General features: G+C 46.2%; 1 protein-coding gene across 1 annotated transcript; it reads right to left on the bottom strand.

Annotated features, from left to right (window-relative positions):
* Positions 1-45,295: 45,295 nt before the first annotated feature.
* On the bottom strand, positions 45,296-55,172 carry LOC142312782 (uncharacterized). The gene is made up of 8 exons (XM_075351771.1): positions 55,145-55,172; positions 46,377-46,483; positions 46,232-46,309; positions 46,074-46,151; positions 45,761-45,974; positions 45,524-45,680; positions 45,352-45,394; positions 45,296-45,310 (listed from the first exon to the last, which is right to left on the bottom strand). Exons 1-8 carry the CDS (start codon positions 55,170-55,172, stop codon positions 45,296-45,298), a joined length of 720 nt encoding a protein of 239 aa, XP_075207886.1.
* Between the last annotated feature and the right edge of the window lie 16,917 nt (positions 55,173-72,089).

Raw genomic sequence — 72,089 nt, 5'->3', positions numbered from 1 at the left:
TAAAGGCCGCTTTACACGCAGCGATTTATCGTGCGATTGCATATGCGATCGCACCCGCCCCCGTCGTTTGTGCATCACGGGCAATTTGTTGCCCATGTCGCACAAAGTCGTTTACCCCTGTCACACGTACTTACCTCCCGAACAACCTCGCTGTGGGTGGCGAACATCCTCTTCCTGAAGGGGGAGGGACGTTCGGCGTCACAGCGACGTCACACAGTGACTGCCCAACAGAAGCGGAGAGGCGGAGATGAGCGGGACTTAACATCCCGCCCACTTCCTTCCTTCCTCATTGCCGGCGAGACGCAGGTAAGCTGCAGTTCATCATTCCCGGGGTGTCACACGTAGCGATGTGTGCTACCTTGGGAACGATGAACAACCGGCGCACAGAAGGACGATCGATTTTTTGAAAATGAGCGACGTGTCAATGAGCAACGATAAGGTGAGTATTTTTGCTCGTTCACAAACAATGTCAAACGATGCCGGATGTGTGTCACTAACGACGTGACCCCGACGACATATTGTTTGATATATCGTAGCGTGTAACGGGCCCTTAAGATTTCTGCATAAATCCCCTTGCCAGATTCTCTTTGATGTGCTCAGACATGGCTTGGGTCCCTGCCTGGGACAGTGGATAAATACAGCCTCGATGAGGAGTTGAACCAGGGAAAGTAGGTCTATAGGACAATTATATGGCCTGTGTGGAGATAGCATCCCTGCTTCCCTCTTCCCTCTTATGGAAGATGTCCACATAAGATAAATGAGTAGGTGGCAAACCAAGAAGGTTAGATGGAGTCGTCGGTGGTCAAACAGGATGAATAGGACAAGACATTTTGCGTGACAGGACTGACCCCAACAAAGCAGTTTTCCAGACCTCCAGTCCAAGACGGCCTTGTGCACTCGGAACCATGGCAGACCCAGGAGTAAAGAATGGGACAGGCCTGGTAGCACATAGAAGGCAATCTTCTTCGAATGCAACATCCAAACCCGAAGTTCCTCCAGCTCCATAACAAATTGGACGGCTTCAGACATGGCTCTCCCATCAATGAACAATACCATTAAGGGACTTTGAACACTTGAATGGAAATCTGAAACTGGTCCACTATGGCCTGTTACATGACGTTCCCTGCGAAACCAGAATCAAAACAGGCCAACTCGGTGAACCGGATGTTGCCACAGGAAACTGACACTGACAATCAGAAGTGAAGAGGAGTTGCTTTCACCCAGGGTACTCTCTCCAACAGACCCTAGGCTTGGGAGTTTCCCGGCTTCTTGGGACAGGTGGGAATTAGATGTTCAGGACTACCACAGTAGAAGAACTTTCCTTGGGTTCATGGGTGGTACAACAGGACAGATTTTACTGACTGGACTGCTGGAACTGGCTGCACAGTTGTCACTGGTAGAATGACAGGTGCTGACTGCTTGGCATCAGAACAGGCAGGTCGGCAGGTATTGGCAGTACAGCAGGTACTGACAGAAACAGGAACACCGGACTGGTAGTGGATACTGGAAAACAGATTAGCGCACACAGGACGAGCAAAGGTTTTTGGGGACCTGACAACTAGCAACATACAGTGGCTAAATGGACGTGTAGCTAAGGTACCTCTCAATAAGGGTGTTCTGTCCCCACTTAAAGGTGATTAAAGGTGCGTAGTTGTGGGATGGCGTGAGAATCTTACCTTCGTTTTCCAATAGATGAGGCAGACAGAACCTTAGCGCATCAGTGTTGATAGATGAACGTTACGTGCACACGCTGAGATGAACAATTGTGGTTTATTTCTCCATAAAACATGCACAGTTACAGAGAACCGAGTTCTTGGTGTTCTAGTGATGTTGTTTCTGATGCCACTAAGGTCAGAAGACTTTGCTTCTAGCAGCTCAAATAAGGGGTGTGATTCTCATGATCTATTGGAAAACGAAGGTAAGATTCTCACGCCATCCCACAACAACGCACCTTCAGTCACCTTTAAGTGGGGACAGAACAGTCAGAAGACTGCTTAACAGCTGAATACCCCGGCTACAGATCCCTAAGAACCCTGTAACTTCCCTTGTAATCTGCCTAGCAACAAGCCTTGTGCACTAGACTGCCTGCAACAGTGCATGCCTGGACAAGCATAAGGGGAAGCTCTCCCATCTGCCACATCCTGTATCACCTCTGCTTGCATTGTAAAGGGACAGTTTATGCACCTGCTGTTTCCCTCTTGCCATATCCCTTCTATAGACTTGCAGTATATTATACCTCATTACTGCACATTGCTGGACTGAGAACCCCAAGTTTTGCTAAAGACAACTTGGGAATTTCATCAGGGAGTCCTTGCGGAGCTGCACGACGATTTTCGGACCCCCTATTCAAAAGTCAAGTTTCTTAAAGAGACAGTGCACCTTAAATCAAAATGGCCGAAAAAGACCTTGGACAGTTCCCCACTGCTGAAACAGAGCAAATACAATCTGATACTGTCCATTATGAAGCCCAGGAGGCAGATCCCGCGATTCTAGAAGACCGAGTTGTCCGACCGAAGTGCTCTTCCAAACCCACGATAAAGGCCACTGAAAACTATCACACTATGAAAGATGAGCTATGTGAACACCTGGAAGAACAGTTGGAACGAGTCACCTATTACATGTCAAGACTTGAATCCTCATCAGGCGATGCCGCATGCTTACAAGCTGCTATGGAACGGCTGAACACAGCTCATGAAAGATACAAGAGACTGTCAACAAGGTACATTACCTTTCTAAAAGACTCTAAAATTGATGAAGCTCTTTCAGACCTGAGCAAGGCAGAAGAGGTGGACAAGGAAAGAGATGCCAAGGTGCAAGATGCCATAGACAAGGCTGAACACCGTATCTCTCACCAGCAAGAAACTAGATCATACCGATCAACCTCATCTAGACGTTCCTCTCGGTCATCTGGGTCATCATCCTCAAGAAGCTCAGCCCTGAGTGACAGGATACTAGAGGCCCGCATAAGAGCAGAAGAATCCAAAGTGAGACGTTCCTTCACAGAAAGAGAAGTAGAGGAAGAAGCCAAAAGGGCAGAAGCAGAAGCCAAAAGGGCAGAAGCAGAAGCCAAAAGGACAGAAGCAGAACCCCTTGCAGAAGCCAAAAGGGCAGAAGCAGAAGCCCTTGCAAAGGCAGAAGCTGCTAAAGCAGAAACCAAAAGGGCAGAAGCAGAAGCCCTTGCAAAAGCAGAAGCCGCTAAAGCAGAAGCCAAAAGGGCAGAAGCGGAAGCTCGGATAAAGATTCTTCGGTCACAGATGGAAGAGAAAGTTGCGCTAGCTAAAGTGAGACTACTTGAGCAAGAATTGATCCAAGGTCCTGATCCAGCTCACTCGCCACCACTGGAAACAGACAATCCAGTTGATCACACAAGAGACTATGTACTGAATCAGTTACCTGTAGCAACCCCGGTTTGCAGTACCGTCCAAGCCGACAACACCGAAACCTCCAACTTACCTCTACCAGTGCCAGTACAACCTAAAGCACCCGAGCAAATTAATAACAGTCACCAAGAGGTGCCCTCTCAAACACAGTCACCACGGCAAGATGGCAACCAAGTGCTTCCTGACCCACTTCCACAGCTCAAGCAGCTGTCATCAGAATCTACAGAGGCTAAATCACAGCTCAACCCTGCAGCAACGTCATTCTACCCGGGAACATCTCATCCATTCACGCCAGGCAGCCCATACGCCCCAGGGGCATCACGAGTTATCGTGGCAACCAGTGGTGAGAAATCAGATATGTCTGAGTTTGCCAGGTTCATGCTGAGCAGAGAGATAATCAACACTAGTCTCATGAAATTTGATGATCGTGCAGAGAGCTACAGGGCCTGGAAAGCAACTTTCAAGGCAGCCATCGCAAATCTCAGCTTAACTGCAGAACAGGAGCTCGACCTCATGATCAAGTGGTTGGGCCCAGGCTCTACAAACCGTATCAAGAGCCTAAGAACCGTCTATATGGGACAAACAGAAGCAGGTCTCGCTGCTGCATGGCAAAGACTGGAACGCACCTTTGGCAGCGCAGATGCAATAGAGAAAGCCCTATTAAAGAGACTGCAGGACATCCCAAAGATCAACCTTAAAGAAGTCCACAAGCTTCAAGATCTAAGTGATCTGCTCATGAAACTGGAGCTCGCCAAAAGAGATTCTCGTCTGTCTGGGCTGTGCTACCTGGATACAGCCCATGGAGTGAATCCAATCATGGTGAAGCTGCCATATGGTCTTCAGGAGGGATGGGCAACGTCAGTCTCAAGGTACAAAAGAGTGCAAGACGTCACCTTTTCTCCATTTATTCACTTCTGAAGGTTCATCGACGAGCAGGCCCAGATGAGAAACGACCCCAGCCTCGACTTCCTAGAGTTCAACACATCGGCAGCTGCAACAACATCATCAGCAAGGTATGAAGGTGCCATACACAAACGCAGAGACATTAAGAACACTGTGAGTGTTAGGAAGACTGAACTACCATCACCTGCAGCATCCACAGGTACACCATCTCAGCACGAGATAAGTCTTTCAATCAAGAATGTCCCATCCATAAAAAACCACACTCACTGAACAAGTGCAGAGGGTTTAGATCCAAAACCCTACAGGAGTGCAAGAAAGTCCTCACAGGGCTTGGGATCTGTTTCAAATGCTGCGCATCACTTGAGCACATGGCTAAGGACTGTAAATCCATCATCAAGTGCGAGGAGTGTCATAGCGAAAAACACGTTTCAGCCATACACCCAACCCAGCTAGCTAGAGACACACCGGCTGCAGTCACCACCACTCCCACTCCAAGTCATGGCAGAGAGTCCAAAAACTGACACCACCACAGCAGTCTCCTGCTCATGCTCAGAGGTATGTGGAGAGGGCCAAATGGAGAAATGTTGTGCCCGAATATGCCTCATCAAGGTTTATCCCGAGGGACATCCAGAAAAGGCAATGAAGGTGTATGCCATCATAGACGACCAAAGCAACCAGTCCCTGGCAGGAACCAAATTCTTTGAAGCCTTCGGAATTAATGAACCATCAGAACCCTACACCTGGAACACCTGCTCGGGTCGCATAGAGACTAGTAGCAGAAGAGCCCAGGGATTCATTGCTTCTCCTATCAATGGGAAGACTGAAATACCTCTACCAACGCTCGTTGAATGTGACCAAATACCCAGCCACAGGAATGAAATTCCTACCCCAGAAGCTGCGTTTCATCAACCACACCTGAGACACCTCGCTAGTGTTATCCCACCTTTGGACAAGAACGCAGAGATTCTACTCCTACTCGGCAGGGACAATCTAAGGGTACACAAGGTGCAACAACAGTATAATGGGCCTGACTATGCACCATACGCACAGAGACTGGACTTGGGGTGGGTAGTCATAGGAAATGTGTGCATTGATCGATCAGAAATTGATTCCTTCAAGACTTACGTGCATGGAGATGGACGCACAACCTGCCTAAAGCCATGTCCTCATCACTAGGGAGTGAAAGAGAAGTCTCCAGACACAATATAGCTACCTCACATCACTTCTTTGCATATCGACAACTTGGGAAGATCGGTCTTTCTCACAACCAATGACGACGATAAAGTAGCCTTGTCAGTAGAGGACAGAGAATTCATCGAAATAATGGACTGAGTTTTCTAAAGACAAAACCAACCACTGGGTCTCTCCATTACCCTTCCGATCTACCAGAGTAAGACTCCCAAACAACTGTGATCAAGCTCAGACCAGATTTAACTCTCTTCAGCGTTCTGTGAACAGCAAACTTGAAATGAGAGAACATATTGTTGCCTTTATGGACAAAATATTCCGCAACAACCACGCAGAATCTGCTCCATCCTTGAAGAAGAACGAAGAGTGCTGGTATCTGCCTTCATTCAGTGTATACCACCCACAGAAACTGAATCAAATCAGGGTTGTCTTCGACTCCAGAGCCAAACATGAAGGCGTATCCCTTAAAGATGTTCTCCTCACAGGTCCCAACTTAACAAACAACTTGGTAGGAGTATTGCTGAGGTTCAGAAAAGAGCTTGTCGCCATCACTGCCAATATTGAACAGATGTTCCACTGTTTCCTAGTCAGAGAGGACCACCGGAACTTCCTCAGATTTCTGTGGTACAAGGACAATGACACCAATAAAGAGATGGGGAAATATCGTATGAGGGTCCATGTATTTGGAAAAATCCTTTCACCCGCAGTTGCAACCTGTGGCCTCCGGAGAACCGCATTAGAGGGAGAGTCTGAATATGGAACAGACGCCAGAGACTTTGTTGAGAAAGACTTTTATGTAGATGATGGGCTCAAATCACTACCCACCGAGGAAGCAGCCATTGCTTTGCTCAAAAGGACCCAAGGCATGCTGTCCCAGGCAAAACTCAGGTTACACAAAATTGCTTCAAACAGCCTGACCGTAATGAGAGCCTTTGAGTCGGGTGATCACGCGCCTGGGTTCAAGGATATTGACTTGGGGCTAGATAGTCCACCGTGCAGAGGAGCCTGGGTATCAGATGGGATCTTGCAGCTGACTCCTTCGGATTTCAAGTAAGTTGCTCAGACAAGCCATTCACAAAACGTGGTGTCTTTTCTATAGTGAACAGCTTATTCGACTCGCTGGGATTTGTGGCGCCTATCACTATACAAGGCAAATCCCTGCTGAGACAATTCTCTGAAACTGTCAAGGACTGGGATACCCCACTCCCTTCCAACAAACAGCAAAAATGGGAAGCTTGGAAACAGTCGTTGTGGGGGTTGAACAACATTTACATCCCAAGATGTTATATCAAAATCTCACTCACCTCTAGCATAAAGAAGGAACTCCACATCTTCTCAGATGCCTCCACAGAAGCCATAGCAGCAGTTGCATACCTGAAAGTGACAGACCCCAACGGACAAAACTACGTTGGATTTGTATTGGCAAGGCGAAGCTAGCCCCAAAGCCCGACCATACTATTCCTATTACCCAAAAAACTGACAATGTGGTAATGCCGAGCGGAGAGTTCACCCACGCGAACACTTATCAAAAACACTGGAAACAGGTTCAATACTTGGCTGACTACTTCTGGAACTGATGGAGGAAGGAATACCTCACCATTCTTCAAGGAAGAAAGAAGTGGTGACATTCCAAGCCGAACCTCAAAGAAGAAGACCTAGTCCTCATGAAAGACCAGACCACAGAAAGAACTGACTGGCCTTTGGGACTGATTACTAGGATACTGCCTAGCCAGGACGGTAATGTTCGGAAGGTGGAGCTAAAGGTCATCAGGAAAGGTGAGATGAAGACCTTTACAAGGCCGATCCACGAACTTGTTCTGCTGTTGTCCATAGAGAACGTCCCTACCGGATGAACGCTACCGGACCTGAACTTTGAGCCATCCTTCTTGTTTTGGACTCAATTGAGTTTGTTTTGCATTTAACGTGCCTTGTCTTTCAGGTTATTTTATGGACTCAAAAGTGAAATCCCCAAAGTGAATTTCAGACGGGGAGTGGGCTGTTCCTACTTGTTTTATTTAAAACTGTTATTTAATGTTTTTCATGCTTGTCTTCTGCTGCCATCCACTGGTCAGACCTTTCGGCTTCTCTGTTTCTTTTCGTCCTGCCCATGGGAGTGTCTGCTGCTTCTCTTACATCGCATCCTGGCATCCTGTTCAGTTCACAGCCAGAGATCATGAGAATCACACCCCTTATTTGAGCTGCTAGAAGCAAAGTCTTCTGATCTTAGTGGCATCAGAAACAACATCACTAGAACACCAAGAACTCGGTTCTCTGTAACTGTGCATGTGCAAGGTCTGACCAGTAGATGGCAGCAGAGACAAGCATGAAAAACATTGAATAACAGTTTTAAATAAAACAAGTAGGAACAGCACAAAGGGAGAGTGCCATAAGAACCTAGTGTCCTCCATCCATTGGCTTGGAACACTCACAGAGTGTGTTCATTGCACCTTTAAGAGGTAGGGATTGGAGCAGAAGCCACTGAGCGGTTGGAACAGTGAGTGTGTCGGCATCCTTGCCAGGTGGAGTGCAGGAACACCGGCAGCACTACAGCTTCTCTCTAGTGCATTAAGAATGAACAAAAAAACATGGAATTGTAATTTAAATGCAGCAGGACAACTGCAGCTTGTACTAACAGTGTGAGTGTTCAGCAGCAATAGGAACGCTGTCAATCAATCTAAACATGTGGAGACTCAGCAGGGAGGAGTGACACTGAGGAGCTGTCATTCAGGGTTGGGTATATGCTCCAAAAAAGAATAGTTTCTAAGTCTCATCATATATCTATGTATTAAAGAATTCAGTATATTTTGTAAAATCTGGTGACTTATCTGCTTTATAATATATCTCCTACTTGAGGGTTTTATTGATAGTTGTAACATTTGGACACTTGCTGTTGCACAGAAGAAAACTTGGTGATCTAATTTGATTTTTGCGTTCTGTTTGTCAAAAAAGCATGCAGAACGCAACAAAAATGCAGTGCAAGCACATTTTGATTGCGTTTTGGCACACCTCATTGATTTCAATGGGTGGAAGATGCAACCAAAATGAACAAACGAAGTGACATGCTGCTTTTTTAAACACATCGATGTTGTTAAATATTTGGCATCCAAAACGCTGCGTTTAAAAAAGCAACGTGCACATGGAATTTGCCGACTTCTCATAGACTTTGCTGGGGAAGTAGAACGCATGCATTTACGCTGCTGTTTTAAACGCTGTGTAAACGCGGGAAAAAATGCAACATGTGCACATAGCCTTAATCAGCTGCTTGGTGACAGCCCTGGGGGCATGATGCATGAAAGTGAAAATGCACACACCACGGGCAGCAGCCACGGGCTTCTCCAGCTCATGGGCCCTGTAGCAGTGGTGTGGTCTGCCTTTATTGACGGTACGCCACTGTGTATGTTGACTTGGCATCTTTTTTTTAAGGTGGATTCTGCCTGATACCAAAATTTGAAGAGCGCTAAATTAAAAGCCAAGAAGAATGAATATATGTACTTCAATGTAAAAACAACTTATATATATATTCAGTCTTTTGATTTTCTATTAAGAACTTTGGGATTCCAAAGCTGTGTTCAGTTAAAAGAAGTAATCTGACCATTCTTCAGTCGACTTTTGTTTTAAGGCCGCTCTTTATTAGTTAATACATGGCCACAAAAACCGTTAAAGAGGATGTAAAAAAAGACACTTCAGGAAAGACAATGTTGGCGTTTTCCTGAAGCTTCTTTTAGTTGATAGAAATTAAAGGGTTATTCCCTATTATTTTGTTTTGTAAAAAGCATAGTATTGTTTAATTCATTTTATTTTTCTGTATCTCCTTATACACTCACATTTTGGCCTTGAGAAACTTAATTGATGTTGCCAGCTCTCACCCCTCCTCCTGCCTCATCTTCTGTTAGGCTGAGCGCTTGCCCTGAGCTACCTCGGAGACCTTTAGAGCATCCACAGGTCTCTTTGGCAACCGAGAGCTTAACGACTCCCTAGCTTTTTCTTGCTCTAATTCAGATGGAGTATTCTAGCCCCCGCCCTCCTATTTCATCTCTGTCGTTCATTACCCAGATACATAATGATTGCATTTTTACATGCATGGTGCTCCACGAAAATTGCCATACATGTAAGGCCTCATTTGGTCATTATTTTTTTTTTCTTGTATGGAAAAAAACTGGAACAATATTCATCAGCATGCTGGATCAGATCATCATCAGTGTTTGGTCAGTATGTCAGTTTTTACTATCAGTATGGCATCCATTTTTCTTATATTAAAAATAAAACAAATCATAGCTTCCACTAACCAATAAGCAGTAAAAAACAAATAGCACATACAGTATATCATAAAAGTGAGTACACTTAATAACTCACCATACAGCCATTAATGTCTAAACTGCTGGCAACAAGAGTACATCCTAAGTGAAATTGACGTAAATTGTGTCCAAAGTGTCAATATGTTGTGTGGCCACCATTATTTTCAAGCACAACCTTAACTTTCTTGAGCATGGAGTTCACTAGAGCTTCACAGGAGCCACTAGATCCTGTTCCATCTTCTGTGATAACATAACAGTGCTGGTGAATGTTAGAGACCTCGCACTGCTCCACCTTCTGTTTGAGGATGCCCCACAGATGCTCAATAGGGTTTAGGTCTGGAGACTTGCTTTGCCAGTTGTCAGGGCCGGGAGTACTGGTGGGCCCAGGAGGTGGATCCACTGGACCTTGCACCCCACCGGAGGGCAGGGCACACGTCAGCCGGAGCACTGACGTGGCAGGGACAAGTATAAGCAGGTCACCAGAGTCACAGAGTTCTTTATGACAATAATGTAAACAGGCACAGGTACCAGAGTGCAAGGACAAGAAGTCAGTAGGACACGATACCAGGGGACCTGAGCACCTAGCTCATAAGACTAGCTACAAGACACGTTGATCAGGCCCCGCCCACATGGAAAGGCAAGTCTTATATACCCAGCACAGCCTCATGTCATTTCCTGCTGCAGGTGTGCTGGGCCTATAAGACCAGGAGAGTGGGCGCGGCCTGGTCCTATACAGAACCATGTGGCTAAGACTCAGAGTCAGACTCATAAGACCAGGAGCAGGACACAGGAGAGCACGAGCGGGAGCGGCAGCCATGACTGGTGAACACATGGACTGGATCAGTGGGTAAGGAGCGGTGCTGGGACACGGGGAGCGTGACAGTACCCCCCCCTCTATGCCCCCCCCTCCGTGCACAGAACCCCAGGGGCACCCCGGATCGAGTCACCGGACCAGGATCCAACACAAAGGCGGGGAAGGACCGCTGATCCCGTACCGCCTTCCCGGCCGCACGACGCCTAGCCGATCTACCAGCAGTGGCAATGGGGGCAACGGGAAGCGGGGGGAGACAGTCATAAGCAGGAATGGAGTCCTGGACTACCGGATCGGGCGCCTCGGACCGGATACAGGACAATGTCTCTTCCTCGGTAGACGGTGGCATCACAGTCTCAGTTGTCAGGGACGGTGGAACGTCGCTGGAGTGCGTCACCTCCTCTGGTTCCGGTGGCACCACAGGTACAAGTGACAGGAGTTGTGGTACGGCACTGGACTGCGTCGTCACCTCTTCCTCTTCCTGCGGCATAACAGGTTCAGGTGACAGGGGCCGAGGAACGGGCTGTAGGCAGTGGTCATGACACAAGGGCCCCCAGCGAGTAATAGCGCCAGAGCGCCAACTAATGGCAGGGTCATGGAGTTGAAGCCAGGGCAGACCCAGCAGGAGCTCAGGAGCCATTCTTGGAATGACATAGAAGGCAATGGTCTCAGTATGCAAAGTGCCAACCTGGAGTCTCACGGGTTCAGTGGTATACCGGACAGGTTCGTATAGTGGTTTACTGTTACGAGGGGGACCCGGGGAAGCGTGCCAAGATGGGAAATGGACTGCTTCCGCCGGTCAAGGTCCACTGTGCGGTGTAAGGGACCACCGCTATGGTGGGTGAAGAGTGAGCGGGTTGCTGCTAGCGATCGTCTGGAATGTCACAGACGATCTATGTACACCGATCTGCCCTAACCCGTGAGGGTTGTATGGCACAGATCTCACGGCTCGGTGTACCTGTTGCACGGGGAAGCACAGAGGTGCCCACGCACGTGTGCCAGTGGAAGTCACGAGAATATGGCACGAGGGTAGCACAGAGGTGCCCACGCACGTGTGCTTTCAATAACCAGGTGAGTCCAAAGGAGACTTGAGGAGCTCACCTGGGACAGGAACACGGCCTGTTGACGGGGGTACTGCCGGAGCAGCAAGGCAGGAACACGGCCTGCAAACGAGGTACTGCCGGAGCAGCAAGGGCCAAGCCCACAAGAGACAGTAATGCCTGAGCAGTGGCGTGGCAGCACGCTGCCAGACATCCAAACATAGAAGGACGGTCACGCGCCGCCATGATGGCAGGGGGAGCTTTTAAGGAGGTGCAGCTCCACCCGAGGGCGGGCGCGAGGCGGAGATGACGGACTTGACCCAATCAGGGTCCACGACATCCCAGCCTGGCCAGTCAGGATTCACCACGTCACCAGCCTTGTCATCAAGCTCCTAGCGCAGCTCAGCCAGCTCTGATGTTTGTGCTCCAGCGGGATCCATGGCCTGATCAATCTGTCAGGGCCGGGAGTACTGGTGGGCCCAGGAGGTGGATCCACTGGACCTTGCACCCCACCGGAGGGCAGGGCACACGGCAGCCGGAGCACTGATGTGGCAGGGACAAGTATAAGCAGGTCACCAGAGTCACAGAGTTCTTTAGGACAATAATGTAAACAGGCACAGGTACCAGAGTGCAAGGACAAGAAGTCAGTAGGACACGGTACCAGGGGACCTGAGCACCTAGCTCATAAGACTAGCTACAAGACACATTGATCAGGCCCCGCCCACATGGAAAGGCAAGTCTTATATACCCAGCACAGCCTCATGTCATTTCCTGCTGCAGGTGTGCTGGGCCTATAAGACCAGGAGAGTGGGCGCGGCCTGGTCCTATACAGAACCATGTGGCTAAGACTCAGAGTCAGACTCATAAGACCAGGAGCAGGACACAGGAGAGCACGAGCGGGAGCGGCAGCCATGACTGGTGAACATATGGACTGGATCAGTGGGTAAGGAGCGGTGCTGGGACACGGGGAGCGTGACACCAGTTCAGAATATTTCTTACCTAAGTTTCTTTAGCAAGGCAGAGGTCATCTTGGAGGTGTGTTTGGGGTCATTATCATGTTGGCAGCCGGCAGCATTCATGTAGCCCTAAACCATGACACCCCTACCACCATGCTTGACTATAAGCAAGACACACTTGTCTTTGCACTACTCACCTTTTTGCCGTCACACATGTGTGACGCCCTGGCAAAACCAGGTAGTCACAGATAGGCCCCAGCATAACACCATCCCTCGCTTAGGTGACACACAGCCGACCTGAAACCCAAGTCACCCCCCCTTAGGGAAAGATAGACACACCAGTGGGTGGGACCAGGCGATTGGGACACGCCCACTTAGGGGTCTAGACAGCCCGGGGCGGGAAAACAAAGAGAGAAGTTCTGTAGTTCAAGTTGAGAAGAGTGGAGCTGGGGCTAGGTGTAGTCCCAGCAGGAGGAGAAGTTCAAGTTGAACGGTGCCAGGGTTGGAGCCCTGGTGCCTTTGACTAGGTGGCAGACGGTGGTCCCCGTCAGAAGTAGATGGGAAGACGGCTCGGCAGATCCAAGATGGACCGGGACAGGGTTGTAGCCCGCCGGTACCGACACGGAGAACTGACCCGGAAACCGTAACACAGAGGGGGTACTCAGACCCTGAAGCCAGGACGGAAACCAGCGGCCTAGCTAATTAACCGATTGAGGACAGGATTATAGGTCCTGTCCCACCCAAAGTCCCTAAGAGAAGACAACAGCCCACCAATAAGGATAGGAGGCCACCGCCAGGGCCCATAGATCCCACGGGCCAGCGTCTGCGGGCACGGCTCCTTAGGCCGCATCCAGCCGGGAGCGGACTCCTGAGTTCTAGACCAGCCAGTCCACCATACACAAAACAAGTGCAGAGGAAAAGGACAGTGACCACCAGCCCGAGTGGGGGACCTGAATGCAACCGGCCGTGGCGGCCAGCCACCAGTACCTTGGTTTACCAAAAGACTCGTTTGATTCATTTGCTGTGAGTAACCAAACATCCCCCTGCATGTCCGGGCGCACTGGCCCTCGCCATCGTTACACCCTCCACAAAGACACTGGGCCCCAGGGCAACCATCCCTAGCCACGGAGGGGTTAACATCCAGCTACCATTACATCTCCCCCGGGTGCCACATAACAGCAGCGGTGGTGTCCAACCTCAACACACACCGTGGGTGGCGTCACAAACTTAATATGGCCTAGCCCGTACATCTACATCCCCCCCTTTTATTCGGCGTGTCCGCGAAACCCCCGGGTCCGGAGACCCTCGAGCCACCTCCCGGAAGGTCCGGACCCGAGCAGCGGCGGCTGCTGGCACGGGGGCGGCACACATGCTTGACACCATCTGAACCAAATAAGTTTATCTTGGTCTCATCAAACTATAGGACATAGTTGCAGTAATCTATGTCCTTAGTCTGCTTGTCTTCAGTTAATTGTTTGCGGGCTTCCTTGTGCATCATCTTTAGAAGAGGTTTTCTTCTGGGACAACAGCCGTGCAGACCAAATTGAGGAAGGGTACTGTAGGGTCATCAAACTGTGATTGTGGAGGGTAGAGTGGGGAAATCCACTGTGTGGGTATCATACTATGTTTAGAACATCATATTTTATGGGGACCATAAAGGATGTACAGTGACAAGCAAAAGGGTAACTATCAATGTTTTGAACTTTTGAGTTTCAGGCTCCATATTTCACCATCCACTATAGTTTTGAACATGACACTGCCTTCATTTTATAGATAATCATATTGGCTATCTCATACATAAATCTGACTTCCAACTATTTAGCACATATTAATTAGTTACGCACATTCTTGTCATATCACTGCATTGTTACAGTTTTGCTACTTAAAATCTACATTTAAATTTGTATTATTTTGTTAGCATTTTGTAAATCTATCTTTGGCTTTCAGCACTGTCTGAATCCTTCTGGGCCTTCTCTTGATCAGAATAGAGCAAGTGACCCACAGAGTAGGCGTCAGATGTTGCAAAGGGGCCAGCTGGGATATGTAATTCCACTTGCAGCAGATGGTACTGTAATGATAGCTGAAGTGGGTCACTGGACCCATAATCACTTCCCTCGTGTCCACAATAATTGTCAATAGCGGGAGGTGGCACTTACGGAGATGGTATAGGACCCACCCGGGGGCGCTCCTATGGAGATGGTGCCTGGATGCAGGAGCACCCATGATGTTAGTGCGCTTACAGTGCCTTGTGAAAGTATTTGGACCCCTTGAATTTTTCAACCTTTTCCCACATATCAGGCTGCAAACATAAAGATACAAAATTTACATTTTATGGTGAAGAATCAACAACAAGTGGGACACAATTGTGAAGTTGAACGAAATATATTGCTTATTTTGAACTTTTATAAAAAATAATAAACTGAAAATTGGGGCGTGCAATATTATTCGGCCCGTTTAAGTTAATACTTTGTAGCGTCGCCTTTTGCTGTGATTACAGCTACAAGTTGCTTGGGGTATGTCTCTATCAGTTTTGCACATCGAGAGACTTAAGGCCCCGTCACACTAAGCAACATCGCTAGCAACATCGCTGCTAACGAACAACTTTTGTGACGTTGCTAGCGATGTTGCTGTGTGTGACATCCAGCAACAACCTGGCCCCTGCTGTGAGGTCGTTGGTTGTTGCTGAATGTCCTGGGCCATTTTTTAGTTGTTGCTGTCCCGCTGTGAAGCGCAGATCGCTGTGTGTGACAGCGAGACAGCAACAACTAATGTGCAGGCAGCAGGAGCCGGCTTCTGCGGAGGCTGGTAACCAATGTAAACATCGGGTAACCAAGAAGCCCTGTCCTTGGTTACCCGATATTTACCTTTGTTACCAGCCTCCGCCGCTCTCACTGTCAGTGCCGGCTCCTGCTCTGTGCACATGTAGCTGCAGCACACATCAGGTAATTAACCCGATGTGTGCTGTAACTAGGAGAGCAAGGAGCCAGCGCTAAGCATTGTGCGCTGCTCCCTGCTCTGTGCACATTTAGCTGCAGCACACATCGGGTTAATTAACCCGATGTGTGCTGTAACTAGGAGACTGGGGGCTGGTCACTGGCTGCTGGTGAGCTCACCAGCAACTCGTGTAGCCACGCTCCAGCGATCCCTGCCAGGTCAGGTTGCTGGTGGGATCGCTGGAGCGTCGCAGTGTGACATCTCACCAGCAACCTCCTAGCAACTTACCAGCGATCCCTATCGTTGTTGGGATCGCTGGTAAGTTGCTTAATGTGACTGGACCTTTAAATTCTTGCCCATTCTTCCTTTTCAAATAGCTGGAGCTGAGTGAGGTTGGATGGAGAGCGTTTGTGAACAGCAGTTTTCAGCTCTTTCCTCAGATTCTCGATTGGATTCAGGTCTGGACTTTGACTTGGCCATTCTAACACCTGGATACGTTTATTTGTGAACCATTCCATTGTAGATTTTGCTTTATGTTTGGGATTATTGTCTTGTTGGAAGACAAATCTCTGTCCCAGTCTCAGGTCTTTTGCAGACTCCAACAGGTTTTCTTCAAGAATGGTCCTGTATTTGGCTCTATCCATCTTCCCATCAATTTTAACCATCTTCCCTGTCCATGCTGTAGAAAAGCAGGCCCAAAGCATGTTGATGCCACCACCATGTTTGACAGTGGGGATGGTGTGTTCAGGGTAAGGAGCTGTGTTTCTTTTACGCCAAACATATCGTTTGGCATTGTGCCCAAATAGTTCGATTCTGGTTTCATCTGACCAGAGCACCTTCTTCCACATGTTTGGTGTGTCTCCGGGGTGGCTTGTGGCAAACTTTAAATGACACTTTTTATGTATATCTTTGAGAAATGGCTTTCTTCTTGACACTTTTCCATAAAAGCTAGATTTGTGCAGTGTATGACTGATTGTTGTCCCATGGACAGACTCTCCCACCTCAGCTGTAGATATCTTCAGTTCATCCACATGGGCCTCTTGGCTGCATCTCTGATCAGTCTTCTCCTTGTTTGACATGACATTTTTGAGGGATGGCCAGGTCTTGGTAGATTTGCAGTGGTATGATACTCCTTCCATTTCAATATGATCACTTGCACAGTGCTTGTTGGGATGTTTAAAGTTTTGGAAATCTTTTTGTAGCCAAATCTAAACTTCTCCACAACAGTATGACGGACCTGCCTGTTGTGTTTCTTGGTCTTCATGATGCTCTCTGCTTTAGGCCTAAAACACACATCCGTGAAAACCATGTCCGTGTAAAACGGGCCATTTTTCGGGTCCGTTTTCCGTTTTTTAGGTCCGTTTTTATGGTATGTGTGGCCTGCGTATGTATCCCGTATGCTAGCCGAATGTGCGTGTGAAATGTCCGTGTGTGCTTGTGAAACTTAACTGACATGTGTTTGTGTTGTCCGTGTGGAATATCCGTGTGTGATGCAAAATGTCGTTTACTACATGTCGGCAGACAGCAGACAGAGTAGCGGGATGAGAATGAACTCGGGTGAACTTCACCCGACTTCATTGTCATGCCGCGGCTCTGTCTGTGCCGTGTACTGATTAGCGGTCACCTGTGAAGGATTCACCGGTGACCGCTAATCCCCCGAGTGACTGAAGTGTCCCCCCCCTCTCTCATACTTACCAATCACCGGCGCTGCACAGCGTTCACACTGCTCCGGCGGCTTTTTCTAATTTGAAAAAGCCGGCCGCTCATTAAACAATCTCGTATTCCCTGCTTTCCCCGCCCACCGGCGCCTATGATTGGTTGCAGTGAGACACGCCCCCACGCTGAGTGACAGGTGTCTCACTGCACCCAATCACAGCAGCCGGTGGGCGTGTCACTATGGAGTATAGAAATAAAGAAATAATTAAAAAAAAAACCGCGTGCGGTTCCCCCCAAATTTAATACCAGCCAGATAAAGCCATACGGCTGAAGGCTGGTATTCTCAGGATGGGGAGCTCCACGTTATGGGGAGCCCCCCAGCCTAACAATATCAGTCAGCAGCCGCCCAGAATGGCCGCATACATTATATGCGACTGTTCTGGGACAGTACCCGGCTCTTCCCGATTTGCCCTGGTGCGTTGGCAAATCGGGGTAATAAGGAGTTATTGGCAGCCCATAGCTACCAATAAGTCCTAGATTAATCATGTCAGGCGTCTGTGAGATACCTTCCATGATTAATCTGTAAATTACAGTTAAAAAACACACACCCCCGAAAAATCCTTTATTCGAAATAAAAAACACTAACAAAGTCCCTCATCACCAATTTATTAACCCCGACAAAGCCCTCCATGTCCGGCGTAATCCACGGACCTCCAGCGTCGCATCCAGCTCTGCTACATGCAGGTGACAGGAGCTGCAGCAGACACCGCCGCTCCTGTCACCTCCACGCAGCTAATGAAGGCAAAAGCGCGATCAGCTGCTGTCACTGAGGTTACCTGGATCCAGCGGTGGATGCAGCGGTGGCCGCGGGTAACCTCAGTGACAGCTCAGCTGATCGCGCGTGTCTATACTGTGCAGTAAAATAAATAAATACCGACCGACTGACGGACTGAGGGAGAGAACGAAAGAGAAAAAGAAAAAAGACCGACATCACATGAAAAAAGCACAAAACGTACAGGGAACAAACAGAGATGCGTCCGTGTCACTCGGACGTGCGCACAAACCCATTGACTTTCATTGGGTCCGTGCTGCGTGTTGCGTGCTGAAAACGGACATGCTTCCGTGCAAAACGGAGACACAAACGTAGCACGCACACGGACCCACGGACCTTAATGAAAAACGCACATGTGTCCTCAAACATTAAATAACATTGGTGCACGTTTGGCCGTGTCTCCGGTATATACGGAAACGGACCAAACACGCACGTGTTTCACGGATGTGTGTTTCAGGCCTTAAACAGAACACTGAGCAAGTGCATTTATACGGAGACTTGATTACACACAGATGGATTTTATTTATCATTATCAGTCATTTAGGACAATCATTCAGAGATCCTCAATGAACTTCTGGAGTGAGTTTGTTGCACTGAAAGTAAAGGGGATGAATAATATTGCACGCCTCAATTTTCAGTTTATTAGTTCTTACAAAAGTTTAAAATAAGCAATAAATTTCATTCAACTTCACAATTGTGTCCCACTTGTTGTTGATTCTTCACCATAATATTTTAATTTTTTATCTTTATGTTTGAAGCCTGAAAGGTGGGAAAAGGTTGAAAGATTCAAGGGGGCCAAATAGTTTCGCAAGGCACTGTACAAGCAGTCAGACACACGGCTGAACTTATAAGCATAACATTTTACTGAAGTTAATAATAGCATACAGTCTGTCTCTTAAAGGTAAAGTGGTGGCAGTTCACTGTATAGGAAACACTTAGTATTTTGGTATAAAAGAATGTGTCTGCAACAAGCAAGTTTGGACCTCTCAGGGTGCATGTAGTACAGTGCTCCTCACTTGCTGTTGGAGGTAATATTCTGCCTAGTCCAGTTAATAGAGGAGGAAGAAAAACGCGACCACAACGCCTGATAGTGCAAGAGTGATATCTTTATTAAAGCCAGGGGAGGTGAATGGCGGCACAATTACAAGTGAAACTGCAGGTGACAGGAAGTCCAAGGTAAAAAATATAGTAAAAGACCGTGCACATATCTTATACAGATACCATCATGTGAGTAATGGAATGGTTCAAATTGTCAACCAGGAAGGAGTAAGATAAAACACATGCCAAAGCGATGTAATAACCGGACCAGAGTATATTGCATATAGCAATTAGACACCCACAATGGATGTGAAGTAAAGAGCATAAGCTTACTTCACATGGTATTGCTCCCCACAGGGGGAGCAGGCCCCGGGAGGGATGATGAGGAGAGTAGTGATGGCGATGGCCTCTGGCGCCGAGGTGTGGGGTCGGCGCCGCCGGTAATAAGAGTCTGAGTCAGATGCTGCGATTCCAGGTGTCTTTACTCACTCTTTGTGTTGCTTGCCCGGGTAGTACTGGTCACTCACTGTGATGTGCTCCGTCGAACCCAGATTCCTTCAGAGGTCAATCCGGTGTGGTGCTCGGTGGGCCATTCCACCTAGCACCCTGTGTGTTGGATCTACGTGGCTTAAAGCTATTTGGGGACCCTGGTTCGTCTCAAATGCTACTCTTGTCCCTATTTGCAGGTGCCGCGGCTTCAGAATGGGTCTGGTTCTGTCCAAGGCTCTGGATCCTATCTGGTACTGTGCTTTCGGGCTCTTTGTGGTCAGGGAAGTGTGACACCTCCCCGTCTCGGCAGATTCTGGAAAACCAACTTGAAGTGTGATCTCCCCTTGGGTCTTGCACCCTGTATGGTGCCGGTTCTGATGGAGCGTTTAAGCTCACACCTCGGCAACCGCAAGAACAATTCCTGTGTCCCACCGGAGCACCGGTAAGACATGTCCGCTCCTTTCCTCTCCTGCTGGAGAACTCTCTCACTGTTGTGTTGACTCCTGACTCCTCATACTGGCCGCCCCTTCCCCGGGTCTCTGTCACTAGTGGGTGGTGCCCCCATGTTTGGAGGCTACCTTGAGACTCTACCCTAGCCTGGTCCACATTGGGGAGGGCAACCAGGTTGTGTTTTTGAGTGTGTAGGTGGTGAAACCGATACCGACCTCATCCAGATCCGGGTTAAGCACTACACCTTAAATCAGGTGCAATGCTCTGTGGCTATTGAAGCCTCAGGGGCGCCACAGTTCCCTATTTCAGGGGGTAGAAGTTTGGTGGATTTTCCTGAGGAAGAAGAGGGGATATCTCTTTGAAACGCGTAGAAAAAAAACATCACCATTGCTTTTATTATTTGGAGTGATTCTTTATACAGCAGTGCAGAGTATACCACAATTATCCTGGTTTTTGTAGGGGGTAGAACAGACAGAGTTTGTGGCATGGAAGTCACGCTACACTGGTTCTGACAGGATGCACATAGAAAACTAGTGTGCAGGATATTATGTTTTCAGCCTTATCTCTCCTGGCTATAGGAAGCTTCACTCCTTTGTGGACGCGATTATATAAAGAAAAATGATGTCCCCTCAGCATGGACTGGGATAGAGATTATGGGAGCTTCCTCCCTCTCTCCTGACTAGCCTTGTTTGTTCCAGTTTACTGGATCTGTCAGCACTGAGGTGGGAGGCTCCTCCCAGATGTTTCCATGGCAGCTTGTTGTGAGGCGAATGAACACCTAACTTTCAGACGCATACATTGACCAGTAGATGGCAGCAAATTACATTTAATAATCAGTGTAAGCACATTATAACACAATGAATTACATACATTGCTCCCATTAGCATTCAAATCCTAATCACACCTCACACCACACCCTGTCAGGCACACCAGTGGGTGGTCTAGCTGGAAAAGAGCCACCAGCCTAGGGGTCAGGCAGACTGGTGGGAGGGACATAGTCAGTCGAGCAGTAGCCCTAAAGAGTGAGGAGCTGGGGGAGTTGTAGCTCCCTGGGAGACTTTGGTTAGGTCACAGACGGTGGTGTGGGACCGGAGGAGTCGGCGACCCGGTCACAGGGTATTGGAAAAGGGTTCACAGAAAAAGGACGCTTTACACGCTACAATTTATCTGATGATCGCATGTGCGACGTGACACGCCCAGATCGTATTTACGATTTGCTGGTATCGCTTATTGGTTGTTTATTTGCTGTAGCACGTAACGATCTCAAAATCGACGCATCTGCGATCAACGATATATTGTTGGACTCAGGCGATCGTTTGAATATTGTTCGATGTTGGCAGGGTGTCAAACGGAGCAATATGTCGGCTGCTTCCCCAAAACGAACAATTTTTTAAAAATGTGTCAACGATCCACGATTTTCATCCTATTTGCGATCGTTCTGAGTTGCTCTTAGGTGTCACGCGCAACGACGTCGCAAACGATGTCAGATGTGTTTCACGGAATCCGTGACCCCAACAACATATCTCTAGATAAATTGTAGCGTGTAACGGGCCCTTTAGTTTTGGAGAACGATCGGCATCGGGAAAGTCCAGTAACCGGACTGGTACCGAGCACGGCAGGGTACAGGACCCTAGATCAGCGAGTAGCTTTAGGCAACCTGTTAATTCACCTGTGGAGGATAGTCTCTTTATGAACTTTCAGCAAGAGCTCAGAGATTGAAGGCAGCAACACAATGAGGGGGATAGAGCTTTCCAGCTTATGCGGCCTACAGAAATCCCAAGTGTCAGCTATCAAGAGCACAGCTCCCCTATTTAAATATAGGGAGCGGGACCCTGACAGCTTCAGGCCAAGGGGTCACTCAGAAACATCTTGATATAGAAAAATGAATGTGTTCAGCTCACCCCTCTTCACTCTAGGATCCACCACCGATGCACGGAATGCCCTGGCACGGGCGGAAAGACACAGTCATGGAGAGAAAAATATCCAGCATCGGAAGACGGAGAGGTTAGGATAAAACTGGGAATTTTATTAAATCCATTAAAAGCAGGATGCAACACGCAAAGGGAGCATGGGGACACACAGTGAAACACAAGACATCCTACGCGTTTCAATCTTTTTAATTGTTTTAATCATGGATTGTTTGGTATCTCCAGAATGAAATATTTAAAACATGTGCAAAAAAGGGGCGTCATAGGTGCTAATTAAGAACAAACATTCACAAGATGTGCACTCGTTTAAAATTATGGGGAGAAAAAAACAATGAAATCACAATGTGATGTAAAGACAGAGATATCAAAAAATAAATAAACACAAACTAATGAAAAAGATGCATGAAAGATGGAATAAGAATGAATGTATGTATATCCTAAAATAAAAACATTATATCCATGCATATGGAATATAAGGAAGCAAAATGAAATTTGTTGTGCATATGTATATGTACATACACATACTTATGCATACGCTTATGCAAGTATATACACACACATGCATACATGCAGGATTGTAAAGAAAGCAGGGAACTTATTAGAGGATGGGTAAGTACCCCCTGATAAACATTGGAGTTGAAAAAGAAGCCCTGTTTTTATATCAGTATCAAGTGCCCTGCTGATTTATTGTTTCAATGAAAGCTGCCACGATTATATGTAAAATGTTTTCACTTTTACTGAGCCGCAGATGCGGCCCGTCGGGGCCGGGCATTCAATCACATCGCAGGAGAAGCTGCAGCGTGATTTATATGCGGCCACGACGAGAGCCGCAGCAGCGGCAGTGTATATCAGCACCAAAGCAACTTGTAGTAAACTTGTTATTAAAAAGTTGAAAAAGTGTGGCATATTATTGGAAAACAAGTTAGTTATAATATACATTAATGTAAAGGCATCAATGTGAATGATAGAAAAAGAAAAAGAAGAGTTTCTTCGTCAGGTGTGTAAAAAATGTATCTATCAAAGTGTTTTTACTTTTGCTGAGCCGTAGATGCGGCTCGCCGGGGCCGGACACCAAAACACGCCGCAGCAGGGGCTGCAGCGTGATTCATATGCGGCCACGACGAGAACCGCAGCAGCGGCACAGTGCATACCAGCACCATCAAAACATGTAATGAACTCAGAAACATCTATCTACATGTGCATGGAGGCAGGCTCCAGTCCACCAGACAAGCTCCCCAGAGTGGCAGCGGCACCCAGAGACTTGGTTTACTTCTGTGTCACAGTCTGCTGAATGGTTGTACCAACATCCACACCACTTGAGTGAGTACACTGCACACCCTGCATTCTGCCTGCCCCACAGCCCGGACCACGCCATCCTTCACCTATCCTCCAGAGTCCCGGGGGTCTCCCCTACCCATGGAGGGAACATCACTTGGCTGCCCCGCTCCATCTCCCCCGGGTACTCCCATCGGCAGCGACGGTACTCACCTTACCGGGAACCATGGGTGGTGTCACGAACTCTCCCTTGTAAATATTCGTCCCTTTTACACTTCGAAGTGGCCGCAAGCCTCCGGGTCCGGAGACCCTTGAGCCACAGCAACCCCGGATCTGAGCAGTTGGACTGCTGCAGGGGCGGTACACTCACACAACACCACCGTGGACCACAAGAGGGCATGATCAGAGGGTTGGCCGTGCTATGGTGTAAAGCCTGCCTAGGAAGTGGAGGTTGCTTAGGAAGTGTAAATCCAACCCTCCTGTAGTTAGATCCCTAGGGGAGGAGTTGGTGGGTGGAAGGAATGAGTTCAGACAGAGAGAGGATAGGGAGGAAGGTGGACATCTGGCTGGGTGTCAGGTCTGGGTGCGAGGCCTGAGGATCGATCGCACGATGCCCAGGGGAGAAGCAGCTGGCTGCGGGGTCTACAAGGGACTCTGGCAGAGCTGTGCACACAACCTGGTGCAGGCCAGGAGAGAGCCGCACCATAAGAGAAGTGTACGGAGGTGCCATAGCCAGGCTATATGGACAGAACCGGGACAAAGGGAATCAGGAATCTGTCCCCAGCATCATGGGAGTGTAACCTGTGAGTAAAAATCATCAGTAAAGACTCCCTGTTCCACTTGGACTTTGCCTGCTTGCAGTCCTTTCAGCCTGCACCTCATCCAGCACTTAGAGGACACTGGGGTTTACCCTACCTGCAGAGGGGGTTAACACACTTGCTGCTGATTCTATCAGCCCCAGTCCCTCATAAGCAGCCACACTACCGCAGGTTGCGTCACGAACATTAACTTCATTATCCCTTGTAAATAGCCCCTGCAATTTCATTAAGCGTCCCCAGGTCATGGGACTGGGCAACGGCCACCCGAAGTGACATTCCCGTTTGCAACTGCGTACCCCCTTCCCTGGGCGACATAGCTTCATACTGGTCAACTCACTTGGGTACGTATACAGCTTTTTCTTCAACTCTGCTCACAAATGTTCTATTGGGTTGAGGTCTGGGAACTGTGGGGGTAAATCCAGCACCTCCACTCCATTGTCAATAAAACACTTTTTTGCCAATCTTGACTTATGCTTCGGGTCATTGACCTGCTAGAACAGGGTTCCTCAACTCCAGTCCTCAAGGCCCACCAACAGTGCATGTTTTCAGGATTTCCTTAGCATTGCACTGCTGTTGGAACCAGCACCTGGGCAGGTAATTACATTAACACCTGTGCAATACTAAGGAAATCCCAAAAACCTGCACTGTTGGTGGGCCTTGAGGACTGGAGTTGGGGACCTCTGTGCTAGAACACTGTTGTCCTTTTCATATCCATAGTACTTGAGTGTACAAAGTAACTCATCTTGTAGGATACTCACATATAGCTCAGCATTGAAACCACCATCAATTCTAGTCAACTATCCAATGCCTTTGGCTGTGAACATCCCTATATCATCAGGCTTCCTCTACCGAACTTGAAAGTTCCTTCAATTTTTCGATCCTTCAGTTTATTTTTCCCTTGTTTCTTTCAGACCTAGTTGCACCCATAAGAGCCTAGTCTATTGACTTTAGTCTCATCGCTTCAAATCACTCATTTCCAATTTTCTACTGTCCAATTTTTGTACTTTTTGGCAAACTCGAGCCAACGCTTCTCATGATGATATTGAAGTTGAGGTTTCTTCACCTTTTTTCAGGCCACCATTCCAGACTTGTGTAACTTTCGGCACACAGTGCGTGCATAGACATTTGTGATCTCACTATTATGAAGTATAGATCTTGTGATAAGCCGACTTGTTGACTTCGATAATTTGCCTGGATGTCTACCTCTTGTCTTTTTAATGGATAGACTTCATTTCCTATACTTCCAACTGTCATGGCACTCACATGATGCAGTTTGGCTATTTTTGTGGTTGAGAGAACCCTATTGATGAGCTGGAACATGCTGTTACTCTTTTCTTGGAAAATCGTCTTCATGGCTGCTCCTGGATTCGAACCAATGACCTTTCACATGGGAATCAACCTAATGATACAATGAGCTATTAGGTAATGTGAGAAGAGGTGTAATTTGAAGTATACAGGTACAAAAATATTTTTCATACACCAGGAGCAAAACAATAACAATGCAGTGACATGACACGAATCTGCATAACTAATCATATGCTAAATATTTGCAAGTCAAATTTAACCAAGATGATTGTTTATAAAATGAAGGTAGTCTCACGCATAAAGACGTAGTGGATCATGAGATATGGAGCCTGAAAGTCAAATGTTCAAAACATTATTACTCCTTTGCTTGTCACTGTATCCTAATGCTTGGGAACACTAAGGGGCTTCAATAGAAGGAAAATTACTGGGCTGCAAAGATGAGAGATATGATCTTCTGTGACCCCACAAAATATATTTTTTTGTTGGAGGGCCCAATTAAGACTTCTGCTTTCCATTAACTCCCCTAGCTGTCAGTTACTAATTAGAAATTCCCACTATAATCCCAGAATGAGCAGGCATTTCAAATAAAATAATAGTAAGGGTACAACCAGACATCAGCATGACTGTGAAACATAATCATGCAGCAATTGGACATAGCAGAGTCTCGGCCGCATGCAACCAGCAGCTGCCGGGACAGCCTCCTCCTGCAGCTTTCCCACAAGACCACCACCGGACAGCGCGGGTCCCCAATGCCACCTTCACTCACGGGTGGCACTGTCCAAAAGACTCCGTCTTCTTGCTGCTTGTGGTGTGGGTACTCCTGCTCCTCCGGTCATGGCTCCATCCTCCACCAGGGGCTCCAACCCCTGATGGCCTCTTCACTTTTAACATGCAGGGGTGAAGATGTTCAACAAGAACGGAGCGCTGCTTCAATCAACTTTTCCAACTGCCACCCTCCACCTGCTGTGCAGATGGCCTCCTCCAGTAACATGAGGACGTTCAACAAGGGTGCAGGGTAGTTTAAACGGCCAACTTGTAACTTTAAACGTGAAACTTGTTGCGGGTTACCGTCCCCATTCCCGGGGCACGCACTGGCAAAGTGCCCGGCCAGACCACAGTGCCGGCAGATGGGCACTATCACACTCCCGACGGCGGACGGGGCCTCATCCTCGGAGGTGGACTCGGCTTCCATTTTGTACACTTCCAATGCATGGTATGACCAGAACGACAAAGCCATCCGGTATCCGTTCCCACCATTCCGCGGAATGTACTCAGCTGTCGGGGTGTGGGTACTGGAGCCACTCTCATCCGTCTCCTCCGACTCCGATCCTTTGGCCACAGGGCTCCCTGGGCCGGGCGTTGTCCCTGTCGGGGCCGGGCGGACGGCCGGAGCCGACATCATCACTGCTGGGTCTGCAAGCCCTACCGCTCGTGCGACCAGAGCGGGAGCCGCCACGTCTCCGTCATTCTCCACATTCGCGGGCACCGCGCTCCAGCGGCGGGCGCAACTCCACCATCAGCATTGGGTGAGGACATCTTCCCGCTTCTCCCCATTGGTCTTTCGCGAGCACTCTCCTCGCTCCGCTTTTTAGTTTCGTTTTTGGCCTCAGGGTCCTCCTTCCGGCTGTGTTCCCAGGGGGTGGGGCTTCGGCTTCGTGCCCTTTCTCGGGGAAGAAGACGCTGGGTTGTCTTTTTTCGTGCTTAAAAATGGCGGCTAAAATGGCGGTTTTCCAAAATTTTGCAGCGGTGCACTGCTGACAGTCCAAAACAAGGCGCACTTTCACCAGGTAAGTGAACGGGTAAGTATCCTGTTTGTGACACCAGCAATTGAGGTGTGCCGCCCCCATGCCAGCAGCTGGCGCTGCTCGGATCCGGATCCGCGTTGTGGCTCGAGGGGTTCTGCCGGACCCGGGGGTCGCGCGGACACTCCGACTAAAAAGGGACGTATTTGTACGGGGATGGTAGTAAACTGTCTGTGACGCCACCCACGGTGTGTAGTTAGATGTGGCACCACCGCTGCTGTTGTGTGACACCCGGGTCGATGGGATGGCAGCTTGTTATTAACCCCTCCGTGGGTAGGGATGGTGGCCCCGGGACCTGGTGACTTGGTGCAGGGGATGGTGATGGCAGGGACCGGTGCGCCTGGTCAGACCAGGGAGTCTCAGCTTACTCACGATTAAAGAAGTCAGACAAGTCCAATAGTTAACCAAGGTGATAGTGGCCGGCCGTCGCAGCCGAGTGTATTCTGGTCCCCCATCTGGGCTGGTGGTCCGTATCTCTTCCCTCTACACTGTGTTGTAGTGTTGTGGATTTCCCGGTCTGGAACTCGGAAGTCCGCTACCGGTAATACTGTTGGGAGCCGTGCCCGCTGACGCTGACCCGTGGGATCTACAGGCTCTGACTGATGTCCTATCCCTCTTTGTGGGTGGTTGTCTCTTTTCGGGACTTAGGTTGGGACAGGACCTATAATCCTGCCCTCAATCAGTTGATTAGCTAGGCCGTTGGTTCCGGTCCTGGCTTCAGGGTCCGAGTACTCCCTCTGTGCACAGTTTCCGGTCGGGTCTTCGGTGTCGGTACCGGCGGGCTCCAACCCTGTCCCGGTCCACCTCGGATCTGCCGAGCCGTCTTCCCGTCTCCTGCTAGCTACGTCTGCCACCTAGCCAATGTGTCCGGGCTCCGACCCTGACACCTGTCAGTTCAGCCTCAGGCCTAAAGCAGAGGCCTGGACTCCACTCCATTGCTTAACTCAACTGACTGCACTTAATTGACTACTGTTTTCCTGCCTCGGGCTCTCCAGACCCCTAGGTGGGCGTTTCCTTCCGTCTGGTCCCGTCCACTGGTGTGCCTGTCTTTCCCTGGGGGAGGTGACTAGGGTTTTCTGGTTGGCTGTGTGTAACCTAAGTGAGGGAAGGTGTTATGCGGGGACCTATGTGTGACTACCTGCAGTTTTGTAGTAGTTTTATCAGTAACTGATAAAGGTACTGAGACTATTGAGTCAAAAACTCTTCAGCTTCACGTCATTATCTTGCACTATACAATGTAGTTGTACTTATTATGTCATATATTATGTCATTTTTTTATGGAAATTGTTATAGCCTAAAGGCTTTTACAGATCTTTGCATATTACACGATACTGGTGTAACAATAAAGAAGTTAGACAGTCACCATCTATGCATTATGATATCAACTAAATGAAATAACCATCATTAAACTAATTAATAGCATATGTGGACTACATATTAAGGCCAAATCACAGGACTATCGTAGAACCAAAAAGGGGAAAAAAGCGATCAAATGCCCAATAATTTGAGTATTTCTTGATACTCAAATTATTGGGCATTTGATCGCTTTTTTTCCCCTTTTTGGTTCTACGATACTGGTGTAGACATAGCTTTGTTTTATTATTTATATTTCCACAATGTACTCATCTCTGTCTTTGAGAATACATGTGCCATCATATAATGTCTTCATGTAGTACTCCATAATATGGAATGTGATTATGCTTCCTATAAATTCTTTAAAAATTAGATGCACACTAAGATACAATAAGGGCCTAAAGCTATAAAATACATGCCTAGTGTTAAATTTGCACGTGTGCAATGCAAGAAGATAAGGAATTGGGCTCGGACCTATGTTATTCAATGAGGCAGTACAGATCTGTGATTTTTTTTCCCAGCTGTATTCGGCCTGAGTAAAAAATCGTAGCATGCTGTGAGTGGAAGCGTAAACTGGACGAAACTCAACTATTCAAGTCTATGGGTGGGTGAAAAAAATCATCCTACTTCTCTGGATCAAAATTCTACCAATTTTTTATATGCCAGTCTGTGAGCATACCCTTATAAAGGTGTTGTTGGATCCAGCAATCACCTATCCTCAGTGGTAACTTTTATGTCTGCGGGGGTACGACTGCTGGGATCCCAATTAATCACCAGAATGGGGAACTTGCATGCTCAATCGAGCAAGCGAAGTGCAGCGCAGCGGCAGCCCCTATGAGAATGAATGAAGCAGCAGCCACGCAAACACACTGGACCACGTTATATTGGTTTTAAAAGTGCCTTGTTTTGGCTATTTGTAGGAGTCAATGTGGATAGATCTCCATCCATCTTAAAGGTATTACTTGGAATCCACTTTTAATTTAAAATTCACTCCAGTGAAAAAACGCAATCCAGGAAATAAAAATAAAAACATCAAAAAGTCAAGTGAACAAAGTTGTGCATTGATTGTAAGGGGCACTTTGCACACTATGACATCGCAAGCCGATGCTGCGATGCCAAGTGCGATAGTCTCCGTCCCCGTCGCAGCTGCGATATCATGGTGATAGCTGCCGTAGCGAACATTATCTCTATGGCAGCTTCAAATGCACTCACCTACCCTGCGACGTCGCTCTGGCCGACAACCCGCCTCCTTCCTAAGGGGGCGGGTTGTGCGGCGTCATAGCGACGTCACACGGCAGGCGGCCAATAGAAGCGGAGGTGCGGAGATGAGCGGGACGTAAACATCTCGCCCACCTCCTTCCTTCCGCATAGCCGGCCGGGACGCAGATTGGAGATGTTCCTCGCTCCTGCGGCTTCACACACAGCGATGTGTGCTGCCGCAGGAACGAGGAACAACATCGTAACATCGGTCTTTCCCAATTCATGGAAATGGCAGACACTACACTGATGATACGATTACGACGCTTTTGTGCTCGTTAATCGTATCAAAAATGCTTTACACACTACGATGTCGAGAGCGACGCCGGAAGTGCGTCACTTTCGATTTGACCCCACTGACATCGCACCTGCGATGTCGTAGTATGCAAAGGGCCCCTTATGGCAAAAACATTTGACATGCTGCTTCTTTGAAAAGCTGAGTTTTTGCCCAAATTTCTGCCACAAAAAGGCAGCATTTTGAACAGCATAGTGCGGACAAGAAACCCAAATTCCCATAGACTATCCTTGAAAAGCAGAACACATGAATTTTGGCATTAAATGCTGCAGTTGAAAAAGCAGCAAAAAAGCAGGTAAAAAGCAGGTAAAAAGCAAAGTGCGGACATAGCTTTAGGGTTAGACTAAGGGGCTTTTTACATGTTGCGACATCGGTTCCGAAATATCGTCGGGGTCACATCATTAGTGACGCACATCCGGTAGCGACATCGCAACGTGTAAATCCTAGGTGCGAAGATAAACGATCGCAAAAGCGTTGAAAATCGTTGATCTGTGTAGCGTCGTTCATTTCCATAATGTCGGGTCCACCGCAGGTACGTTGTTGTTCCTGCAGCGCCACACATCGCTGTGTGTAAACCCGCAGGAGCGACAAACATCTCCTTACCTGTGTCCCGACAGCAATGCGTAAGGGAGAAGGTGGGCGGGATGTTATGTCCCGCTCATCTTCGCCCCTCCGCTTCTATTGGACGGCCGATTAGTGACGTTGCGGTGACGCCAAACGCACCTCGCCCTTGAGGGAGGGATTGTTTGGCAATCACAGCGACGTCGCCGACCAGGTATGTGCGTGTGAAGCTGCCATAGCGATAATGTTCGCTATGGCAGCAATCACCACATATCGCGTGTGCAACGGGGGCGGGTGCTATCGCACTGGACGTCGCTAGCCGATGCTAGCGATGTCGCAACGTGTAAAGCCCACCTAAAGCTAAGTTTGCATTTTAGCTTATGGTCAGTGGCTCCATTTGGGCTAAGCCTAAAGCCCTGTAAAACAGGATTTGGGTATATGCGCTTATGGGGGAATTGACTAGTAATGATGCAAACGGAGTCACTGTGCGCTCTGTTGGACATGATGTTTGGCTATATATGCTTATTTGAGACATCCATCAAAATGCAGTTGACATCGTGTTACAGCCTACCTTAGAGCACACTGTGACTCCATCTGCATCATTACAGTCAATAGCAATGTCAACGCATATTCTCAAATTTCATATGTAATCTGGTCATTGCCACTGCATCAGTCAATAGGGAAAAGCTGATCAAAGTACCAGAATTATCGTATCTAATGTGATGCACCAATTCTGGGGCAGCTGTGGGCTGCTATATTAAGGCTGGGAAAGGCCAAATAACCATGGGCCTTCCCAGCCTGTTAATACCAGACCCCAGCTGTCTGCCTTATGTTGGCTGGTTATCAATAATAGGGGTTACCCCAAGCTGTTTTGTTTTGGGTTTTTTTTAAATTAGTTTAATAATTTTAATAGCGGCATGGGATCCACCTTATTTTTTATAATCAGCTCATGTAAAGCTGACAACTGAGGGTTGCAGCCTGCACCTGTCTGCTTTCATAGTTTCATAGTTTTTAAGGTTGAAGGGAGACTCTAAGTCCATCTAGTTCAACCCGTAGCATAACATGTTGATCCAGAGGAAGGCAAAAAACCCCAATGTGTCAAACAAGCTCCAATGGGGAAAAAAATTCCTTCCTGACTCCACATACGGCAATCAGACTAGTTCCCTGGATCAACACCCTGTCATTAAATCTAATATACATAACTGGTAATATTACATTTTTCAAGAAAGGCATCCAGGCTTTGCTTAAATGTTAGTAGTGAATCACTCTTTACAACATCATGCGGCAGAGTGTTCCATAGTCTCACTGCTCGTACAGTAAAGAATCCTCGTCCGTCTGTGATTATGATTAAACCGTCTTTCCTCAAGACGTAGTGGATGCCCCCGTGTTCCAGTCGCAGGCCTAGGTGTAAAGAGATCTTTGGAAAGGTCTCTGTACTGTCCCGTCATATGTTTATACATTGTGATTAGATCCCCCTAAGCCTTTGTTTTTCCAAACTAAATAACCCCCAAGTTTAATAACCTGTCTTGGTATTGCAGCCCACCCATTCCTCTAATAATCTTGGTCGCTCTTCTATCTACCTGTAAGATTATGCTATTTATAACCTTCTATACTTTTGCTATCAAGAAAAGCATCCATTCCTCTCTTAAACTCATTCAGTGAGTTAGCCATCAACACTTCCTCAGGAATAGAGTTCCAGAGCCTCACTGCTCTTACCGTGAAGAACCCTCTTCTATGCTGATGTAGGAATTTTCTTTCCTCCAATTGAAGAGAATGCCCCCTTGTTCTTGTCATAGTCCTTAGTACAAACAGATCATGGGAGAGATTTCTATATGGCCCTCTGATATACTTGTACATATTTATTAGGTCTCCCCTAAGTCTTCTTTTTTCTAGAGTAAATAGACCTAATTTTGATAACCTTTCCGTGTATTGTAATGCACCCACTCCATTTATTATTTTAGTAGCCCGCCTCTGAACCCTTTCAAGTTCAGTAATGTCTTTCTTGAGCACCGGCGCCCAAAATTGCACACAATACTCCAAGTGTGGTCTGACGAGTGATTTGTACAGAGGGAGAATGATGTTTTCATCTCGTGCCCCCAGACCTCTTCTAATGCATCCCATCACCCTATTTGCTTTGGTGGCTGCTGCCTGACACTGGGCACTCCAATTTAGCTTCTTATTGACTAATATGCCTAAGTATTTTTCCATGTCTGATTTCTCCAGCAGTTTTCCATTTAGTAAGTAATCGTAGCATCTGTTTCGCCTTCCCATGTGCATAACCTTACACTTATCTGTGTTAAACCTCATTTGCCATTTTTCAGCCCAATTCTCCAATTTACTCAAATCCATCTGTAGTTGCAAACTGTCCTCCTTTGTGTTAACTACCTTACATAATTTTGTATCATCTGCAAATACTGATATTTTACTCTGTAAACCATCCACCAGATCATTAATAAATATATTAAATAGTAGGGGGCCCAATACAGACCCCTGTGGCTTTGCCTGCACTGATTATCAAAAATAGGGGGAACCCCACATCATTTTTTTTTTTTATTTAATCCCTATCCACATTTTTTGCAAGGCAATTGTCTTGCTCTTACCTCCACTTTCCTTCCCTTTGCAGCCCCTCTACCCCTTACTTCGATCATTTTAAAGCCATTTTACAAAAGTTCGGGTCACTATTGACTTGGGGTCAAGACCAGGTTCCAAACCAAAATTTCAACTAACATCCAGCAGAACCCGTCAAACCTGAACTTCTACTGGCCCGCTCATCCCTATGGCCACTCCGGAATTTATGGAGCTAATATACTTTGCCGTGTTGGAATAAAAACATTGTTGTTGTGAGAGCTGCCCAATACTAATGCCTATGTGAGCGAACCCCTACAATATATACACAACCGTGCTTGAGACATCATGCTGAAATTTCCCTTGAAGGCTACGTTACCATGATCAGTATTTGGTGAGCTTTTGACACTGTGAATTTCCGCTGTATCAAAAATGTAGCATCTTACAGTTCCAGCTAAGTGGATTGGAATTATAGAAATCTCCTACCATCTGTGCTTCTTTTTTACTCTGTGTAAACTCATCTGTGGAGTGTTTTTCAAATCCACAACATGTCAATCTCTCTTGCAGGCATGCTGAGTTTTCTGTGCAGATTTTCCCCATAGACTTGCATTAGATGTGGGAAATTCACAGCTAGTAATCACACATGATTTTTTCGTACGTTTACGAGGAGGAAACGCATCAAAAACACATGTAATCTGCATCTTAGAGCAGAGGTCTAAAACACACAGCCCGACGGCCGCATGCGGCTCCTGAGGCTGCTTGTTGCGGCCCGCATACCCCATGACGATCGTGGCCCTATGCCGGGGGTCGGCGCCAGCAAGACTTTACTACAGTTGAATCATTTGCGGTGACACGCAGAGGAGCTTTCTGCACTATACTAATGGCTGCTGCCCGCCAATCAGATGCAAAGAGGTGACGTTGCTGTTTGACGTCACCTCCTTGCATCTGATGGGTGGGCGGCAGCCATTGGTATGGCTCAGACAGCTCCTCGGCGCGTCACCGCAAAAGTCTTGCAGGCACCGACCCCGGGCATAGGGCCGCGGTTGTCATGGACAACAACAACCAGGTAAGGTACGTGCCCATGATCAGGACTCGCTGCATCCTGAACGCAGCGGGTTCTGACCTGCAGGGCCGCAAGTCTCCTCTGCAGGAGACCGCAGCTGATCGTGCCCACGATCAGGGTTCAGAGCGCTGCGGTCTCCTTGCTGTGTTCTCCCTAGGGAAGATGCATATGACTCCGCAGCAAGCAATCAACATGCTGCAGTCTCGGAAAGCTGCACTGCAGGTCAGTGATTGCTGCGGGCCGCACATGCACAGTGGGTATGGGATTTTAGAAATCCCATCCACTCTGCTTGTATTTCGCAGTGTTTTGGACTCAGCTGAAACACGCTGCATCCAAAATACTGTGAACCCTGATCATGGGCACACAGCCTTGGAACAGAGGATAGGTGGGATTTTTTTTTTGGGTATTACTAAAGGATGGGCACAATACTGCAGGGATGGGCACACTGCTACAGGGCACAATACTACTGAGCACAATACCACAAGGATGGGCACAATACTACAGGGCACAATACTACAAGGATGCGCACAAAATGAGCATAATACTACAGGGCACAATACTACAAGGATGTGCATAATACTACAGGGCACAATAGCACAAGGATAGGCCACAATACTACTTGGCACAATACTACAAGGATGGGCACAAGGATGAGCACAATACTACAGTGCACAATACTACAAGCATGGGCACAATACTACTGGGCACAATACCACAAGGATGAGTACAATACTACAGGGCACAAGTATTGGCACAATACCAAAAGGATGGGCACAATACTATAGGGAACAAGGATGGGCACAATATTACAAGTACTACAAGGATGGGCACGAGGATAAGCATAATACTACAGGGCACAATACTACAAGGATGGGCACAATACTACTGGGCACAATATCAAAAGGATGGGCACAATACTACAGGGGACAAGGATGGGCACAATGCTACAAGGATGAGCACAATACTCCTGGACACAATACCACAAGGATGAGTACAATACTACAGGGCACAAGGATTGGCACAATACCAAAAGGATGGGCATAATAGTACAGGGAACAAGGATGGGCACAATACTACAAGGATGAGCACAATACTACTGGGCACAAGGATGGGCACAATACTAAAGGGCACAAGGATGGGCACAATACTAAAGGGCACGAGGATGGGCACAATACTACAGGGCACAATACTACAAGAATAAGCACAATACTACTGGGCACAATATTACAAGGATGGGCACAATACTACTGGGCACAATACTACAAGGATGAGCACAATACTACTGGGCACAATACTACAAGGAGAAGCACAATACTACTGGGCACAATACTACTGGGCACAATACTACAAGGATAAGCACAATACTACTGGGCACAATACTACAAGGAGGGGCACAATACTAATGGGCATAATTCAACAAGGATGAGCACAATACTACAGGGTACAAGGATGGGCACAATACCACAAGGATGGGCACAAAACTACAAGGATGAGCAGAATAATACAGGGCACAAGGATGGGTACAATACCACTAGGATGGGCACAATACTACAAGGATGGGCACAATACCACAAGGATGGGCACAATACTACAAGGATGGGCACAATACTACAGGGCATAAAGATGGGCACAATACTACAGGGCACAAGGTTGGGCACAATACTACAAGGATGGGCACAATACTACTGGGCACAAGGATGATGGGTACAATACTACAAGGATGGAGGACATTACTACAGGGCACATGGATGGGGACATTACTACACAATGTTGGCTAAGATTACTATATGATGCTGCTAATTGTAAAACAATATTACGAAAAGGTGATAAAATGTAAAAAAAATCTAAATAAAGCATGACATTTTTTTTGCCATGAAAAAAGGTTTTTTATATATAGACTTAACCAAACAAAAAAGTGCAGGTTTGTTAAACTAAACAAGCAAAAAATGTTCAAAAAAGTGATCCAAAGATGTATAGAAAAAAAACATGGATTCATTAAAAATGTCACTTTGTCCTGCAAAGAATGCAGCCCCTCTCAATTTTTTTTTCTATGCGCATTTCATACAGCCTGCTGAGTTTGAGACCCCTGGGTTAGAGTATCAAAAAAGTTTTGTCAAAGCCGAATACCAGGAAGTTTAAGAAACAAGGCAGCTTTATTTACGGCATAACATACCAAACAGAGACAAGAAAAAGCATCATCAAAAATCCGGTAAAACCGCACACAAAAACGCAATGAAAAAACACAAGTAACCTAATTTACATAATGGGTGCAGAAATGGTGCAGAAATTCTGCGACATCGAAAATTCACCAAATACTGATCTTGGGAATGTAGCCTAATAGAGCGTGTGCAATGTATATAACACAATAACATTATTTACTACTTTGTTGTTAAGTAATATTACATCTTTTTATGTATATCTTTGGAATTTTAGAAGATGGTAGGCGATATCTTAGTGAGTATTTAGGATGGCTTACATTTCAAGAAATTCCAGAGATATCACCGGCTGTAGATAATGTAAACAGATCCCATCTGGAGAAGAACAAAGTCTTAATACAATCTTGCGTTATAAACAACCGTCCTTCTGTAGTACATTCCACCCTAGTCCCGCTCCTGGCAGTATACATGTGTAAGGCTACTTTCACACATCAGTTTTTTGCCATCAGGTTCAATCCGGAAAAAAACGGGTAAAACGGATCCGGTACCGCATCCGTTTTTTCCCCATAGACTTGCATTGTTGCCGGATTGTACCGGATGGCTTTGCGTTGCATCCGTTTTTTTCCGGATGCGGCAAAATAATTGAATGCGGCGGCCGGATAGAACGTATCATGTAACGTTTTTTGTCCCCTTAAAATAACCGCATTCTGCCGGATCCGGCGCAATACGGCATTGTATACAATGGGTGTCTATGCATGCCGGATCCGGCGCAATGCGGTTTAAACCGGATGCGGTGACCGCATCCGGTTTGGTAAACAGAGCATGCGCAAATTTTTTTTTTCATCATCACAAAACTTATAAAAGGATCCAGCACATTCTACACACCTCCTGCCGTTGGTTCCTGACTTCAACTTCTGCTGTCCTCCAGTCCAGTGCTCCAGGGAAGAGGTATGTCCACAGTACTGTCCACAGATCACTGCTGTGAGCTGCGTACATGTACTTAGACATTTTTTTTTCTTTTTTTGCAGGTGCAGTTTTGACGGAAAATTTGAGGACAGCCATTTCCTGTGTCCGTTTGCAGTCAGTGCGAATTTGGAGGACAGTGTTCCAGAGGTAATGTCCACAGTACTGTCCACAGATCACTGCTGTGAGCTGCGTACATGTACTTAGACATTTTTTTTTCTTTTTTTGCAGGTGCAGTTTTGACGGAAAATTTGAGGACAGCCAGTTCCTGTGTCCGTTTGCAGTCAGTGCGAATTTGGAGGACAGTGTTCCAGAGGTAATGTCCACAGTACTGTCCACAGATCACTGCTGTGAGCTGCGTACATGTACTTAGACATTTTTTTTTCTTTTTTTGCAGGTGCAGTTTTGACGGAAAATTTGAGGACAGCCAGTTCCTGTGTCCGTTTGCAGTCAGTGCGAATTTGGAGGACAGTGTTCCAGAGGTAATGTCCACAGTACTGTCCACAGATCACTGCTGTGAGCTGCGTACATGTACTTAGACATTTTTTTTTCTTTTTTTGCAGGTGCAGTTTTGACGGAAAATTTGAGGACAGCCAGTTCCTGTGTCCGTTTGCAGTCAGTGCGAATTTGGAGGACAGTGTTCCAGAGGTAATGTCCACAGTACTGTCCACAGATCACTGCTGTGAGCTGCGTACATGTACTTAGACATTTTTTTTTCTTTTTTTGCAGGTGCAGTTTTGACGGAAAATTTGAGGACAGCCAGTTCCTGTGTCCGTTTGCAGTCAGTGCGAATTTGGAGGACAGTGTTCCAGAGGTAATGTCCACAGTACTGTCCACAGATCACTGCTGTGAGCTGCGTACATGTACTTAGACATTTTTTTTTCTTTTTTTGCAGGTGCAGTTTTGACGGAAAATTTGAGGACAGCCAGTTCCTGTGTCCGTTTGCAGTCAGTGCGAATTTGGAGGACAGTGTTCCAGAGGTAATGTCCACAGTACTGTCCACAGATCACTGCTGTGAGCTGCGTACATGTACTTAGACATTTTTTTTTCTTTTTTTGCAGGTGCAGTGTTGACGGAAAAGTTTGGCCCATCAAGTTGGTGTGCGTGGCCTGTAATAAAATATGTCGTCTTCTGGTAGCCCGCCCTTCGGTTCACAAACTGAGGTTTTTTTTTTTTTTTTTTTTTGTTTTTTTTTTTAAAAAAAACAAAAAAATTTTTTAAATAAACGACATTTACACAGGTGGCCGAAACATCACAGGAGATGCTGCCAGAAGAGGACGGAAGGGGTGGAGAAATACACGGAGCGGGCGGTCAGAGTGTAAGTTTCATACAGGAATTGTTTACCACAGCACACCAAACACATAAGTAAATAATGTTTTTTTTTTTTTATTCACTAAAGGCTTCAACTTCTAGGGCTCACGATAGAGCTCCCCCAAGACCGTCCCAGGGTCGTCGTCGAGGTGGCGGTGGTCATACTGTAAGTTTTTTTTTTTGGTTTTTTTTTTCATGTCAGTGTGCTTTTTTGTCTATTTTTTTTTTTAATTGCTTTTTTCTTTCTTTGAACAGGCATCACAGCGTGCTCCCGATTCTGACGGTGAGGAGGCCGGATTTATCAACATCGACCTCCTCATCGATGAAGTTAGAGAGAGGGAGCCGCTGTGGAACATGGCTGACCGCCGCCACGCTGATACTATCGTAACCCGTCGACTCTGGGACGAGGTATGCCACGCAGCGGTAGAAGGTTGGGGGGAGCTCAATTCTCGTGGCCAGAAGAAACAGCGTAAGTATTCACAGTTCAGTAGGTTATGCTGCAGGATGTAATGTGTTGTATACTAACCACTTTGTGTTTTCCACTTTCAGGTGACAAACTACAAAAGCGGTGGCGGTCTATCAGGGATCGCTTCAAAAAGGAGTTAAATCAAGAGATGCAGGCCCCGAGTGGATCCGGAGGACGCAGATCGAAGTACCGTTACTTTAGAGCGTTGTCGTTCCTCCGGACAACTATGGTGTGCAGAAGGTAAATATTCCCCAAAATATGTACAAAGTATAATATTTTATGTCTGATTTTTTTTGCCTTTTTTTTTTTTTTCTGTGGCACTGTATAGCAATTAAATTAATTATTATTTTGTTTTTCCTCTTTTTACCAGCACCGTCTGCAGCACTCAGGAGCCTGCATCGAACCCGACAGGAGCGATCCCTGAACAGTCCGCCACTGGTGAACACACGCACAGACCCCACCCATCTGAACCTTCCCTTCCATCTACATCTGTCCCATCCACCTGCGCTGGAGCTTCCCGTGAGACTTCATTACCTGAAGCTGCTGGTGATGAGATAGCTTTTCCCCTACCCCACCCCTCTGACACTGCTGCCCTCAGTAGAACACCTTTGGGTTCTGGGCGTCAGCGTCATAGGGGTCAGGAAAAGAGCTATGCGCCCGAGTTCTTGCATCTAAATGCAGCCTTCCAGAACGCCATTCAATTATTATCAGAACAAAATCGTGCATCTTTTAGCTTCATAAATGCCAATATGGAAAAAAATACACACGAATTGTGCACGCGTCTGGACAGGCTGCATTTAGATGCAAGTAAATCACCCAATCATTGTTTTTTTCAAGCCGTACTAGAGCGCATGGAAAAGCTATCTCTTGACCAGCAGATGCATGTAATGCAAGCCACACGGCAGGCTCTGGCGCAGGTTGACTCCCAACCACCTCCACCCACCCCTCCTCCAGCACCTGCCCCCCCTCCAGCCATTGTCCCTACTCCCTCTGCTGCCCAGTACCAGCCTGCTGCCCAGTACCAGCCTTCTGCCCAGTACCAGCCTGCTGCCCAGTACCAGCCTGCTGCCCAGTACCAGCCTGCTGCCCAGTACCAGCCTGCGGCCCAGTACCAGCTCCCAACCACATCTGCCCCTACACTTCCTACCCACTACCACATCTCGCCTTCCACACCCGTCATGACCCCAACTCAAGCCACTAATTCACCCGCCACCTCTTCTGTCTCCCAATCCCTCCACTCCACCCCTCAATCCTTACCAAATCCCATCCCATCTCCTGGTTTCCCTCTTGGTTTCTCAACCACACCTTCACCTTCTGTTACTTCCCCACCACCACCACCAACACCACTTTCCACCCTCAATACTCCAACTGTGCGTGTGTTCCCACCTGTCAGCCCCTCCAGTACTATCTCCACCCCAAGCCCAAGATATACCAATTTATAATTTATGTTTGTAATAAAAATAAAAGTTTTTTGTTTAAAAGTATTTATTTGTTCTTGTTTTTTTTGGGGGTGAATATTATTTTGCAAGTTAAGTTAATAATAAGGTAATACAAAAACATAACATGTTGTAATTTGACGGTGAAAAAATTACAAATTTTTAAAGCGAGTGAAAGATTAAAATTAACAAAGTTAACAAGATATTTTTTAATTTATTTTTAACTATTTTTATTTGTTATAAAACTAAACAAAGATCTTACACCATTTGATCTTGCCAATCTACTCTACCTTCTGGGGACACAAAATAGTCAGCATATTTGTCACGGATTGTGGAACAGGCAACACTACTCCTAAATCCAGGACTGGTGTAGTCAGACAAAGCGGTGGATTCCAAACTCTGGTCATCCAAGGACAAAGGTTCCTTTGTTAAAACAAAATTGTGCAGTACCACACATGCTTTCACAATTTCATCCACAGTTTCAATGTTTAAATTAATGGCTGTTAACAACACTCGCCATTTGCTGGTTAGTATCCCAAAGGAGCATTCCACCATTCTTCTGGCTCTGGATAATCTGTAATTGTATATTTTTTGGGTTTGCGTCAATCCACGGCTTGCATATGGCTTCAATAGATGTTGGGAGAGTTGAAAGGCTTCGTCGGCCACAAAAACAAAGGGCATTGGGGGCTCACATGTGCCAGGAAGAGGTCTTGCAGGAGGGAAATCAAAAGTATTCCCATAGATTCGCCGCCCCATTGGGGACATTTTAAAGACCTGAGAGTCATTGGATCTCCCATATGCGCCAATGTCCACTGAGATGAATTTGTAGTCCGCATCCGTTATTGCCATTAGGACAATTGAGAAATATTTTTTATAATTGTAGTATTCTGACCCCGAAGCAGCAGGTTTCACAATTCTTATATGTTTGCCGTCCACTGAGCCAAGGCAATTTGGAAACTGACAAATGTTATAGTATTGTTCAGCAATTGCAAGCCATCTGTCCCTGGTGGGCTGGGGGATGAAATCATCATGGAGGCAATCCCACAAGGCTTGGCAAGTGTCTCTAATGATTCCCGAGATGGTGGAAATTCCTAGTCGAAACTGGTAGTGGAGGGATGAAAGCGACTCTCCAGTTGCAAGGAATCTGTAAAGGAAAGACAATAATTATAAAAAAATAATAGCAAACACATTACAGTTAAAAGTCAATTTACAGGAGGATACAATTTAAAAAAAAAAAACTTACCTAAGCGTAACCAGCAAACGCTCCTCGGGTGTTATAGAGAACCGGCTGTAGGTGTCCGTTTTACGGATGTTGTCCGCAACAAGGCCAAGGAGGACGTCAAAATTATTCACTGCCATCCGGACATAGCTTGTGAATTTTTCATGGTTTCCACGGAGCTCCAGGTATAGGGTTGAAAACACCCCACGTGTCAGTCTCTGTGCAGTCAGGGGATGGATCCAAAAGCGTCGATGTCGCTGACGCCTCAGTCGCTGTCGCTACTTTTCTCTGACGATGATAGCCAAGCGATTTGCCTCAAATATAAAATCTGCAGCGATCTTTGTGTAATTTGCAAGAATAGCATCCATGGTTTCTGCTTGCCTCTGTCTTCATTCTGTCATATATGCTTCAAAATACTGTATATATACTATATGTTCCCAATAGCCAATCAGAATACGGAACTCGTTAATTGTTTGTTTAGTGTTTAAAAAACGGATCCGTCAAAAAACGGACATAACGGATGCAAAACGGATGCAAACCGGACCCACCGGATCCGTTTTTTAACGGATCCGTCCTAAACGGATCCGCTTAAAAACGGATCCGGTAGGTCCGGCTTGCTCCGGTTTGCACAACAAAACCGGAAACGTTGGATACGGCAAAAAAAAGGACTGTGCCTGAATACAGAAAACTGATGTGTGAAAGTAGCCTTAGGCTACTTTCACACATCAGTTTTCTGTATTCAGGTACAGTCCTTTTTTTTGCCGTATCCAACGTTTCCGGTTTTGTTGTGCAAACCGGAGCAAACCGGACCCACCGGATCCGGTTTTAAGCGGATCCGTTGTGAACGGATCCGTAAAAAAACGGATCCGGTGTGTCCGGTTTGCATCCGTTTTGCATCCGTTATGTCCGTTTTTTTACGGATCCGTTTTTTAAACACTAAACAAACAATTAACGAGTTCCGTATTCTGATTGGCTATTGGGAAAATATAGTATATATACAGTATTTTGAAGCATATATTACAGAATGAAGACAGAGACAATCAGAAACCATGGATGCTATTCTTGCAAATTACACAAAGATCACTGCAGATTTTATATTTGAGGCAAATCGCTTGGCTATCATCGTCAGAGAAAAGGAGCGACAGCGACTGAGGCGTCAGCGACATCGACGCTTTTGGATCCATCCCCTGACTGCCCAGAGACTGACACGTGGGGTGTTTTCAACCCTATACCTGGAGCTCCGTGGAAACCATGAAAAATTCACAAGCTATGTCCGGATGGCAGTGAATAATTTTGACGTCCTCCTTGGCCTTGTTGCGGACAACATCCGTAAAACGGACACCTTCTGCCGTTACTCTATAACACCCGAGGAGCGTTTGCTGGTTACGCTTAGGTAAGTTTTTTTTTTTCGAACTGTATCCTCCTGTAAATTGACTTTTAACTGTAATGTGTTTGCTATTATTTTTTTATAATTATTGTCTTTCCTTTACAGATTCCTTGCAACTGGAGAGTCGCTTTCGTCCCTCCACTACCAGTTTCGACTAGGAATTTCCACCATCTCGGGAATCATTAGAGACACTTGCCAAGCCTTGTGGGATTGCCTCCATGAGGATTTCATCCCCCAGCCCACCAGGGACAGATGGCTTGCAATTGCTGAACAATACTATAACATTTGTCAGTTTCCAAATTGCCTTGGCTCAGTGGACGGCAAACATATAAGAATTGTGAAACCTGCTGCTTCGGGGTCAGAATACTACAATTATAAAAAGTATTTCTCAATTGTCCTAATGGCAATAACGGATGCGGACTACAAATTTATCTCAGTGGACATTGGCGCATATGGGAGATCCAATGACTCGCAGGTCTTTAAAATGTCCCCAATGGGGCGCCGAATCTATGGGAATACTTTTGATTTCCCTCCTGCAAGACCTCTTCCTGGCACATGTGAGCCCCCAATGCCCTTTGTTTTTGTGGCCGACGAAGCCTTTCAACTCTCCCAACATCTATTGAAGCCATATGCAAGCCGTGGATTGACGCAAACACAAAAAATATATAATTACAGATTATCCAGAGCCAGAAGAATGGTGGAATGCTCCTTTGGGATACTAACCAGCAAATGGCGAGTGTTGTTAACAGCCATTAATTTAAACATTGAAACTGTTGATGAAATAGTGAAAGCATGTGTGGTACTGCACAATTTTGTTTTAACAAAGGAACCTTTGTCCTTGGATGACCAGAGTTTGGAATCCACCTCTTTGACTGACTACACCAGTCCTGGATTTAGGAGTAGTGTTGCCTGTTCAACAATCCGTGACAAATATGCTGACTATTTTGTGTCCCCAGAAGGTAGAGTAGATTGGCAAGATCAAATGGTATAAGATTTTTGTTTAGTTTTATAACAAATAAACATAGTTAAAAATAAATTAAAAAATATCTTGTTAACCTTGTTAATTTTAATCTTTCACTCGCTTTAAAAATTTGTAATTTTTACACCGTCAAATTACAACATGTTATGTTTTTGTATTACCTTTATTATTAACTTAACTTGCAAAATAATATTACCCCCCAAAAAAAACAAGAACAAATAAATACTTTTCAACAAAAAACTTTTATTTTTATTACATACATAACTTATAAATTGGTATATCTTGGGCTTGGGGTGGAGATAGTACTGGAGGGGCTGACAGGTGGGAACACACGCACAGTTGGAGTATTGAGGGTGGAAAGTGGTGTTGGTGGTGGTGGTGGGGAAGTAACAGAAGGTGAAGGTGTGGTTGAGAAACCAAGAGGGAAACCAGGAGATGGGATGGGATTTGGTAAGGATTGAGGGGTGGAGTGGAGGGATTGGGAGACAGAAGAGGTGGCGGGTGAATTAGTGGCTTGAGTTGGGGTCATGATGGGTGTGGAAGGCGAGATGTGGTAGTGGGAAGGAAGTGTAGGGGCAGATGTGGTTGGGAGCTGGTACTGGTCTGCAGGCTGGTACTGGGCAGCAGGCTGGTACTGGGCAGCAGGCTGGTACTGGGCAGCAGGGGGAGTAGGGACAATGGCTGGAGGGGGGGCAGGTGCTGGAGGAGGGGTGGGTGGAGGTGGTTGGGAGGAAACCTGCGCCAGAGCCTGCCGTGTGGCTTGCATTACATGCATCTGCTGGTCAGGAGATAGCTTTTCCATGCGCTCTAGTACGGCTTGAAAAAAACAATGATTGGGTGATTTACTTGCATCTAAATGCAGCCTGTCCAGACGCGTGCACAATTCGTGTGTATTTTTTTCCATATTGGCATTTATGAAGCTAAAAGATGAACGATTTTGTTCGGCTAATAATTGAATGGCGTTCTGGAAGGCTGCATTTAGATGCAAGAACTCGGGCGCATAGCTCTTTTCCTGACCCCTATGACGCTGACGCCCAGAACCCAAAGGTGTTCTACTGAGGGCAGCAGTGTCAGAGGGGTGGGGTAGGGGAAAAGCTATCTCATCACCAGCAGCTTCAGGTAATGAAGTCTCACGTGAAGCTCCAGCGCAGGTGGATGGGACAGATGTCGATGGAAGGGAAGGTTCAGATGGGTGGGGTCTGTGCCTGTGTTCCCCAGTGGCGGACTGTTCAGGGATCGCTCCTATCGGGTTCGATGCAGGCTCCTGAGTGCTGCAGACGGTGCTGGTAAAAAGAGGAAAAACAAAACAATAATTAATTTAATTGCTATACAGTGCCACTGAATAAAAAAAAAAGGCAAAAAAAAACAGACATAAAATATTATACTTTGTACATATTGTGTGGAATATTTACCTTCTGCACACCATAGTTGTCCGGAGGAACGACAACGCTCTAAAGTAACGGTACTTCGATCTGCGTCCTCCGGATCCACTCGGGGCCTGCATCTCTTGATTCAACTCCTTTTTGAAGCGATCCCTGATAGACCGCCACCGCTTCTGAAGTTTGTCACCTGAAAGTGGAAAGCACAAAGTGGTTAGTATACAACACATTACATCCTGCAGCATAACCTACTGAACTGTGAATACTTACGCTGTTTCTTCTGGCCACGAGAATTGAGCTCCCCCCAACCTTCTACCGCTGCGTGGCATACCTCGTCCCAGAGTCGACGGGTTACGATCGAATCAGCGTGGCGGCGGTCAGCCATGTTCCACAGCGGCTCCCTCTCTCTAACTTCATCGATGAGGAGGTCGATGTTGATAAATCCGGCCTCCTCACCGTCAGAATCGGGAGCACGCTGTGATGCCTGTTCAAAGAAACAAAAAAGAAATTAAAAAAAAATAAAAATTATACCTAAATTCACACAGACATGAAAAAAAAAAAAAAAATTAAAAAAAAAACTTACACTAAGACCACCGCCACCTCGACGACGACCCTGGGACGGTCTTGGGGGAGCTCTATCGTGAGCCCTAGAAGTTGAAGCCTTTAGTGAAGGAAAAAAAAAACCATTATTTACTTATGTGTTTGGTGTGCTGTGGTAAACAATTCCTGTATGAAACTTACACTCTGACCGCCCGCTCCGTGTATTTCTCCACCCCTTCCGTCATCTTCTGGCAGCATCTCCTGTGATGTTTCGGCCACCTATGTAAATGTCGTTTATTTAAAAAATTTTTTTTTTAAAAAAAAAACCCTAAAAAAAAATATATACCTCAGTTTGTGAACCGGAGGGCGGGCTACCAGAAGACGACATATCTTTTTCTATAACAGGCCTCGCACAGCAAATGGCTTGACAAAACTGTGCCCGCAACACTGCACCTGTAAAAAAAGAAAAAACAATGTCTAAGTACATGTACGCAGCTCACAACAGTGATCTGTGGACAGTACTGTGGACATTACCTCAGGGACACTCTCAGCCACAACAATTGAAGACTGGCACCGAACCAAACTGGCACTGCAAATGGCTTGACAAAACTGTGCCCGCAACACTGCACCTGTAAAAAAAGAAAAAACAATGTCTAAGTACATGTACGCAGCTCACAACAGTGATCTGTGGACAGTACTGTGGACATTACCTCAGGGACACTCTCCGCCACAACAATTGAAGACTGGCACCGAACCAAACTGGCACTGCAAATGGCTTGACAAAACTGTGCCCGCAACACTGCACCTGTAAAAAAAGAAAAAACAATGTCTAAGTACATGTACGCAGCTCACAACAGTGATCTGTGGACAGTACTGTGGACATTACCTCAGGGAAACTCTCCGCCACAACAATTGAAGACTGGCACCGAACCAAACTGGCACAGCAAATGGCTTGACAAAACTGTGCCCGCAACACTGCAACTGTAAAAAAAGAAAAAACAATGTCTAAGTACATGTACGCAGCTCACAACAGTGATCTGTGGACAGTACTGTGGACATTACCTCAGGGACACTCTCCGCCACAACAATTGAAGACTGGCACCGAACCAAACTGGCACTGCAAATGGCTTGACAAAACTTTGCCCGCAACACTGCACCTGTAAAAAAAGAAAAAACAATGTCTAAGTACATGTACGCAGCTCACAACAGTGATCTGTGGACAGTACTGTGGACATTACCTCAGGGACACTCTCCGCCACAACAATTGAAGACTGGCACCGAACCAAACTGGCACAGCAAATGGCTTGACAAAACTGTGCCCGCAACACTGCAACTGTAAAAAAAGAAAAAACAATGTCTAAGTACATGTACGCAGCTCACAACAGTGATCTGTGGACAGTACTGTGGACATTACCTCAGGGACACTCTCCGCCACAACAATTGAAGACTGGCACCGAACCAAACTGGCACTGCAAATGGCTTGACAAAACTGTGCCCGCAACACTGCACCTGTAAAAAAAGAAAAAACAATGTCTAAGTACATGTACGCAGCTCACAACAGTGATCTGTGGACAGTACTGTGGACATTACCTCAGGGACACTCTCCGCCACAACAATTGAAGACTGGCACCGAACCAAACTGGCACAGCAAATGGCTTGACAAAACTGTGCCCGCAACTCTGCACCTGTAAAAAAAGAAAAAACAATGTCTAAGTACATGCATGTACGCAGCTCACAACAGTGATCTGTGGACAGTACTGTGGACATACCTCTTCCCTGGAGCACTGGACTGGAGGACAGCAGAAGTTGAAGTCAGGAACCAACGGCAGGAGGTGTGTAGAATGTGCTGGATCCTTTTATAAGTTTTGTGATGATGAAAAAAAAAAAATTTGCGCATGCTCTGTTTACCAAACCGGATGCGGTCACCGCATCCGGTTTAAACCGCATTGCGCCGGATCCGGCATGCATAGACAACCATTCTATACAATGCCGCATTGTACCGGATCCGGCAGAATGCGGTTTTTTTAAGGGGCAAAAAAACGTTACATGATACGTTCTATCCGGCCGCCGGATTTAATTATTTTGCCGCATCCGGAAAAAACCGGATGCACCGCAAAGCCATCAGGTACAATCCGGTTACAATGCAAGTCTATGGGGATAAACCGGATGCGATACCGGATCCGTTTTATCCTTTTTTTTCCGGATTGTACCTGATGGCAAAAAACTGATGTGTGAAAGTAGCCTAAGGCTCAGGCCGGATAGGCAACACACAGCAAAGACAACTCAGTTGCGACAAGAGGTTTTATTAGACGAGAACAGGGAGATGGAAAAATGATGGAGATAATGGATGGATAACAAAGGGAAATACAGAGATTCAAAGCTAATCTCAGAATGTTTCAGTTACTCTCAACTGATCAGGTGCATACAATCACTGCAGTTTGTAACCAGGGATAATCGAATACCTCAAATATTTGGCTTCGCGAATATTTTCCGAATAGGTCGCCACTATTCGACTGTTCGCGAATATTCGATGCGCAATGTAAGTCTATGGGAAACCCGAATAACAACTATTCGGAACTGTTCGGGCTTCCCATAGACTTACATTGCACATCGAATATTCTAATAGTGGCGAGTTATTCGTCGAATATTCGCGAAGCCGAATATTTGAGGTATTCGATCATCCCTATTTATAACCCAAAAACAGTTCTTCCGTCAGGGGAATGTCAGTGTCACCCTTACTTATAGCCACGATATGCAATTAAACAAGAAAAACTTTGACTTTCATAGATCTATCTACAGTACTGGTTCACTAAACAAACATGACACCGTTAGGTTACCATACACTACACTATCTCCAAGATCCTACCCCAATATGTAGTAGGTGTAATATTAATAATGTGGCGCCCTGGACAAGCCAGGACGTCACAGGTTCTACAACAACACACCCCACACCCCGGTCAGGTACATCTAAGTCAGACACAAATCCTTGTTGCCTCCCTCCAGGGGCTGATGTCCACACCAGATGGGGCGGAGCCAGGCGGTTGGCTCCTCCCACCGAGGAGTTCACAGTCCTGGAGGCGGGAAAAGGAAGGCAGTTGAGTGGAGTGTAGAGCGAGAGTGAGGGAAGTAGTAGTGGAGGAACTGACTGGCCGTGTCCGGGTACGTGGCCCGGGCACAGAAACAGCAAGATTGGCAGACGGTGGTGACCGTCTGCAGGAGAGGCCGATTGACGCACAACCGTAAGGACCGGGGATGGGCGGTGGCCCGCCGGTACCGGATCGGGGAGCGAAGAGAAGCCAGCACCATCCGGCAGGGCCTACAGACCCCGACCAGGCTAGGAGTCGCCGTTAAACCGGTCAAATCCGTCAGCGACGGGAACCCCCGGGGTTTCCCAGCAATAAAGAACCGACTGAAGGCAACCGTCCAAACCGTGAGGGAGATAAAGCTACCGCCAGAGCTAGAGCTCCTAGGGCCAGAGCCTGCGGGCAAAAAGGGTTTCCCTTAGCCAACATACCGCGTGGGAGCGGGTTACCAGTGGGAAGCCATCGGGGCCGAGAACATAACACCGGTGCAGGGAGAGACAGTTACCGCCAACCTACCGGGAGTGACCATCGCAGCCGTCTGTGGGACTCGTCCATCCAGTCGTTTGTTTTACCAGAGACTCCATGTGTGTTACTGGCTGAGTAAGTACCACCGTGCTGTCTGGCACTGCGCTGCCCCGCGACACTGCACCTGGCCAATCCCCGCAATCCACCAAACAGACAACAACTCCGGGCCCCGGGACGGCCAAAATCCCCCTACCCACGGAGGGGAGAGAAACATCCCAGCTGCTCCCTGTCATCGCTCCCGGGATCCCCATACAGAGCAGCGGTGGTGCCCCAACCTCACCACACACCGTGGGTGGCGTCACAAACCGACACCCCAAGCACCAACAAAACTCCCCTTTCACTCACGGGCGAGGAGCGCCGCTCGAGTCCCCGGATCCGGCCCCCCGGTCGAGCCACCAAACAGCAGCAGCAGCGCCGGACCCGAGCGTGGTGAGCGCAGCGCCCCGCCGCCCGTGACAATAATATTAGCAAATACCTCCAATTAGAAATGTAGTATAGTTCTTCTGTTTCACTATGTCACTTACCTCATGTGTCGGCATTGGAGAATCTTAGGTATCCATGGTTAAGACCACTAGCAACGTACTTACTGTATATGCATTGTCATAACCATGGATATGTGAAGGTTCTGCAATGCCCTGCACATGAGGTAAATGAAATAGTGAATCAAAACAACTACACTGCATTTCTAGTTGGAGGTATTTGCTAATATTATTATTATACCTACTACATGTTAGGATATAATCTTGGAGATCTGTTAGTACCGTACGTTAAGGCAGGAATTAATGGCCCTCCTCACATGCATGCTGCTCCGGAACAAAAGTTTGTTACATTTACTCTGGTTCTTGATGTCCAATCTTCAGTTTTTGATCGCACAGTCTGATAATCTTCTGGTAATGGTATTCGGTGTTCAGTCTTAAGGTTCTTCTTTGGTCTTTGGGTTCCTCTGGCAACAGTATTTGGTCTTCGAGTTCCTCTGGCGACGATATCCAGTCTTCAGGCTCCTTTGGCAACAATATTTGTACTTTGGGTTCCTCTGGGCTACGTACAGCTCTAGATGACTCCTGCGCAGACGCCTGCCCTGCTGCTCCCCTGATCATCTTGGCATCAACTCTGCCTTCTCTCTGCTGCCCCAGCCTTTCATATAGTGTAACTGTGCCATAGTTGTCACCTAACTTAGTGTCCCCTTCTTACTTTTCCCTCGAGTAAACACACTTCCTATAGATCAGTTCCTGGTGAACCTAGTCCTCCGGCAGATGGTGATATGAGGACCTTCTTCTGACCACCCCCTTACATTTGACATGAGAGCTTCCTGTGGTGGAACAAGAGGGATAACATATAGCAATGCCAAAAAATGTTTATTGACCATGAAATCGAGGATGCACAACATCACATGTGCATGTGGTATGTGATGCATTACCAAATCATTAAGAGTGGCATGTCATACACTAGCTTTAATGGAGTGTACGCAGGAATATAATGCACTGAATACATTTGGAGGCGCATGCCACTTAATGAATTAGGTGATCTTGTTAGTGGTGTGCGCCTCGCCAGGAAGGTTAACTCCAGTCGGTGTATGAAATGCTGACACTTTACATGAATTTGATTCACGGCTATTGCCACATCCTGCCCGACCTTGGCTCCTCCCCTGCGCCGCATATTTTGGCAAAACTACTTGATACTGGCATGAAAACGCTAAAGATGCAAAAGTTTGTGACTATTCAAAGGGCTCAATTCATCAAGACTAAACCAATGCACTCATTTGACCTTTGATAATGTTTTTTCTGTAATGAAACTTCAATCTCTAAACTCAAAATATGATTTAATTCACCATGCTAGCACCAATATGGCACTGCCTTTACTCTATATGCGAAAAGTCTGCTGGTTGGTTCCTTTTAATCACCATCCTGGTGTTCCAAAATTCAATGAGAACACTTCCTGTCTTGTGTTGTTATAGGGTTGTTAGGGTGGTCACTAGTGAAATGTTGAACTTAATGTCTTGTAAATTCTGACTGCCTGAAAACTGTCTACAAAGTTAGAAATTAAGAAGGTACCCTAACCCTAATTACATTTTATAGATATGATTTTTTTTTAGTTTATAAGTAAACCCATCACAAACATCTGAAGAATGAAGCCTGAAGGGAAGTCCAGTGCTGCAATTATATGGCTATTACAAGGATTTTAACCATTTCACCCTCAGGCTTTCACGGGTGTGTCACGGTTGACAGATAGTCCTATGTCCAGCTGTAGAAGGCTGCAGTGTTTGGCTACTTGATATTCTATTCTTCTGGCTGTGGTGTAAGTGGCATCCTATGTATCTTCTCTCCCTCAGGTTAATCCCTTTCCTTTTAGGACCCAGTGGATATCCTCACCTTTCACCTGTTAATTATCATCATCCATTCCCTTGGTGTCTTTAAATACCCATATTAACCCTTAGAGTTTGCTGTGGATAGAGTTATATTTCTATGCAGGCCTTGGATGCAAGCAGTTGGCTTGTATTCATTGCTGTTTGTTGCTCTTCCTCTCCCTGACAATTCTTGGAGATTAGTTGTTCGTTCACTTCCCCCTGTTTGTACTCCCTGTGCCTTCTTTAGAGCTTAATGGGGTTGACTAAGCAATCATCCCATATGTTCCTTACCTAGGGCTCAGTTCAGGGTCAGATATCCTGCATAGGTATGGAACCTATCTAGGGTGGTCAGGGGAGTCAGGGAACAGCAGAAGGTTGGATCAGAGGTCACCATCTCCCTCTTTCCTAGACTCGGGGTTTCCCTCTTCCCTTGCCTTCCTTTTCGCCATTCGCCTGGTATCTTCCCACACCTAGTGAGACATTATCACCAGCTGTATAAAAAACAGAGGTGGTGCTAGAGAGCTAGAGAGCAGGAGTGAGAACATTTCTGTGTTTGTGAACAGGGGAACAGAAGTCAGCATGGTGGGTGCTCTGTTTGTAAGAACTCATGGGCTTACCTGTTACCTAATCCCATTTCCATCGATGACATCAACTCAGCACCACTTGCTTAGGGATGCCTGTGTGAAGCCCCACAGGTGGTGTGTCGGTGCATTACCTTCAGGGACTCCACGTAGCTGGATCTGTCACAGGTAGGGAACCTTCTTTAGGATTGTCGTGACGCCACTCTCAGTATTGCGGCCAGTAGGGACCGCCACTGCAGGTTGAGGGTCGCCTGGGGCTGATGGTGTGTGCAGTTAGTTGGAATAGCCTCCTGAGAGTGAGGCAAGCCCCAGGGCCCGATGTAGGTGCGTAGTACCACAAGGCGCAGAATAACTCCACACAGGCAGAATGTCTTTCAGGGTTTTTACTCACTTCAGGTGGCAGGGTGAGTAACCCGGGCGTAGCTGGGATGAACCAGGCAGGAACCAGGTGTCCTTCAGGCTGACTTGTGAGGGTGACTACTAACTCGCCTTCCTTAGCCCTTGGTGGTTTGGAGTGACCCCGACTTTTAGTCCCTATGGGGGTCACCCAGGGAAGATGCTGCAGCCTCTCTCCCCTTCGTTTGCCGTTTGCTTGTCGCCTGGACCAGATCACTCCAGCTTCTTGCCTCCTGTGAGCTATGGGCCCTAACTGTGGCTACGTGGCTGCGGCTTTTGTGGTGTTGTGGCGTGGGCTTTGAGAGCCCCACACCGGCAGGTTTAGCAAAAGAAAGCTGGATCTATCTCCGCTTCGGGATCTGCCGCCCGTTTGGGCCTGGTACTCTCTAGCAGTCTCCTTACTTCCCACTCCGTTGCTCTCTCTCTAGCTGAAGATGGATTTCGGGTAGCCCTCCTAGTTGACCGTTCTCCCCCGTCAGTAGCCACTGCGCGGGCGCTGTTAGACAGCAACAGCCCCACAGGTCTGCTCCTCACTGAGCCCTATGGAGTTCTGCTCTAACTGACTCACTGCCCCTCCTCTCCTGTTCTTGCCTACGCCACCTAGCAACCAGACTCTCTTACCACACCCCCTGAGAGGAGATGGAGGCTTTTGGCCCCCTCCACTATTCCAGTGAAGGTCAAGGCTTTTCCCCCTCCTGGGATCCCCAGGGGTCCTCTCATGGGTACATGTGTGAGAGCTGATTACTATGCGCCTGTGTACCACACCCCTGTCAGCCTTCTGGATTACCTGTATTGTACTGTCCCCAGCATGGGTGCAGTACTCAGTGGTGCCTGACCAGGTCAGGGGCGCCACACCTGACACAGATTGTACATGATATAAGACTGAATGTAGGACCCCTGCATTATAAAGAAAGTTTCTGTTATGTTTTGGAGGGCCTTCTCACTCCTACTTACTGGGTCTACCCTGGTTGGTGAAACATAATCCTATAGTGGATTGGCAATCCAGGGAAATTGTGGATAACCGCTTAAACACTTCCCTCTCTGCGGTCTTTATGGAGACCTTAACTGCATTTTTGTCTGGTTTTATGGATGTATTTTCAGATTACCGTCCAAGACCCAGATTTTCTTCCTCTGATTCCAGTTAGAATCAGAGAAAGGGATGAATGGAAAACAGATTTCAATACACCTGAGGGGCATTTTGAAAGTTTGGCCATGCCATTTGGTCTCACTAAAGCCCTTGCCGTTTTCCAACATTTTTTTAATGATACTTTTCACCATTTGGTGTGCACTGTGCCAGTTTGTGGTGGTTTATTTGGATGATATCTTGATCTACTCACCCTACATGGAGACACATCAGGTACATGTTAAACAGGTATTACACATTTTAATAGATAAACTATATTCCAAACTGGAAAAGTGTGTTTTGGCTGTGCAGGAGTTGCAATTTTTGGGGAACCTTTTGTCGTCTTTGGGTTTTTGGATGCATCCAGTAAAGAACCATGCTGTACTTAACTTGGATCGTCCAGAAAACCTGAATGTGTTACAGTGCTTTCTAGGGTTTATCAATCTTTACCGGAAATGTATTCAGAACTATTTGGTAATTGTGAAACCTCTCACTGACATGACAAAAAATGGGTCAAACTTCTCTAAATGATTGGATTTCGCCTAGCAGGATTTTTTCTCTTAAAGAGAAGTTTTTCCACAGCACCTATACTCATTCAACCTAATGCTTCACAGACTTTCATCATAGAGGTTGATGCATCTGAGGTGGGGGTTGGCTGTGTTGCCACAAGGTACGTCTCCTGGTATAGGGTGTACCCAGGATCAAAACTAGGGGGGGCAAGCCATGGTCGTTCAGGTTGTAAAATATTAGAACGGAAAAGGTGAAGGTGCCCCCCAGAGAGAGCCTAACGTTCAATCTGCTCTCACTGAGGTGCCAGCTCACTTTATGTAGTGAAGGGAGCTGTCAAATTGTGTCAGATCCATATTGATCGACACATCACTCACGAGTACCAGCGATACTGGCCGAATAACGAATAATACGAATAGCGAATAGTAATGATTACACTTGCTCATCAGTGATCACTATTATAGACCTATTGGAAAACATGGAATTATGGTTAAATGTCTCTAGGCTTGGTTGCTTCCTCTCAATTTCATTTGCTACAGAAATTACTTAACTTACCTTTTTGGAACCAGTTTCTTATATCCATTTAGGCAGCCTTGATGTCTTCTACATGTAAATAAGAAAGCAAACTAATAAATTATAACTGGAATAAATTCGAACGATTAGTTGTTTTAAAGGAAAAGGTGCGTTCACATGCTGCGTATTTCTGCATTTATGCAGTGCAGGACCTGGAGCAGGACCTTAAACAGCACCATGTGACCGGGCAACGTCACCGGTCACATGGTGCTTCCGGGTCCTAGAGCCCCCCCACAATAACATACTGTATACAGCTCTCCATAGGGCTCCCATCTCATATACAGTCCCCCCTTAGGGCTCCCATCTCATATATAGCCCCTCCATAGGGCTCACATGATAGGAGCCCTTTGGGGGGGCTGTATCTCATATAAGGCCCCCCATAGGGCTCCCATATTGAGCCCGCCCATCATATACAACAGCTCCCAGACCCCCAGACTGTCTGATTTAATATTTACATTTTTTTTTACTTGTGGCATCAGCTCAGCCTCCCAGCAGTCTCCCCAGCTTGTGACTGTGCTGGCCGCTCTGCACTGCAGGACTCGACACAACGGGGCGCAGAGTGATGATGTCAATGTCATCACTCCAGTCCAGTCCCCGCTGTGCTGATTTGCAGTGCAGAGCGGCCGGCAGGCACTGAGGACGGGATTTTACAGCTCCTACTAGGAGCGGCTGCGGGAGCAGCGTTCAGCCTGCCCTGCGGTACTAGTGGGTGGGGGGTGCCGATGCACCATGCCGCCCTGTCATCTCCTCACCACCTGCGCTGCCTGATGCACCCACTACCAGACAGAGACAAGTCATAATAGATGCGTGCCCCTGCTTCTAGGAGGGGGGCAGCTGCCCCCCCCTGCCCCTCATTGGGTACGCCCATGTCTCCTGGTAAATGGCATCCATGCGCTTTGTTTTCCAAGAAATTTTCTTTGGTCGAGAGAAACTATGATGTTGGCATTAGAGAACTATTGACAATTAAAGGGAACTTGTCACTGGAAGTCTATGATACTTACCTAATGGTCGTTGCGGAGCTGTCCGGTCAGATGGGTGACTCCGTTGTCCGAGTCCCATGCCTCCTCTTTCGGCCATCTTTGTCCTTCTTCTGAAGCTAGTGTGGATGACGCGTTCTATGTCATCAACACTAGCCGACAGTAAGGTCCTGTGCAGGCGCACTTTGATCTGCCCTGTTAGGTAAGTATTATAGACTTCCGGTGACAGGTTCACTTTAAGTTAGCTTTCTAAGAATGGCGTCAATGGTTGGAAGTGGCAGTCCATCCCATTACCATAATCACAGACCATAAAAATCTGTCATATCGCGAGTCTTCCAAATGTCTCAATACTAGGCAGGCTAGATGGTCTTTGTTTTTTACCAGGTTTTATTTTATTGTCACTTACCGTCCAAAGGTTAAAATCATAAAAGCAGATGCTTTATCAAGGAGCTTCCCTGGTGGTAGTGATCATGTAAACCCTGTCCCTATTTTGTAGAAGGGGGTGGGCGTCTCGGCCTTGTGCCCAGACCTAGAGGGGGGAGATGTTGGCGGCTCAGGGGATGACTCGGCTTATTGACCTTCAGGAAGGTTATTTGTGCCACCCAATTTGCGCTGTAAACTAATTGGGGAACATCAGAATTCTGAACTTAGGGGTCATCCAGGTAATAAAGCAACCTTGGACCTCCTGTTGTTTTTAGTTGCCAGGGCAGCATCAAGATGTGATTGACAATGTGTCTGCTTGCAGTATTTGCGCACGTTCCAAGGTAACGCACACTCATCCATCTGGATCTCTTCTGCCATTGGCTATTCCTAGTAGACCATGGACACATTTATCCATGGATTTAATTACTGACCAACCTTTGTCTGCAGTAAAGATGGTGGTTTTAGTGGTTGTGGTTAGGTTCAGTAAGATGGTACATTTCATCACGTTACTGGTACTTATGAATGCCAAGACTCTAGCTCAAGTGTTCATCAATGAGAAGCTTCATGGTGGTCTCAGATCGGGGAACCAAGTTTGTTTCCAAATTTTGGAAAGCATTTTGTGCTCAACTAGGGGTGCAGTTGTCTTTTTCTTCTGCCTTCCATCCTCAGTTGAATAGTCAGATCAAACACATAAATCTAAATTTGGAACCTTACCTTGGGTGTTTTGTCTCCGAGAACTAAGAAGATTGGGAATCTTACTTTCGGCTGAATTTACTATAAAAATTGTTATCAGAAGTCTACTGGCAAATCACCGTTCTTTGGTGCATACGGTATTCATCCACAATTCGGTACGTTTAGTGATAGAGGGAATTCGGGAGTTCCTGAGGAGGAGTGTTTTGCCTCATCACTCTCTCCTGTATGGCAAGGGGTTCAGAGTAATTTGAAGCTGATAGGAGACAGATACAAACATATGGCTGACAAGAAACATTTGCCAGGTCTGGACCTAAGTGTCAATGACTAAAGGCCGCTTTACACGCTGCGATATCGGTACCGTTTTTATGTCAGTTTTGCTGCTGGCAACTTCTCCAGCGGTCTCTAGCTGAGTGCTTCAGCTGTAGTAGCTTTGTAATCACGCTCTTCAGATTTAAATAGAAGTGTTACCCAGCAATTCCTGCTGAAGATATAAACTCATTTGTAAAGTAAGGGTGCGCTATCCCCACCTCAGTGGAAGAGTAGGCCTCATGGCAGCTCGAGTCGGGGTTATCGGGAAGGGGGGGGTAGTCATTCCCACTAAGTTGTTTACCATAATGGAGCGTAAGTTGTTGGATAAACAGAGAGTCTCTGGTTGTTGGTTCTTCCAGGAGTTTTTTTTCTTCTACCCAGTGCATGCATAAAAATGCATGGGTGGTCACTAAGAAGTGTGTGTCTGGGGCTCTAGACTCAAAGTTTGTCAGACCCTTTAGGGTGACTAACATTCTTAATCCTATGGCTATGCGGCTGGAGCTACCCCCAACACTTAACACCCATGACACAGTCCACAGGTACTTGCTCTGGAAATGTGATGTTGCCTCCTACTGGTAACTGGAGGGACCTGTTCATATTTGAGGTGGATAATATTGCCAGTTTTTGACAGTCCCGAGGCCTCTTGTTAAAGGGAGTAATGTCACAGTCGTCTTTGTTTTTGTAGACTAGTAACAGCTTTTGGACTGCAGCCTCTCATCTCCATCTGGCTATTTACATTTAAATATGGTTTTGTTTCCTTTAGTACCTAAACAGTTAATGTTGGTTTTGCTGTGGCCAGCTTCTCCAGCTGTCCCTAGCTGAGTGCTTCTGCTTCAGTAGCTTTGTAGTCATGCCCTTCAGGTTTAAACAGAGGTGTTACCTAGCAATCCCTGCTGAAGGTACAAACTAATTTGTATACTGGTCCCCTTGGTGGAAGGAGCTGTGTTGAAGCATTCCAAGAAGGCAACCTTTATCCTTTTGTGTTACAGTTTTTTCCCTGTTTGTCTCCCCTACACTCTTGTCTTATTAGTGCAGAGGTGGGTCTAGTGTACCTCACCGGCCTCTCACTAGTCAGGGCATCCATACGGTTTCCTAGGGTCTCGGGATGCTGCTCTGCAACAGTTGTGGAGACTGTATAGGGACTGCCTAGGAGAGTAGGGACAACTACAGGTGAGGATAGGAGGTATCCATCTACTCTCCCACTAGCACCAGGGTCCACCCTTATTAAAGTGTCCCCAGTGTTTTCACTCATTTGTAGTGTTGTTTGGTGTTTTTTCATTGTATGTCAGACTCCTTTTGGTCTGAATGCATTCGCCATGCTTGAAAGCGTGACAAGGGGTTACAGTCCAGAGGAAAGGATGTGGGACTCAGAATTGGATGTGAACTCCACAAAGTTGGTTCCTTCATTTCATGCTTCCCATCCAGATAAGCCTGGTCCTGAATGTTCAGAGACCACTGATAGAAGGGGGTATACTGTCACGGGTGTGTCACAGTTGACAGACAGTCCTGAGGTGTTTGGCTGTAGACGACCTCAGCGTTTGACTTCACAAACTGCTCCCTGACATTCTATTCTTCCTGCTGTGGTGTAAATAGTATCCTATGCATCTTCTCTGCTTTAGGTTAATACCTTTCCTTTTAGGACCCTGTGGATATCCTCACCTTTCAGCTGTTAATCGTAATAACTACCCCTTGTGTCCTTAAATGCCCACATTTCTCCTTGGTGTTTGCAGTCATAGAATTCTATTCCTATACAGGCCTTTAATGCAAGTGGTTGGCTTGTATTCATCTGAAAAAACATTGTTGTGTGTTGCTGTTCCTTTCCTGAAACTTCTTAGAGATAAGTTGGTCATTCACTTCCTCCTGTTTGTACTTGCTGTGTCTTCTTTAGAGTTTAGTGGGGTTGATTAAGTGCTCATCCCATCCGTTGCTTATCTAGGGCCCAGTTCAGCGTTAGCCAGGGCCAGGTATCCCGCTCAGTGAATAGGTGCGGGACCTATCAAGGGTGGTCAGGGGTGCCAGGGGCCAGCAGAAGGTTGGCTCAAAGGTCACCATCTCCCCCTTCCTAGAAACAGGATTTCCCTCTTCCATTCCCTCATTTTTGCTGCTCGCTTGGTAACTCCCCATACCTAGCGTGACACGGGCGATTTTCTGTCTATTCATTTTGTTCCCTTCTTCCTATAACTTTTTTAATTTTCCGTCCACATAGCCATGAGGGCTTGATTTTTGAGGGCCAAGTTGTACTTTTGAATGAAAGCATTCATTCTACCACATAGTATAGTGAAAAATGGGAAGTAAATTTCAAATGTGATGAAATTGCAAAAAAGGGCAATTCAACAATGTTTTTTTTAATTTTTATTTACCATGCTAACTATATGGTAAATCTGACCTCACAGGATAATTATTGAGGTCAGTACGAGTATGCAGATACCTAAAATGCAGAGCGTTTTTTTTTAATTAAGTGGTGGAAAAGTCTTAAATTAGTAAAAAAAAACAAAAAAAAACATTTGTCATATTCTGAGATCTGTAACGTTTATGTTCATTGGAATATGGGGCTATGTTAGGGCTTATTTTTTTGTGCCCTTAGCTGCCATTCTTACTTATACTCTTTCGGGGCAGATAGGATGTTTTTATCACCTTTTGTTGCCTTTTATTATAATAATAATCTTTATTTCTATAGCGCCAACATATTCCGCAGCGCTTTACAATTCAGAAGGATCATATACAAACAAGTAACAGTTATCAAAAATACAATATTTAAAAGGAAAAAAAGACAACCCTGCTCGTGAGAGCTTACAATCTACAGTGAGATGGGGGGGCAAGGTACAAGTGCTTATTTACAATGACAATCCAGCCATCTCAAGAAAATGGGGTATAGATAATGGCTTCGTGGATCAGTTGGCCAGGACCTTGAGATGCATTTGGGTGCCATAGAGTTTGACGTGGGGTACTTATCTGAGAAGTTGTGGAGGGATTAGGTGAAATTAGTTTGGCTAGGGATTGTGATAGGTCGCCCTAAAAAGATGCGTTTTTAGGGTGCGTCTGAAGCTAAGTTGTGATTTGTCCTAACTTCTTGGGGTAGAGCATTCCAGAGGTTTGGTGCAGCTCGCAATGTTGCGATTGCCAAAAAAAACATAATTCAGGTGTTTTGATTTTATTTCTCATTATGCCGTTTACCAATCAGATTAATTTCCATTATGTTTTGATAGATCTGACTTTTACAAACGCAGTGATATAAAATATGTACTGTGGACTTTTTTTAATTTTAATGCTACTATCAGTATTACGCTGCTGTGGATCCTGGGGGATCCCAAAGGAGTGGGGGTCCTGCGCAATTATCCAGGTGCTCCCCCTCCCCATAACGGAGACCCTGAGCCTTGGTTCTAATTCCAGTAATCCAACTCCATTGTATATCAACTGGATAAGTTCTTGTTCACACAGTTCTTATGCAATTTAAAATGCGTTGAAGTTGGAATACTTGAATGAGAACCATTTGGCAATATATTTCACTGCTCTACATCAATTTTGCTGACTACAAGGCAACATACAGTTAGGTCCAGAATTATTTGGACAGTGACACAAGTTTTGTTATTTTAGCTGTTTACAAAAACATGTTCAGAAATACAACTATATATATAATATGGGCTGAAAGTGCACACTCCCAGCTGCAATATGAGAGTTTTCACATCCAAATCGGAGAAAGGGTTTAGGAATCATAGCTCTGTAATGCATAGCCTCCTCTTTTTCAAGGGACCAAAAGTAATTGGACAAGGGACTCTAAGGGCTGCAATTAACTCTGAAGGCGTCTCCCTCGTTAACCTGTAATCAATGAAGTAGTTAAAAGGTCTGGGGTTGATTACAGGTGTGTGGTTTTGCATTTGGAAGCTGTTGCTGTGACCAGACAACATGCGGTCTAAGGAACTCTCAATTGAGGTGAAGCAGAACATCCTGAGGCTGAAAAAAAAGAAAAAATCCATCAGAGAGATAGCAGACATGCTTGGAGTAGCACAATCAACAGTCGGGTACATTCTAACAAAAAAGGAATTGACTGGTGAGCTTGGGAACTCAAAAAGGCCTGGGCGTCCACGGATGACAACAGTGGTGGATGATCGCCGCATACTTTCTTTGGTGAAGAAGAACCCGTTCACAACATCAACTGAAGTCCAGAACACTCTCAGTGAAGTAGGTGTATCTGTCTCTAAGTCAACAGTAAAGAGAAGACTCCATGAAAGTAAATACAAAGGGTTCACATCTAGATGCAAACCATTCATCAATTCCAAAAATAGACAGGCAACAGTTAAATTTGCTGAAAAACACCTCATGAAGCCAGCTCAGTTCTGGAAAAGTATTCTATGGACAGATGAGACCAAGATCAACCTGTACCAGAATGATGGGAAGAAAAAAAAGTTTGGAGAAGAAAGGGAACGGCACATGATCCAAGGCACACCACATCCTCTGTAAAACATGGTGGAGGCAACGTGATGGCATGGGCATGCATGGCTTTCAATGGCACTGGGTCACTTGTGTTTATTGATGACATAACAGCAGACAAGAGTAGCCGGATGAATTCTGAAGTGTACCGGGATATACTTTCAGCCCAGATTCAGCCAAATGCCGCAAAGTTGATTGGACGGCGCTTCATAGTACAGATGGACAATGACCCCAAGCATACAGCCAAAGCTACCCAGGAGTTCATGAGTGCAAAAAAGTGGAACATTCTGCAATGGCCAAGTCAATCACCAGATCTTAACCCAATTGAGCATGCATTTCACTTGCTCAAATCCAGACTTAAGACGGAAAGACCCACAAACAAGCAAGACCTGAAGGCTGCGGCTGTAAAGGTCTGGCAAAGCATTAAGAAGGCGGAAACCCAGCGTTTGGTGATGTCCATGGGTTCCAGACTTAAGGCAGTGATTGCCTCCAAAGGATTCGCAACAAAATATTGAAACTAAAAATTTTTTTTTGGGTTTGGTTTATTTGTCCAATTACTTTTGACCTCCTAAAATGTGGAGTGTTTGTAAAGAAATGTGTACAATTCCTACAATTTCTATCAGATATTTTTGTTCAAACCTTCAAATTAAACGTTACAATCTGCACTTGAATTCTGTTGTAGAGGTTTCATTTCAAATCCAATGTGGTGGCATGCAGAGCCCAACTCGCGAAAATTGTGTCACTGTCCAAATATTTCTGGACCTAACTGTATGATTCTTATGAATTTTGGTGTGCTGAATCCAGAAATCTCATCACTTTCCTCCAGTCACATCAAGTTTTTGTGCAAAATGCTGTTTACTAAGGAACTCTTTTAGAAATAACGTAACATTATATACACTTTTTATCATATTTTTTAGTTATGCTGAATACTCAAAAAGAAATGCTGAATATGCAATTGGTATAACTAATTGGAAGACGGCTTAGTAGGCAATTAAAATCTGCTGATGTTGGAATTTTATGACTATACTGGTATAAACAGCGTGAAAATCAACAGCAGCAGACATTCAAAAGGCTTACAAGTCGTAGCAAATCTAACTTCATTAAAAAAAAGTTAATGCATTCAATATGTCATCCAACAATTGAACAGTCCTTGGACGGTAAAGGAATGATCATTATATATTCTGTTACATTTCTGGTCATTTTATACCACCCAAAAAAAGGAGCAAACATGAGTATCAAATTGCATTTCCTTCATAGCCACCCAAACTACTTCACCTCCAATCTTGGAGCGATGGCTAGAGAACATGTCATCATGACATCGGGACCATGGAACATAGATATCAAGGCAGATGGAACACAAACTTGATTGCCGACTACTGCTGCTGGTGTTTATAGTGTGACAACCCTGATCATAACTATTCCAGAGTATCCAAAAAGAGAACATTTTTACCTAACAATTTAAATTTACACAACTTTTGCTCTCTTGGTTAGATGATATACTTGTTTTTTGCAGGAAACAAATACACCATGTGCAGAATTATTAGGCAAGTTGTATTTTAGAGGATTTTTTTTATTAGTGATCAACAACTATGTTCTCAATCAAACCAAAAGACTCATAAATATCAAAGATTAATATTTTTGGAAGTTGAAGTGGGTTTTTTTTTGGATTTGGCTATCTTAGGAGGATATCTGTTTGTGCAGGTAACTATTACTGTGCAGAATTAATAGGCAACTTAATAAAAACCAAATATATTTCCATCTCACTTGTTTATTTTCACCAAGTAAACCAATATAACTGCGCAAAATTTAGAAATAAACATATCTTACATGCAAAAACAAAACCCAAAAAATTAGTGACCAATATAGCTACCTTTCTTTATGATGACACTCAACAGCCTACCATCCATAGATTCTGTCAGTTGCTTGATATGTTTACGATCAACATTGCGTGCAACAGCCACCACAGCCTCCCAGATACTGTTCCGAGAGGTGTACTGTTTTCCCTCCCTGTAGATCTCACATTTTATGAGGGACCACAGGTTCTCTATGGGGTTCAGATCAGGTAAACAACGGGGCCATGTCATTCCTTTTTCATCTTTTAGACCTTTACTGGCTAGCTACTGGCAGTAGGTCTGGGAGTTGAGCTCACTCCATCCTCAACCCGATAAGGTCCTACAGGTTCATCTTTGATGATACAAGCCCATACCAGTACCCCAACTCCACCTTGCTGGCGTCTTTGTCGGAGTGGAGCTCTCTGCCCTTTACTGATCCAGCCTCTGGCCCATCCATCTGGCCCATCAAGAGTCACTCTCATTTCATCAGTCCATAAAACCTTTGAAAAATCAGTCTTAATATATTTCTTGGCCCAGTCTTGACATTTTATCTTATGTTTCTTGTTCAAAAGTGGTCGTTTTTCAGCCTTCCTTACCTTGGCCATGTCCCTGAGTATGGCACACCTTGTGCTTTTTGATACTCCAGTAACATTGCAGCTCTGAAATATGGCCAAACTGGTGGCAAATGGCATCTTGGCAGCTTCACGCTTGATTTTCCTCAATTCATGGGCAGTTATTTGGCGCCTTTTTTGCCCAACACGGTTCTTGTGACCCTGTTGGATATTTGCCATGAAACGATTGATTGTTCGGTGATCACACTACAAAAGTTTGGCAATTTTAAGACTGCTGCATCCCTCTGCAAGACATCTCACAATTTTGGACTTTTCAGAGCCCGTCAAATCTTTCTTCTGACCCATTTTGCCAAAGGAAAGGAAGTTGCCTAGTAATTAAGCACACCTTATATAGGGTGTTGATGTCATTACACAACACCCATCCTCATTACAGAGATGCACATCACCTGATTTACTTAATTGGTAGTTGGCTCTCAAGCCTATGCAGCTTGGAGTAGGACAACATGTATAAAAAGTATCATGTGATCAAAATACTCATTTACCTAATAATTTTGCACACAGTGTAGTGTGTATTATGAGCTATTGCTTCTTTAGAATTTCTTTTTCCCCCTGATATTCTAAATTCAAACCTTTAATCAAACATTTCTCATTCGTGAACAAAATTTGTCATATTGCATATTTTTTACTTCATATCTGGAATCAACACCTTATATTTGGGTAAAATCAGCAAAAATACTTGTCAGAGGAATTTTTATTTTCATAAATGCTCACCAGTTGTTTAAATAATTGATGAGTCTTCTTGGTCCACTTTGACTTTTTTGTAATCGTGGTAATACCATAACATTTTAGTAAAAAAAATATAACTTTGCCAAGACTATGACATTCACTGAAAAACAAAATTTCACATCTATGTGTCACCTGGAGTTTTACACAAACTTTGCCAACTGTCATGGCAGCATTTGTTCAGATTGCAGATTCTAAAGGGGGCTTTACACGCTGAGACATCGCTAGTGATGTCGCTAGCATTCGCACCCGCCCCCGTTGTTTGTGCGTCACGGGCAAATCGCTGCCCGTGGCGGACAAAATCGCTAGTACCGGTCACACATACTTACCTTCCTAACGACGTTGCTGTCGCCGGTGAACAGCCTCTTTTCTAAGGGGGCGGTTCGTGCGGCGCCACAGCAACGTCACACGGCAGGCATCCAATAGAAACGGAGGGGCGGAGAGCAGCCGCATGAAAGTCACTTTCACCTTGTTGCCGGAGGACTCAGGTACGGTGTTGTTCGTCGTTCCTGGGGTGTCACACGTAGCGATGTATGCTGCCTCAGGAACGACAAACAACCTGCATCCTAAATCAGCAACGATATTTGGGAAATGGACGACGTGTCAACAATCAACGATTTGGTGAGTATTTTGCATCGTTAGCGGTCTATTGTATGTGTCAAACGCAACGACGTTGCTAACGAGGCCGGATGTGCGTCACGAATTCCATTACCCCAACGACATCTCGTTAGCGATGTCGTTGCGTGTAAATCAGCCTTTACACTCCACCTGATGGCTTCTCTGGTGTCTGGAATCAACCCAGGCAATCTTGGGTGTCATCTTGAGGTTTGCTGATTCATAGGCTGGCTAGTAAGACTAGCAAGAGTTAACCTCTGCTAGTATGCTTGTGCCTTTATAACAGGTTATTGGGAGACCTATCACATCTGCTCCCCTCCTATTTTTACTGCTGGAATCCTTCTACCCATGACAGCTAGAGTTTATTCTAGGTTGCTCTGTGAGGTGAGGTGTCTCAGACTCTCTGGGTTAAATTGTGCTTTAGTTATGCCAATTGCCTGGAGTGGTTGAGGAGTTTACCCATGTTGTTTGTACTTCCTTACGGCTCTTGATTTTCCTCCTTAATGTCTCATTGTCTTTACCTTTGTGTGTGCTTGCTGTGTGACAGAGTTTTGGTTTTTCCTTGGCTGCCTTTATCTGTGGGTCTCATAACACTCCTGTCGCGTCCCTACCTCAAGGGAGAGGGAGGGGAAATCAGATCAGGACTGATCAAGAGCAGGGCAGGGAAGGAGTCTCAGGAATCTCCACCATCAGGAGTATCTCTGAGGTTAGGGATAGCATAGGGTCCCCTAGCTTGAGGGACAGCTTAGGAGCCCCTTTCCCCACTATCCCAAAATAATTGTGACACTATGAAATTACAATAGGCCATATAATGCAAATTTAAGTTGGAAAATCAGAAAATGTAACAAATGTTGCACATGGGTACATGCTGTTTGAATTTCTGGCACCATTAGACACTTTTGTTTAACTTTACCTATTGGATATCTTACATAACACCACTTTTTTGGCGCACGATGCCGAATATTAAGCCATACTATCGTCTCATAAGTCATGTCCCCTGCCAAAACTCATAACAAATAGGTTTAAAACTATAAGCAACAATTTGTGCCATAATCTGCATAAATTTGGCGTCTTTACTACTAAACACATCTGCCTCAATGAGTGTCTTACTTGTGTTCCTTGTACTATTACGACTCAATTTCTACATTCCATTACGTTTTCTAAAAATGAGTTGCCAAAATGAGTCTCAAATGAGAGTTTCAAAATTGTGTTCTGAAAAAATATCAGTCATGATGATTTAATTAAAAGCAGACACATGAGAAAACATAAACCAGAGTAAAAAGTAGAAACACACACATAAACATCCTGTGGGACATATGCACTCTTGTACACATCAATAACCAGAATGAAAAATCTAAAAGGCTGGATTCACACACAGGTTTTGCAGGATTTTTAATTTGCTTTAGTTAATGCTGGCAGGATTCACAGTGCTTTTCGTGGCATTTTGAAATGTCTTTTTAGCATTTTTTTGTGCAGCCAGATGTAAGGCAAGGTTCAAACAGAGGGTTTTTTTCACATGGATTTTAGAGCAGCTTGTACTCAAAAATCAACATAAAAAGCTTCAAATATTTGAAGGAAGTTTTCGAGTCACCCCTCAAATGCTTCAAAACATGATAAAAAACACTAACTGCATTGGACTTTTTATATGTCCAATTCAGTCCAGTTAGAGTTATATGGATTTTTCAGACATAAAAATTCACATGAAAAGTAAACCTGTCATCATTGGCATCTAACTAGATTCTGAGTATTTACCACTTATTGGTAAATATGTCCCCCATCCTGGTAAATATATACCCATTATGGCCCTCTCCTGTCATATATGTCTCCATCCTGGTATATGTCCCCATCATGGCTCCATCCTGGTATATGTACCCATCATGGCCTATCCTGGTGTATGACCCCATCATTGTTATAACTTGGTTATGTTCCCATGATGGCCCCATCCTGGTATATATGTCTCCATCATGGCCTCATCCTGGTATATGTCCCCATCATTGCCCTATCCTGGTATATATATCCTCATCATGGCCACATCCTGGTATATATATCCCCATCATGGCCTCAAGGATATATGTCCACATCCTCACCCCATCTTGGTATATGACCCCATCATAGCCCCATCCTGGAATATATGACCTCATCATAACCCCATCCTGGTATATGTTTCCATCCTGGTATATGTCCCCATCATGGCCCCATACTGGCATATGTCCCCCTCCTGGCTGCATTCTGGTACAAATCATCCCTCATCAGGCCACACACAGTAAAAAAAATGATTATACTCACAGTCTGTCCGCTTCCCCGGTGTCCACCTCCGATGCTGTCATGCTGACAAATGTCCTCAGAATGTAATCGATGCAGCGCATGACATCATTATCATGCCCGCCCACTTCCACAGCCGTCAGCTACTGGCATATTCAATGCTCCCCACACCTGGGATTATGGGCATGTGGAGCAGTGAATAATCGTTCTCTTTAATGGCGGCCCCCATGAAAGCCCAGCCACTGCATGAAGATGGCTGCTGGGTGGTCACATGTGCTGCTGTGTCGCCCGGGGATAAGGGGTACTCAGATCCGGGCCACGGGGTAACGTCTGTGGATATCACGGTGGCGTGACCCGGTCTGTGATCCCAGCCTCCACAGTGAGAAGGGGATTAGGTAAGGGAGATTGTCCGTGACGCCACCCGTGCTGTGCGGTGAGTTAACGGAGCACCGCCGCTGCTAGTAAATGGATCCCGGGGATGGTGGTGGGCAGCAAGGTGGTGATTTCCCTCCACGGGTAGGGTGTTGGTGTCCCAGGACCCCGGTGAGGTGGTGCAGGGAGGAGATGGAGACCGTCTGAGAGCTGTGCACCCGGTTGGACCGGGGGATGTTGTTACTCACAGTTCGCTTTTCAAGGAAATTCACACAGAGTCAGGAATTAACCAGAAATTGCCGGTGTCTGCAGCCTTCGGTGCGGAGGGTGTTTGGGATCCCACACACAGTACAGCAGGATCCTGGTCTTGTTTTGCAGCCAGACGCTTCTTTCTCCTTCCTCAGTCGGAAACGGGGAGCCCACTCCCCCTGCAGTGATCCGGGTCACCCCTGGATGCCGGCGGGCCACTACCCTGCCCCGGCCACCTCGGGCTCCTTCCTCACACTTTCCTTCCTTATAGCAGCCAGGAGCTATCTCTCCTGGTCTGCTCTCTCCACACTCCAAACTCACTCTGCTCCAGCCCCTCCCCTCCTGCTCTGTTTAGCTCTTACACTGGGGGGGGGGGGAGTGTCTGTCCTGCTGCACTGGTGTGGGATCAGGTTACCAAGGAGGAGAATGGCCTGCACTTTGCTGGATGTCTGCAGGCTCGGTGACACCCTGGTTTTGCCAGGGCGTCACACTGCTATTAAAGAGCATGCATATTCACTGCTCCCCATGTCCTCTATCCAGCCCACCTCCCAGCACTGGCTTCAGTGCAAACAAGTGAGTTGGATTATGGGCATGGGGAGCAGTGAATATTCATATCCTTAATTGGTGGCCAGCACATTGCAGTGCAGGGACCTGATGGGTGTCTATGCTGCAAAGCATTTCAGCTGGATGTGCACCGTTGGACGCGCATCCAGCTTAAACAGGCGCTGGAGTCGGCAGGCCCACTGTACCCTAAGGGCCCAGTCGAGATCCCTTAGACTGCGATCGTTACGCCACTGTCTGTCATCATGAAAATGCAGTGCAATCAGCATGCACCATGTTATAGAGCAAGAGGAGCATCTGCAAGGATGTTCTCCCCGTGTTTGTGTGGGTTTCCTCTGGATTCTCTGGTTTCCTCCCACACTCCAAAGAAATACAGATAGGGAATTTAGATTTTGTGAGCCCCAATGGGGACATTGTTCCTGATTTATGTAAAGCGCTGCGGAATATGTTAGCACTATATAAAAATAAAGATTTATTTTTTATTTATTTATCAGTAGTAACTGCTATCTGCAATCTCAGTAATGTAACAATTGTCTTCACTGAATACAAATAAAAAAAGAAGGTAATTTTTCTGATATGATCTATTAGAAATGTTCATATTATCATGTGTACTATTGATTTATTACAAAAATATTAAAACAACGGCTAGTGTTTAATCAATCCAGCACATTTCTAAAATAGAGTATGCATCTGTGTACCTCACTTCAAAACTCAAGGGGGTTTTACACGCTACGATATCGTTAATGTTTTGTCGTCGGGGTCAAGTTGTTAGTGACGCACATCCGGCGTCATTAACGATATCGCAGCGTGTGACACTGACCAGCGACCTTAAGTGACCTCAATAATGGTGAAAATCCTTCACCATGGAGAGGTCGTCCCAAACTCAAAAATCGGTAAGGGTTGTTTATCCAGGTGGTTCATCGCTCATGCGGCAGCACACATCGCTGTGTGTGACACCGCAAGAGCGAGGAACGTCTCCTTACCTGCTGCCGGCCACAATGCGGAAGGAAGGAGGTGGGCGGGATGTTACGTCCTGCTCATCTCCGCCCCTCCGCTTTGATTGGCCGGCCGCTTCACTCCAGATATGGATCGGAGTAAAGGGGGCTTTACACGGTAGCGATATTGCTAGCAATTTGTAGCGATAGCGAGCGTGTAAGTACCCGCCCCCATCGCGCATGCGATTGTTTGTGATCGCTGCCGTAGCGAACATTATCGCTACGGCAGCGTCACACATACTTACCTGGTCGGAGGCGTCGCTGTGACTGCCAAACAATCCCTCCTTCAAGGGGGAGGGACGTTCGGCATCACAGCGACGTCACCGCAACGTCACTAAGCGGCCGGCCAATCAAAGCGGAGGGGCGGAGATGAGCAGGACGTAACATCCCGCCCACCTCCTTCCTTCCGCATTGTGACCGGCGGCAGGTAAGGAGACGTTCCTCGCTCCTGCGGTGTCACACATAGCGATGTGTGCTGCCGCATGAGCGATGAACCACCTGGATAAACAACCCTTACCGATTTTTGAGTTTGGGACGACCTCTCAATGGTGAACGATTTTCACCATTTTTGAGGTCGCTTAAGGTCACTGGTCAGTGTCACACGCTGCGATATCGTTAATGACGCCGGATGTGCGTCACTAACAACTTGACCCCGACGACAAAACATTAACGATATCGTAGCGTGTAAAGCCCCCTTAAGATTTGAGGTATAAGGTACCCCACATCTCATCATGAATAAGACGAGCTGTGGCGTCACACACCTATCTGGCCAAAGCTCAATGCCTTTTAGCGGAGATGGGTGAAACTGGCGTGAAAATGTCAAACAGAATCTTGGGGGCCTATGTTCATATAAACATCTACAGAATTGTTTGATTTTCATCCGTATTAAACAGATGACTCTCCCTCTGTATTGTCATCTGTATGGCATTCATTTTTATACATCAGCAATTAATTAAACTTAGAAGACCAAATACAGTTTTTAATGTTAAGAAATTCAGTGTATCCGTAAAAATTGGATGCTATATGATTTTTTTGTGCACCCATAGACTTGAATATGTGAGTATCATCCAAAATATGGAAGAAACTAGTGCACCAAACACTGACCTGCAAAGTCATCCATAAACTGTCGCCTCCATATATCTCTATACTAATCTCCTGATATCTACCATATCCCAAAACCTGTTTCTCGCCTCCACACTTATTTGTTCCTCACTAGTGATGGGCTTTAATCAGGTTTAAAAAAAAAACCAAAAAAAAAAAACAAAAACAGGTTCGAGACCTGAATTGATCTTGGATATCTGGCTGGATGCCGGTCCCCATACACATAAGTCTATGGGGACCAGAATTCAGAGCTTTAAAAAGTTGGTAGAAGGAAAAGAGGGATTAGAGCAAGCGCGTTATACTTAGCGAGTCTCCCACGCAGCTCTAAAGGGTGCTTTACACGCTGCGATATCGGTAACGATATATCGTCGGGGTCACGTCGGTAGTGACGCACATCCGGCGCCGTTACCGACATCGCAGCGTGTAACACAAATGAGCGATGATCAACAAGCACAAAAACGTGAAAAATCATTGCTCGTTGACACATCGCTCATTTCCTTAATATCGCTGCAGCGACAGGTACGATGTTGTTTGTCGTTCCTGCGGCATCACACATCGCTGTGTGTGACGCCGCTGGAACGACAAACATCTCCTTACCTGCGTCCACAGGAAAAGGAGGAAGGAAGGAGGTGGGCGACATGTTCCGGCCGCTCATCTCCTCCCCTCCTTTTCTATTGGGCGGCGGTTCAGTGACGCTGCTGTGACGTCGCTGAACGAACCACCCCCTTAGAAAGGAGGTTGTTCGCCGGTCACAG

This window comes from Anomaloglossus baeobatrachus, chromosome 5, assembly GCF_048569485.1.
Source record: "Anomaloglossus baeobatrachus isolate aAnoBae1 chromosome 5, aAnoBae1.hap1, whole genome shotgun sequence".
Taxonomy (NCBI): domain Eukaryota; kingdom Metazoa; phylum Chordata; class Amphibia; order Anura; family Aromobatidae; genus Anomaloglossus; species Anomaloglossus baeobatrachus.
The sequence above is the reverse complement of the archived record's forward strand: the minus strand, read 5'-3'. Positions and strand labels throughout refer to the sequence as shown.

Coding starts and splice junctions, on each gene's coding strand:
- LOC142312782 (XM_075351771.1), bottom strand. CDS start 55,172: ATGGATATAAGAAACTGGTTCCAAAAAG. Junction 46,484..55,144: donor AAGAAACTGGTTCCAAAAAG/GTAAGTTAAGTA, acceptor CTTTTTTTACAG/GTGCAGTGTTGCGGGCACAG. Junction 46,152..46,231: donor ACGGAGCGGGCGGTCAGAGT/GTAAGTTTCATA, acceptor CCTTCACTAAAG/GCTTCAACTTCTAGGGCTCA.